The sequence below is a fragment of the Ambystoma mexicanum genome, chromosome 1p (genome assembly GCF_040938575.1).
Source record: "Ambystoma mexicanum isolate Mex_15411 chromosome 1p, UKY_AmexF1_1, whole genome shotgun sequence".
Taxonomy (NCBI): Eukaryota; Metazoa; Chordata; class Amphibia; order Caudata; family Ambystomatidae; genus Ambystoma; species Ambystoma mexicanum.
The window spans coordinates 1,162,789,882-1,162,861,970 of NC_090921.1; the positions used below are offsets into that span (position 1 = coordinate 1,162,789,882).

General features: G+C 47.1%; 1 protein-coding gene across 1 annotated transcript; it reads right to left on the bottom strand.

Moving 5' to 3' along the window:
• Positions 1–21,595: 21,595 nt before the first annotated feature.
• Positions 21,596–36,889, bottom strand: ETV2 (ETS variant transcription factor 2). The gene is made up of 8 exons (XM_069604850.1): positions 36,757–36,889; positions 35,509–35,581; positions 30,739–30,846; positions 30,295–30,375; positions 29,417–29,590; positions 26,482–26,694; positions 25,522–25,640; positions 21,596–23,334 (listed from the first exon to the last, which is right to left on the bottom strand). Exons 2-8 carry the CDS (start codon positions 35,579–35,581, stop codon positions 23,056–23,058), a joined length of 1,047 nt encoding a protein of 348 aa, XP_069460951.1. The 5' UTR covers positions 36,757–36,889; the 3' UTR covers positions 21,596–23,055.
• Positions 36,890–72,089: the final 35,200 nt, after the last annotated feature.

The following is a 72,089-nucleotide window of genomic DNA, read 5'->3' on the forward strand; positions in this document are numbered from 1 at the left end:
CCCAGGCTGGTGGTGAGCCACAACGCGGCCCGAGTCGGAACTGAAGGGGCAACAACAACTGGCTGGGGAGACTGCCAGGAAGCCGGACAGAGGACACACCGGGGCAACAAAGGCACCTGCGGACATGGCCTCGACAGCCACGCACCAGAGACCGGGGGAAGGACCAGGTGGTAGGCACATAAAGAAGCGGCAATGCAGCATTAAGAGGGGTCAGGGAGAGAAGAAAATGAGACATAAGCACCACAGAATCAAATTGCCGCGCAGGAGATGCCATTAGCAGACTATTTCACCTCCCGTCCCCTCCCACGGACTAGAGCCTGCTTGGAATCAAATAAAAAGAAATATAAAGAACAAACAACATGATCCCCCACAACCCCCACAAGACGGCAGGGCAACCAACCACTTTGCACAAGAAGGTAACACCCATAAGTGAAGCCTCCGGGAGACAAGCCGGGGAGAGAGGGCAGCACAGCAGGGAAAGCACCGATGCGGATGGGACTCCCTCAGCGAACCCAATAGACAGCCAATGGCCAGGAATCCAAAGGGGGAGCCCAGCACAGGCAAATTGGGCTCTTGCGCCCCAACGTACAGGACAGTAGTAAAACACAACAGGGGAGGGGGACGGGATCCCCAGACCATGAGCCCAAGACCCTCACTCTAGATTCAGGGGAGAGGGGTGAAAATCAGCCAGGAGGGGGTGGCAAGACACACTCATCCACCCCCGCACTTGCATACTGTGACACAGGGCCACAGGTTGGCACAGAAACGTGGACCCCAATCAAAGATCAGCAAAGGAGAGAACATCAAGACCCCTCACCACCACACGGGGACCCAAATAGCTACCAACAGAGACAGCCGAACACCCCCCTGAGCTGATATCAGTACGAGCTTGTGACAACCAAGGGGCATACGGCAGCACAAGGACGAGGCCCGATCCGACCCTCACATATAAGAACAAGGCAGCGTCAAAGAGGGGAAACACACTATGGACATAAGTTAACAGTATCCGGGCTCCACAAACCCTCTGGAGACTCTCCGTGAACGGGGCAAGACGTATTGCAGGGAAGAGTAGATGTCCAAATCAAGAGGAAAAGGGGGTCAGGCCACCCTTGTGAAACACTTGTGTATGAGTGCGATATAAATAAAATATTTAATTTCAGAACCAGGTATCCTAGGCAGGACTGAAGCCCGATACAGATGTGGAGCAATGACAATTCCAACACTAGCAAAGGGCAGAGCAGGAACAGGTTCCTTCGCAGACGATGGCGGCCACAAAGGAGTATATGCAAGCTTTGTTCAAGGATCTAAAAGAGAGATTCATGCCCACAGTGCAGGACCAGTTTGCATCAATTAAAGAGGAAATGAAGCCAGTGGTCCAAGAACTTAGGACAGACATAGCCAAATTAGAAGAACGCACAGACACTCTGGAAAGGGTGGTCCAAAATGTGGAGGAAGAAGCACAGCAAAGCAATGAGACACAAGAACATTTGGTACGCCTCACACATAACTTAGAACTTCAGTGTGAAGACCTGGAAAACCGCTGCCGCAGGTCCAACATTCAAATTAAAAACATGGTAGAATCGGTAGAAGACAAGGACCTCAAGGAACTGTTCAACAAGTATTCAAGGACATTTTGGAGAATGGGGACGAAGAGGAAATCTTGATAGACAGGACCCATAGGGTGGGCCCTCGAAGATCGGCAGAACCTGGCGTATGCCCCCGCGATGTGCTGGTCGCCCTCTCCTCCTACCCCCCCAGAAGGCACGCATCTGACGGAAAGGTAGAGCAATGGACCACATCAGAATGGATGGGGTAGAAATTAAATTGTTCCAGGACCTTGCCCAAGTAACACTCCAAAAAAGAAGAGAGATGGCTCAGATGGTGAAAGAACTGGAAGCGAAACAGATAACATACAAATGGACCTTTCCCTTCAGACTCCTTTTTGCATGGGAGGGCAAACAACACAGAGTGACCACGTGTGAGGAAGGGATTCATATCTTAAACATCCGAGAAGAAGAGAACGAGGTGGAGAGACTCAAGTCTAGTGAAGGTCTGAGAACAAGGCCGTGAGAATGGAAGACAATCTACTCCAAAAACAAATTTAACAGACATAGGAAATGAGAAGGTCGAGCTGGATGAAAATCCTCAGCGGGCATGGGTACAGGATTCCCTTTGAGGGATAAGAAGTAGTTAATCAAAAAGGCAGAAGAGACTACAGATCCAATGGCCAGTAAGCACTTGCGGCCTGACCGGGGACCATGGTAGGACTCTGGGTGCAAACTCGGGGGTGAATGTGGGGTTCAGGATTCCCAGCGTAGTTAATCCCGGGTAAGCAGAGGGCCAGGAGTGCCAGGCGTGACGCCCACGCAACCTTAGGTCCCTGGACCCTCCTCGAGACAGTTCTAGGGGAGTTGATAAGTTTACAAGTTGAGGAGGGAGGGATGAGGAGTTCGGCAATGGGGGGGAACCGGGAGAGTGTAAAGGTTACGAAGACAGGATAACAGGAAGGATTGCCAATAAGGAAAAACAGAGATGGGAGGGCTGAACATTCTGACATTTAATGTGAGGGGCCTAAACACCCAGGTAAAAAGAAAAAAGGTGGAAAATCTCCTCTGTAGAGATAGGTACGACATTCTAATGCTACAAGAAATGCACATCAGATCGAAAGATAAAGCAAACCTAAATCTTAAGGGTTATAGGCACCCTATACAATCCAATGTGACGGAAAAACAGCGGGAGTCCTCATGGCATTCCACAATAATCTGAAGATACAGTTACACGACACAAAAACTGATAAAACAGGGAGATATATCTTTGCTAACATGACACTCGAGGGATATCCACTAACGCTAGCCGCAATTTACGCACCAAACATGGGACAGGATGGGTTCATGAGGGAGACACTGGGAAAACTGGAAGAGGGGAGATAAGGTGAGATAGTGATGGGAGGTAAGGGGAGTAAAGTGAGATAATGATGGGAGGGGATCTAAATCTAGCCTGGCAAAAGAGGCCAAAAAAAAGGGCTCACGAAATGTTCCCATGTTTACAATATAATGTCCAGAATATCTTACTTTTGGGTGTCAGTGGGGCTGTTGGGGAAGTTCCAAGAAATACACATAGGACCCATTTCGATATCAGATCACGCCCGTGTGGGTGGAGATCTCATTACCAGGTAGGAACAAAGGGCTTTGGAGTTGGAGTCTGCCGTAGAAACTACTCCATGATCCCGTATTGGAGAACACCATACGAGAAAAAATCATGGACTACTTCACTCACAATGACACGGAAGAAGTGTTGCTAGAAACCGTGTGTGAAGCATTCAAGGCTGTGATGAGGGGCCATATGATTGCCCTGAAGGCGACCAAGAATAAGCAGAGGCACCTGTGGGAAAGGTAATTGGAGCGGAACCATATTGACATTCAAAGGGAAATAATTAGAAACCCCAGTAATAAGCTGAAGAAGGCCATGAGACACATGCAGGGCCAATTAGAAATGATACGTACGAAACGTGCAGAGAAGAGTCTACTATATCTTAAACACTGATATTATATGAAGGCCAATAGGGCCAAAAAACTCTTAGCCAGACAACTGAGAGCCAAACAAAACAACCCAATGATGAAAAGTGTAAAAAATAAGCTGGGGGAGATGCAAACACCACAATACAAGAGATGGGTGTCCCCTTCATCACTGACAGGGGGGAAGTAAATAACATCTATCAAACAGTGATCATGTCAAGCGGAACTAGACTCAAATTAATACATAAATGTTCAGCAGGCTTCAATGGCACAGTAAAAGAAAAAGGCTCAATCAGACCCAAACTAACAAAAGCATTTATATAAAATATTCAAAATTTTAGTTTATTAACAAGTAGATAAAAAACATATTAAATCTATAGTGGCCCATAATGCATATTGGGTCTTTGTCAATATTAATATAGTGCATGCAGATTAAAGTGCTAAACCTGTGATAGCCCATGATCCAAAAGCAATGGATGCTTAGTCAACACGATATGGAAGGCGAACCATCTTCGGCTCCCTCTCCTCAAAACGCAGACATAGATCCAGTAGCAGAAAGTAAGGGATTTTACCCCTTAAAGGAGTTGAAAGCAGCAGCAGGATATACCAATCCTACATTTGCAATGTCAGTGTATAGCAGCGAAGGCACACTTAGTGGCACAAGGCAAGCGAATAAAAAGTGCAGAATAACAGTGGCGAATGTAAGGAGCGCAGCGCACTGCAAGCGAAACTAAAGGGAAATTACTTGGGAAAGACAGGACATATCGGAGGTCATGAGGCGATAGTTCCGCCAAATTAATGGGTAGGTGGACAGATATTGCTTAAACTGGACGTGAAGGCCAGAAGCGAGATGGGGCATATGGGAGAGGAAGCTCCAAATCGTAAAGATACGGAGGAGGAAGCTAAGGAATGGGCAGAAATAATGGAGGAAGTACAGAGAAGAGAAAGGGGAGAGAAGGAGGAATATGATAGGTTGAGAAGAGAATGAGAGCGAGTAGAAGAAGGGGAGGAACAGCAAAGAGAGAAGAAAAGGCAGATAGAGGTAGGAGCCAACGAGAAGGGAGGCTGAACAAAAGCAGGAGAGACAATTACAAATAAATAGGGAGAAAAGAAGGTTGGAAGTGTAGCGACTCGTTAAAGAACGCTGACGTGAGGGGGGTGCTGATAGACAGTCCCTGAGTGCACGTTTCTCCCGTAGCAGTTCCAAAAAGGGAAGGGAACCCCCACTTTTCACCTCCCCAGGAATTAACCCTGTGCCATGGGAGATTGGAAGACCCCTGACCTGCAGGGTGAAACAACAGTGTGAATCTGCACAGTGCATGCTGAGCACAGGTGCGGCGAAGTAAGGGCCGAAAAACTAGTGAATATTCCCAGCCAATGGAGAGGCCTGCAGAGCTGGAGAAACGATCTATCGGGCCACAAAAAGGTGGGTCAGACCCCCCTCTGCTGCCCATCCCGGGCCCTTCACTGTTCAGGGCTGGCATCTGGACACTGGGGGAGGTAACCGGACCCCAGATTCCCCAGGGCCCCACAGGAGTGCCTACCATAGCTACAAAGCCGCAAAGAGGTGGGTAAAACCCCCTTCCTCTGTCCTTCCTGAGCCCTCACATGCCCAGGGCCCGCACTTGGACACAGAGTTAAATACGCAGAACCCCAGACTCCCTGGCGCCACACAGGAGTGCCTAATTGGTGACCCAAGCTGCCCCCCCCAAGAGTGAGGGACTAGGGGGACCATAAGCGGTGGACACACACAGGACCCGTGGGCCCTGGCAGAAGTAGGAGGAGGAGCTCCACGGGGCCAGCCTGCACAGGGTCTGTAACACACTGAGGTGGCAGCGGGGTGCACTGGCCCAACGCTCCCAGTGGAGTGACCTGGTGATGGATTGAGGCTCTGTAGCCTCGGGACCCCTTAGCAAGGCAGAAGGCACCTGCAAGAAGGGATGGAGGCCCGGAGGAGTCTCAGTGGCATCCACGGACCAACAGGGTTGCAGAACCAGAGAAGGAATGGGGAGGTGTGGGCCCCCTACTCGGGGGTGTGTCTCTGCCTCCCCACCTGGATGAGCAGTAGTGGGGGTCTTGGTCAGCCTGGCTTGCGTGGAATAACCTGGTCAACAAAGTAGTGGCTTGGATGTGCGAGAGGCCCCACGTCCCACCAACTGAAGTGGCAGCTTGTCCAAGGTAAAGTGCTATTAGGGGGACTGCCCAGGTCGACAAGCTACAGAGGAAACCGGAGACTAGTCTCATAATTAGGACCCAGAGACAGCTGACATTACGGCTGACCCTTTAGCGCAAGAGGGTAGAGGTACCAGTTAACCTCGTCAGCAGCACTGCCCAAGCTCAAGTGCACATGCTGAAGATAGAGGTGGCACATGGACGCAAGATCGAAATTAGCCAATTTTGAATATACCCCAAGAACAAACGTAGGAGGAGTCAGACGGAACACCATGGGCCTCATTACGACCCTGGCAGTAGCCTTGCCAGTAAAAACGGCACGGCTGCTGCCAGGGTCGTTTGTTTTCCAGCACCTGGCAATGGGGACTCACCGGGGCATTACAGCCCTGGCGGTCCTGGTAATTCCTTATTGCCGGGCGCCAGTAAAAATTACTCCCCATTCCCAATTGAGTTCCATTGGACTCAAATGGGAATGGGGAGGACGGATGCACCCATGTCGCTGGCGGAGGAGGAATCCGCTCGCTGCAACCAAAAAAGATGTAGCGGCACTAATGTAGGAGATCAGGAACATGAGAGCGGTCATTGGGGTAGGGTCAACAAAATTACCCAAAGGATCGACAAGATGGAGGAAAGACTGGAGGAGGTAGAGCATAACCAGTCCTCCCTTGACACCTTGGATACCCAGATGGATGTGCATCTTTCGGAGGTGGAGAAGAGAGAAGAGGAGATTATGCTCAAAATGGATGACCTCGAAAATCGCAAAAGGCACAACAACCTCAGAGTTTTCAGGATCCCGTACAGAGGGAGAGACTGAGAAGGACTTGGGGAGATCCCTGTACGAAATTATGAAACTCATCTTTGACAATGGCAGAATGGACGAAGCAAAGATTAAGAGGATCCACAGGGCCTGGGGCGTGGCCGGAGGCCCAAAGTCAGTCATCGCCCGCTTCCATAATTATGGTGACAAACTCAAGATCCTGGAAAGAGCATGGAAAAAGGGCCCGGTGTTGTACAGGTCGATGAAGGTCACAGCTTATCAGGATTTTCCTCTCTCACCCTCACCAAGAGAAGACTCTGCTCACCCCTCACCAAATGGTTAAATGAGAAAGGGGTCAGATACACGTAGGCCTCCTAGGTGGCAAGAGGTGAGCTCCTGAACAGGGATAACGTGATGGCCGCAGTTGAAATAAGATCACGGGATGACCTCTTGCGCGTGGGCACCTTCAATGTAAAAGGGCTGAACTCGCCCACAAAAAGATCATTAGTGGCAAGGGAATTCCGGAGGTCGGAAATAGACATCCTGTTCCTACAAGAAACTAGATTCACTAAGGGGGAAGAAAGAAGGATCCCATGTGAGCTAATCGCCCAGGAATACTGGGGCTCTGGTCCTCTAAGGAAAGCAGGGGTGGGTATTCTGGTAAATAAGGTGCACAAGGTGGTCTGACGTGGAGGGGAGGGCTCTGTTGGTATCGGGCACCATCAGGAAGGTGTGTTTTACGTTTGCCACGGTCTACGCCCCAAACCAGGGTAAGTTAAGATTTTTGAAAGATACACTTGCGAAAATATTGGTAGAAATTACAGAACATCTTATTACAGGAGGTGACTTCAATATATGGGCAGATATTGAGCTAGACCGACATGGGCGGCATGACAGGGAGCAGGACTTGCCAAGACTAGGCTATCAGGAGTTACATGAGTCATTGGAAGGGTATGGGTTGAGAGACACATGGCACCACTTCCACCCACGGGGAAGGGGTTACACCTTCTATTCGCGCCCACATGGAACATATACCAGAATTGATAATATCTATATCTCTAGAGATCTATGGGAAGAAGAACAGGGATTGGCGTTCAATCCAATTTCCTTGTCTGACCATGATATGGTGACGGTGGACCTACACTGGATGGGTTTGATCCCCAGAGGAGCCAAATGGAGGTGTAATGAATCGCTGTGGAAGGACCCGGTATTCCACTCTGAGATGGGCAAGGAAATTGAGGAATACTTTTAAAAAAAATCACACTGGGGAGGTTGAGAAAAGAATTGTGTGGGAAGCAGAGAAGGCTACCTGGAGAGGGATTCTAATTAGGAAAGGGGAGAGGAAGAAAGGGGAATGGTCACTAGTCGAAAGCAGGCTGAGGGAAGAGATAAAACAATTAGACAAAAGGGCGCATGAGCCGGCAGGGAGGCGAGATGCATGCATACTGGAGGCCAGGGGGAAAGGGAGGCGCTGTGCTTCCTGGAAGTGGGGAAAATAATCCGAAACCTACAATTTCTGAAACAGAAATTTTACGAGAGAGGAGATAAAGCGGATGCGCTCTTGGCAGCTAGATTAAGAGGCCAGTGGGCTGAAAGATGGGTCGCAGAAATTGAGGGTGCAGAACGGACAAAGGAACCTTCCGTGGAAGGGATTACAGAGGCCTTTGTGGCCTTCTATGAGAAACTATACAAATCAGAGGTGGAACCCAAGGCAGGTGACAGACATGTACTTGGCCGGTATCCAACTGTCTAAAACTCTCTCTTGCAGAGACTAGTTTATTGGAGGCCCTCATAACGGAAGAAGAAATTAAGAACACAGTGGCGAGATTACCACTGGGAAAGGCCCCAGGGGAAATAGGGAGATTCACATCACTAGGGGTGCAGGTCAGCCTGGACACAATGAAATACCTGGGCATAAATGTCACAACGGATTTTGGGAACTTATTTGAGGCAAACTTCCCCCCTGATGGCCAAAATAAAGGCAGACTTGTTAAAATGGCAGAGGTTAACAATATCTTGGGTGGGCCACCTTAATGCTCTAAAAATGGTGGACCTCCCAAGGATCCTTTATGTGTTTCAAATGCGCCCCATCTGTATCTGGAATCATTCTTCCACGAGATTAAGAGCTCCTTTCTGAGGTTCCTGTGGCAGGGAGAAAAGGCCAGGATTCCAAGTGCTTTCCTGGTACTACCCAAGGAGAAAGGGGGAGTGGGCCTTCCAGACATGAAGCTGCACTATAAAGCCGCGCAACTCAGAATTCTAATACCTCACCTTCTGTCCCAGAGTGACCTACAATGGATAGTTTAGGACAACCTACAGTTGCATCCTGCCACAGTGGGGGAATGGTTATGGGTGCAGAGAAACAAGCTCCCATGTAGAATCCATGAGCTCCCCTATTGTGGAGACTATATGGGACATTTGTAGACAAGGGGTGGACATGAAGGATGTGACGACATGGCCCTCCCCTCTAGGGCATCTCTGGGTACCGGGAGTGAGGGATGCGATACCGAACCTGGAAAGATTCCAGAAATGGTTTGAAGCAGCCTTGAAAGGACAGGACATTCGGGAGGGAGGGTAACTTCATTACCATAACCAAGCTAAAGGAAGCGCTGGGCATAGCCCAACTTTCGGTATTCTCTTATCTACAGCTAAAAGGGGTCCTCACAGGGACGGGTCTCAAGGAAAAGAAACAGAGGGGCCTCACACCCTTTGAAGCACTCCTAGATAAGAGGACCAAAACGAGGGGGCTGATTTCGGCAATGTATGGGGCCCTGGTTGGGTCGAGTAGTGGTTCCACAGAGAAACTGAGGGGGACGATGGAACAGGATGTGGGAGCCAATATTGACTCAGACCTCTGGGATAGACTCTGCAGGGGACTATCTAAGACATCAGCCTCCTGTCAATACAGACACCACTCCATTACACTACTCCACATGTGGCATTACAACCCGGTCAGACTCTCGAAAATAATCCAAAACACTCAGGTTCCGTATTTTGGAGAGGTTGTGAAGAGAGCTGACTGCTGGCACATGTAATCGGGGTGGCCGAGGGTACAAATCTTCTGGGACGAGGTCCTGGGTCGGATTAAAGACCTAGACGGTATGGTCCAAATCAAATTGCCCATGTTGATTTTGCTTGGCATGGAGGATGGGGATTGCATTAGACTTCCAAAAATGGCTGCAGCATTACTGTTGGCTCCAAGGGCATGTATAGCTACTAAATGGAAAAGTGTACAACCTCCAAGTAAAGGGGAATGGATTAATGTCGGTAAAATGGAATGGATTAATGGAAAGAATCACAGCGTGGCTCCATGGACTGGCAGGGCCCCTGGAGATGGAATGGGCTGAATTAATTGCAAAATATATGGGCCCGGACACACAGACTGCAAGGGTCTAAACTGGAAGCACGTTTGGGGGGGACCTGGAAGCGATGGGCGGGACAAACAAGTGTACAAGGGAACAGGGACCTCATGTCAACTGACCTTGAAAGCGAGACCACCATATAGGGGGCCAGTAGCCACTGTGCTTAACAGTTAATGTGTCAAATTGTCAAAAGGTTTTAAGGTGTGCTCTGTGAAGGGGGTAAAGTAGTACCAATGGGGGTGGTGGGTTGAGGGAGGAAAGAAAAGAAAAAGAGGGGAAAAAACAACTTGAAGATGCTTACTTTGCTACTTTGCTGAATGGACTCGGTGGGGGTAGGGGGCACTGCTCGACACCTGTCCACAGATGACGGTTATATGCGATTTAACTCTTCAATAAAAATAAAATTTGAAGAAAAAAAGAAGCACTGATGAAGAGGAGGATATGAGACATGAGCAGCAAAGAGACGAATGTAGCGATAGATGTTCTAAGAAAGCAGTGGACATTAAAACAGTCTTGACTCGTCGGAATGACAATGACGGGGAAGGTATACGAAGAAGACTAGGGGTACTTTACAGAAGCAGGAGAGACAGTTTGACTGCCCTACAGATGAGTAGGGGTAAAACAGGGTCCTCGTTGAGAGGGGAATGTGATTATACAGGTCAAGCAAAGTGAAAACAATGGCAGAACTTGATGTTAAGGAGGCTTAGTTTCGAGGATGAAAGAGAAGAGGACAGTGACAATAGTATTGTGACCATGGGGTCAGATGAAGACCAATGGGAAAGCGATGAGGAGGGGGGAGAGGCCTCGCCACCGCTCCAGGGAAACAAGCCCTGACAGAGACACATTGTGGGGAGAAGGGGAAGATATGGGACGAGAAGAGGGTGAACCTGGGGTATGACTGGGGCGTCCTAGGAACAAAGCACACAGTGTGGACAAAATTACCGCATATGTGCAGAGGCTCTGAACCCTAGCAGGACAGAACCGGAAAAATGACAAGGGCGTTTAGAGCCACTAACGACATGGGGAGATGGGATGGAGGAATGAGAATGACACAGTTTTCATTATTAGATAAGGGTGGTGGACGACTCTGGTATACACCAAGGCAACAGATGGATAAGGATAATTGAAGATGCAAGGTACCTTAGTTGACTACATGAGCTGGGAAATGGATTTATGAACTCGAAAGACTGACAGCAGGGAGGACACTGGCATTCTCAGGGAGGTAGCGAACAATGTTTGGAAAAGAGCAGGCTACCCCAGGGTGACAGCACAAAACACAGCATGCAAACGCACACTGTTCAATAACTGCCGAGCATGCTGTATGGCAAGCTCTAAGAGTACCGTATCCAGACATAAGCACAATTATGGAATGCAACTCCATAGGATGAAGACCCATTTCAATATATTCATAGCATTTGGCGTCTCGAGAAGAGGGAGGCATGGGATAAAAACAGTGGGGTTATTTTAACACATATTATGTTGTGGTTTGCCAGAACCAGTACGAAACAGCTGAATATGTAAGTGGGGATGGAGGCTAAGCCATGGTCAGAATTCCAACAAAATATAGTGCACTATTGTCAGTTAATGCAAGAGAATGCAAGAAAGAAGTGTGAGCAGAGAAAGCAAGAAGAAGCAAAGTTGTTGCAGAAAGAATTATTGAAGTATACAATGGAAGGAGTGATGCCGACTAGTGGAGAGGGAGTAGTCACCCAGAATACCCCAAAAATCAGCTGCAGGCAATAGGGGGAGGTTTTGCAGGAAGGGGTGACACAAATTATTGCCCAAAGGGATGGGGAGGAGTGCCCCCGGGAAGAGGGTTAGGACATCCAATGCAGCAGGGCGCAGATTGATTTAATGGGGTACAGCCAACACTGATGGGGGTCCAATACAATGCTGGCTATGTGGAAGGATAGGTCATATAGCTCAAATGTGCAGAAGCAGGCGCAGAATGCAACAGAATGGGGGAGCCGCATCAGCCAACATATTAGACAGAGCAAACCGACTATTATGCTGAGGATCACATGCAAGCACAGACATATGTGCCACAACACGCAGCACACACCAAAAATGTAAATGCAGTCATATCAGCACATGCACCGCAAACAAAGGAACACATGCAGCCATCTCAAACAGCACAGCAAGCACTGATGGAGCAGAACATTGTAGCAATGAGTCACACAGACTCCACTATGCTGACTCCTGTGCGAAAACTGAGAGGAGTAACTGTAGTGGGGGGCAATTCATTTACAGTGACAGGAATGTCATTATATCCGCAATAGGACAGCCCACAGACAAACCTGATGTGTTTGATCCTATCCGTTACACCCAACCCGAACGAGGACCCACATATAGGTGTGACAATTGGTGGCAAGAATTTCTCCTATTTCGTACATACAGCGGTAATTAGATCCTGTATTAGGGAGCGAAGATACCCGATGTCGGGCATTGCCATGAATTCTCTTGGGCTACAGATTTGGTTCCTTTCACTGACAAACTCCCACTTTCCGTGGGCGAACACGACCTGACTATGCCATTGCTATATTCCCGACAGACACCAGTAAACACAATGAGGAACTGTTTCAAGGCAATAGTTCAGATCACATGGCAATGTATTTCATGAGCACTACACATTGGGTGAGGATACATTACAGGGAAGCACAACAGAGAATTATTTTGTTGCAAAAGGCACCACTGCCATTTCTAGAGGAAGACTTGGGGTGAGTACCCAGCATCCTATGGACCAGCAGTCCATATGACATGGGCCTGTTAAAAGGGATAGGAGCTGTCAAAATAAAGCTCAAGCCAGGGGCTATTTTACTGAGGGCAAGACAATGCCCCTTATCAAGAGAGACAGACATGGGCATTTATGAGATGATCCCATGTTAGTGAAGTAAGGTATTCTAGTACCTTCAGAGTCACAGTGTAACGCAGCTGTGTACCCAGTGAAGAAGGCGACAGGGGGATCATGGCGTTTCATTCAGGATTTGCATCCTTTAAATCAAATTGTTGGGGCAGTATTTCCAGTAGTTCCCAATCCAGCGAAAATTCTTTGTAGCGCTCTGCAGGAAGCTACTAATTTCACAGTAATATATTTGAAGAATGCCTTATTTTCTATATCACTTCATGAAGAGTCACAGGACTTGACTTCCTTCCTATATAGAAACAGGAAGCAGAAATACACAGGATTACCACACAAGTATTGTGAGTCACCCTCTATCGTTAATAGGGTTCACCAAATGGACATCAGCAACATACAGATGAGAGTACCTTCATTCAATATGTAGATGACATTTTGATTTGCAGCAAATCTGAAGAGCAGTGTCGCAATGACTCGGTACACTTGCTGACAGTATTAGCAGAGAAGGGTTACAAGGTAGACAAAGCAAAATTACAATATTGCCAGAAGGAGGTGTTGTACATTGGACAACTGATATCGCAGGAAGGCCGAAGGGTAACTCCAGAAAGGGCAGAGGTGATCTTCAGAACGCTGATGCCAAAGACAGTGCGAGAATTGCAGCAATTTTTGGGCCTCTATAATTATTGCTGAGCCAGGGTATTTGACTACAGCACGTATATGAGACACCTATTAAGTGGGCTCTGCGAGGCACAGAGAGGGGACGGTAACCTATTATGGACACACAAAGTGACTGAAGCATCTGAGAAGCTGAAGAAGGCAATATGCACAGCTCCAATGTTAGGGATTCCTGATTATCATGACAAATTCTATGTTTATGACATGCCAAAGGAGTAGTGATGACTGCAGCATTCACGTAAAAGACAACCTTAGGACACAGACCAATGGTTTACTATAGTGGGTGTTTAGACCCGGGGATGAGGGGACATAACTCCTTCGAATAATCTTTGACTGCTGCTACATTTCAAGAGAAAAGTCAGTGAGTATCACAACGGGGTGCAGCACCACAATTTACGTGGACCATGCCCTCTTCACGATCCTCGAAAAACCCAAAAGCACATTGACTACCCAGAGAGCATCTAGATATGAGGTAATTATCTCAAATCCAGCGATAAAGGTAGTAAGATGCAGAATTGTAACCCAGCAACATTTCTAGCTGAACCCGTGGACAAAGGAGACTATGTGCATGACTGTACCACGTGCATGGAACAATATGATGACATTCCCAAAGTGAGGGAGAATGCCCTTAAGGGGGAGAAGTACTTTATATTGACAAGTTCTCAGCGATAAACCAGGCGATGGGAGAAGACATAGTGGGATGGCAGTGATGAAAATAAAATCAGACAGGACGGCTGAAGTAGTAGTAAGCGCGAGATTGCCTTCACATTTCTCAGCGCAAGCAGCAGAATTAGTGGCTCTTAGAATGGCATTAGAAGCTCGCAAAGACCAGGAAGTTACTGTGTATTCCGATTCGGCCAACATGACGTCTACAGTACATGCTGGACTGTCACAATGGCAGACGAGGGGCTTTCGACATGCTGAAGGCACACCACAAGTGCAGAATGCGCCCCTATTGGGCAGGCTCATAGACGTGCTACAACTCCCATCTGCCATACCGGTCATGAAGTGTCAAGCACACACAAACGGGGTGGTCCTTGTCTCCTGCGGCAATGAAACTGCAGACACAGAAGTGAAGCGCACAGCATATTTTACAAAAATAAATTAGTTTGATACTTCATTGACCACACGTATCCACATGCAAAATATGATCTTAAAGGAAGGATATAGTGCATTACCAGCCACGCAAATAATGGAGTTCCAAGGAAAAGCACTGGATGAAGAAAAAGCGATGTGAGTGGGATGTTCAATACCCCCTGCAGCCTTGTGTTAACAGGAGAGCACAGGCAAGCTAGTGATGCCAGTAGCATTATTGCAGTTTGCACTCAGGCATTTGCATCATCCCAGCATTGCATCTAGGTAGAGGCATTCTTGCCGTACACATTGGGGGAAAAATGGCTCTGTCGATATATGGCAGAGCATATAGCTGCATTTATGGAAAACTGTACTGTTTCTACGAAATTCAGTGTGGGACATACTTTATGCGTAGTGAGAGGAGAAATAGCCCGCCCAATTACCTCCACATAGATTATGTTGACATGATTCATGTATGCCATGGCTACCGTTACATGATAGTGGTTGTGGTTGTATACCAATTTACCCGGTGGATCGAAGCTGGTCCCTGTTCACATCCTGATGTGCTCAGAGCTGCATAATTCATTGTTAAAGAGTAATTCCGGCAATGAGGGTGTGCGTGGCCCTGCGGTCTGACAATGGACCTCACTTTTGTAAATGACACCTTTGAGCATATCACGGCTCTACTGGGGATCAAGCACAAGTTCTCCTGTGCTTATCATCCGCCAGCGAATGGAATATGCAAGCGCCTCATTGGCCTGCTGAAAGAGAAAATAGCCAAAATTAAAGCTGCGTTCAAAAAGGGGTGGCTCCATTGCCTTCCCCTAGCTTTGTTTGCATTGCACAACCAGCCTGTTCCGACAACCACTTAACCACTCATGAGGTGGTTACAGGACGGCACATGCGGCTGCCACTTGCTCCTCCCCCTAGAGAACTGACAGATGCCCAAAGGTCTACTGTTGTCCTAGGATATGAAATGCATGAGTATATTGCTTCGATAATGGCTAGTGCCTCTATTATCTCTCGACAGCTTCAATCCCTTGGATAGGTTGAAGAAGAGTGAGGAAGACAACACCCCAGAAACTAATCAAGAACTTTTAAAACCGCCACTACCTTTTCCAGAAGATACTGTTCTTTTGCAGAGTTTAGTTTGACCTTGCCAAGGTTCGAGGGACCCTATCTTGTCGAGCACAGCACTGCATTCTTTTGTCCCTACCTCTTTATCAGCTTTGCATTATGAAGAATTTCATTTTCGCATGCACATGATTTCACCCCTACTAACGCGACCCCTGTCCATGCTTTTACGGAAGCCATATCTGGGCAGATGACAATTGCTGCCAAATAAGTAAGAAGACTTAAATGCAGTGCAGATGTAGACTTTTATCAGGTAAATGCATACCTAAATGGTTTGGCCCATATTTCTAATAATATGTGGTACAAGCAACGACCAAGGTAGTGAAAGAAACCACGAAGGAGGGCTGCTATGTTGCTATGTATGCTTTCTCCTCCCCTATGAAATGAGTACACCCAGAACATTCGTAGCAACTGACATTCCAACTGCCAGAGCACAATGCCTCATGCACTTGTCACTCTGCACCACCAGAGGCTGATTTCAAGGGAGATGGGCCACATTAAGATGTATGAAGATAGTTATATCAAGACTCAAGAAATGACAGAGGACTCCTGGAGTACAGACAAAACATAGAATACATCTCTGATGGTCCACACAAGGAGAAGCAAAGATAGTGACACAAAAGATATTACAATACCCCAAGACAGGAGGAATGCCAGGCTGCCAAGAAAGACCACAGCTATTAGTTTATGGGCAAATGTACACAGCAGAAGGATGGGAGCAAAGCACACACGCTCCTAACAGTTCTAGTAGAAATAGTTCAAAAAGAAAACGATAACTGCCTCAAGGAATGGAAAGCAAGTGCAAAGTTGCTCACATGGGTAGAAAATGAAGCAGGTCCCATGCCAATTCTACCACTGAAGAGGGCTTCTTTGTGTTTCCAGAATGATGGTACAGTGAAGGTCAGAGAGAATAAAGAATGCAAGCAAATATCGAAGGCACCAAGCATGAAGTTTGGTACTGCAGGTCTTATGGACCACTACTGGACCTGCGGGGCTAAGGCATAAATGCAATTGTCACCTAACTGGAGAGGGATATGTTCTTTCGTACAGCTAAACACACCAACATTAGTAGTGCCCCGGAAAGATATACAAGTAGAGCTGACAAGAGTGAAGAGAGGGAACTAGGCGTCATCAAAAAAGGAAGATGCATTGGACGCAATACCACCAAAGCATAGGCTGTTCAGCAGGACCAACAGATTCTTTGCCCCCATTGTTCCAACAATTCAAGCAAATGTGAATGCTGAATGACTCCAGATCGCACGTTGGGAGCTGATGCAGATGATACATTTGACCGTTAAGGGGTTCAATGCCACCAAGGAAGAATTGAGAGCTGAGAGGTTAATGGCCCCCAAGAACTGATACGTCCTGGACTTTCTCACCACCTTTGCGCCAAGATCGAGCCTTCTTGCTGTACATTCAAACCTGCCCACGATGAAGAATATGGAACCTTTGCAGATGCCATTACCCAATTATCAGAACTACATGCTAAAACGGAAGCAGAGAAGAACGCCATAAGGAAGGACGATGACTGGTTGCCATACATCTTCTCATGGATACCTTCATGGATGGCCAACAGACTGAAGGTACTGGTAGCAGCATTGGTACTAATGGTTTTCACCTTCTGTGTCATCATAGTAGCAATATCAGAATACAGGAAGACCACTGAAAAAGACTATAGGGATGAAATTACTAGAAGAAGAAGAGACAAAGGCCTCATTCTGAGTTGGGCGGTAAGGGTCAACGGTCACTGGTAAGGAGACCGGTGCCGTTAAACCCTTACTGCCCAATTCCGAGTTCCCTTAGCGGGACCCGCAAAGGACGTGTGCTCTGACCACACGTCCTTAGCGGGTCCCTGCTAAGGGACCAGGGCGCTAATAATGGGCCCGCTATTTGTGGGCCCGTAATTAGCGCTTTCCCCGATCCCATTGAGCCCTATGGGGACTCAAATGGGAATGGGGAATGGTGTACTGAATGTGGACTTACCGGGTCTTCCAAGGTCAGAATGACCCGGTAAGTCCCCATTCAGCCACACCTGTCCCGGACCCGGGTTTGGAAGCAGCCATGGCGCTAATAGCACCATGGCTGCCTCCAAACCCAGAATGAGGCCCAAAGACACGTAACACACTGAAATCACAGTTGACCCAGTGTCATCTGTTCCGGGCAGGAACCGTCTTCCCATTTCCCTTTGACACACGTGATTATTGGGGAAAATGGGTATGGTGCACCCCTAGTGGAGACTACAGTTACCTGACCTAGAGGTTAGACGACCATGAAAAGTATCATGGACATCTTGGTGGAATAACAAAGGTTTGCTTCCTGAAATTGTACGTGGACAGAGAAAGTCATCTAGGTAATGTGGTCGACTCATCGACCAGAGGGGGGATTGAAGGTGGAGGTCCAAGTGTGCCCCTTGTGACCCCTACCTGACTTGCATCCCGAACACAGATAAATGATAGATGCACATCACTCTTATGCCCGTTATCACCATTGTTGATATATCGCAGATGTGAGAAACGTTACTCTCTCTGACAGCCATTAAAACCATACTGGACTGACAATATGGAGGAGATAAAGTTGCAATATATCAAACAAGTCGACTGACTATAACTCGAGGAGTTACTGATCTAATCACTGACATCATGACATAGGTGCACGTAGACATGAAGTACATTGGGATCCATGCACGAAGCTACATGAACATACATTAGATTATTGCAGATAGACATGAAATAAATGCTTATGACTTAAGCAGGTAGACATATATATATCCTTTACCAAAGCAGAAACAGCAAGATACCAAGAATAAATATATCCAGCTTGCACATGCTTAATTGCACCTAACATGGAAAGCCAAGAGCTATAGGTGCACGGAAGAGAATGGGGAATGGGAGACAGACTTTGAATACATGGAGGGGTTGACAGTCTGATTCAGCTAAAGGCGGGCAGACAGAGCTTCCAGCGCAGATACAGTGCTCACCCTAGCCAAGGACGAGCAGAGACGGAAGGTTCCCAGACACCAAGATTATAAGGCACCTGCAAGGAATTCAGTTTAATATCCTCATAATTACAAGCAGTAGAGCTTCATTTCATGGTCCCTACACACGTGACCTGGAAGAGCAAGACAATACCTATTCACTCAAGGTAGATGGAGGGAAGCTGTTCCCATCGAACCAGAGGTGGAAAGGAACAATTACTGCACAGGTTAACAGCTGAATGTACTCTCTCAGGCTTAGGCGATCAGAGATGGCAACATGATGGAACACACAACACCTGCGTGTTCATTCTCATTGCCTTGAAAAGGTCCACCCAGTCTGGTAGCTGTCCAAGGTCTCATGGCTGGGAAGACACGTTCTATCCAATCCTTAATTGCCTTTCGCGTTAATACATTATGTTGCAGTGGCCAATAGGTTCTCCACTTTCCTGCAACTTTGTATGTGTTGTATGTAGAGGTGGTCCCAGGAGAAGCCACTATAAATGGCGATCCAATAATCAAACTAACCCCTATTTAGCATAAATGTTGTTTTTCTAAACTGACCAATCCACATCCCTGATAGGTTTTGGGGGATGTAGCCTGTTCTTGTAATGTCACTCATGGTTGAAACGGTGTGACACATGTTTGAAGGACGAGAGGTCTGGAAGCGATATGCTGTTCCAGTGTGATCCCTGCCATTTTTGGTGGATAATAAAGACAGCATATGTTGCCCTCTGGTCGGGTCTTCCGTTCTTGCAGAAGGGATTTTGTTGGAGCCCAAATATCCTTTTGCTGGTAATCGAGGTAACTACTAGAAAGCCGCTGGCAATCCTTTACAAGGACATGTTTTAAAGAGTGACATTCCATATTCTTTTACCCCCTAATTCTCCCTATTGTCCTCATTTATCAGAAGATGAAACTCCAGAGAAAACAGCCGCCTGCCAGTGAGATAACCATGACATCAAATCAACATAAAATCCAAGCAACCCCTTTTGAGCTATCCACCTAGCAGACATAGCTCTGAAGGGGCAGTAAGATAACAGGCATTACCAAAGAGTGATGAATGGAAAGCTGTGAATCAGTTATAACCACTAGGACTGCTCTCAGCAGCTTCCATTTCCTTGGTTTTTATTGGGTCTGCACCACTGCAGAAGGGCACCAGGCAAATGCAAATCAGTCTTGGCTCGGACACATTTCTAGGATGCTGGTGGTCTTGTGTCCAAGGAATGTGACCTAGCAGTTCAGGTTGCACTGCCCCTTTTGGGGTAGGACCATGGAGGCTTTGCATATGATTGTACCCCTAGCAACAAACAATGGGGGTCATTAGGAGTTTGGTGGTATGCCACCGATACCAAACAGTATTAACGTTCCCGCAGCCTGATATCCTGGAATTACATGTGGCGGCAAGGACCGTAAATCCCCATTACATGGATGCTGGTATTACAGGCACCTGTAATACCAGTGCCGGTAATACCCACTTTTTTTTGCCAGTGGGGGCCTGATTTTGCCTCTGGCTCTTGGCTGGAGGTAAATCAGATTCCCCCACTGCCAAACTGTACTCTTGTCAGTCCGAAAAGTGCTGGTATATGTAAATACTGGCACTTTTTTCCAACACTGGTCCTATTGACACCCCCCCTACCCCATCACCCTCTAAATGTGATGCAGTGTTGCCACGAGCAATTTCATGGGTTACGATTTATTCAAAACCTTGCATTCCCTACTCTTCGGCTTTGCATCTGGATGTGTCAGATGTGGCTAACAAGCTTGTTGTTTCTAGAGTCCCAAACTAAATCTCACGGGTGGGCGCCAATGAGGCTGACAAATGTCTAGGCTGCTTTCAGTCTCTTGCAAAAGGGATGGGACCTTGATGTTTGGCAGAAAACAATAGTTTGGAGGGTTGCCCAGCGCAATACCAATGCGTAGAATGTATTCAAAATCTTCCATCTATCACGTCACAGTTTGGCAGCAATGCAACATGCAACTCTCAAAAAATATGTGCATGAATAAATACAATTTGTAGAGATGTGTCCTTGGTTAAACAATTTTGTGAATGTATACGTGGTTTGGTGTAACCTTTCTGCTAATGTATTTCTTGGTAGTTTCTTTGACTTTTTTGTAAAGGTGTGTTTAACTGGTGGTGGACACAGTCTAAGGATTTTGGACTTTATGCCTTTCTAAGGCCTTATATGGTCTGCGACTTGTAGCTTATGACATTACATTATTGGTGGGCTGTGTTTCCTTTTGTGTACAAATGTACATTGTAGTCATCATGGCAAGAATTTGGATGGATGTTACTTTCGTTGGTCCAACTCTTGTATGTATTGTTGAATGCTAGTGTTGCTTGCACATTTGTCCAACTCCAGCCCTCGAGGGCCCGGTCCATGCTGGATTTTCAGGATACCCCTCATTAATATTCATGAGATGAATTTGCATACAATGATTCGAAATGTATGCACATTTTTCCTCATGAATATTAATGTGGGATATCCTGAAAACCTGCCAGGTTTCCGGGCCTCGAGGCCTGGAGTTGGCCAACCCTGGACCCCATTTCTACGAATGTGTTTTTCTTAATGATAGCTGAACAGTTTTTACATGCCTGTATTGATGGTGTCACCTACTTGTCCAGGAAAGTTGTGGCTTTGTGCAAAGCTTTGACACCATTTTGTACACCAGTGCCATGTTGGTGCTATAGCTCATGTACGAAGGTCTATGACATTGGCTGATCGTTTGTATTGTGTGTATGGGTAGGTGAGACATACATGCCACATGCCCCATTCGGGAAATGCTAGTCCAAGTCTGGTTTTAACATACAGGACTACTAGCTCCAGAATGCATAGTTAAATCCAGGACTGAACTGGCATCTACCCAATGGAATCGGCATGTGGGCATGTATGCCAAGGTAACCAGTTCGTTTGGGTGTTGCTCTTTTCAGTAGATAAATGCTACCTGATGGAGTCATTTGCCTGTACTGGGAGGGGCATTATTCGGCTAGTTGTATGTTCTTTGAGAGCAGAATATGTCATTTTTTCTATGCTCGTGTCTCGGCGGCTTTCCAAGTCACTAAAAGAAAATGCAATATTGGAAATATTTTATCATTTTATTTTACAAATATTCTGAGCTTCGCAGATTATGGGAATAACAAGAATAAAATTAATATAATGACATCTATAATTAGTTTAATACCATACTTATATTGAGGTAGCAGTGTATCTTCAGTGTTTACGTCCTTTTGTCCTTGACCAAGACCTGTCACAGGGCCGAGGGATGACAGAGCCTAGAGGTTCTGCAGTGCTTCTAAAAGGCCCGGAACAGAAAGTTCCAGATTAGCAGGCCTGGTCAGTGCCGAAGACTGGCCTTATTAATGGCTGATAAGGACCAAGCAACAGCCTAATCCTCTTTTGGGCTCTGCAACCTTGCAGTGATTGTACACTGGTGAACCGGAACAACAAGTATCCTGGGCCAGGAGCTGAACTGTCAAGGTAAAAGGCAAGCGAAGTGCACAGCCCAGGTTCATTTTGCGGCCTCCCTGGCAAGAGAGGCGTCTTTTGGGCTCCTGTGCCCCCGCAATGATTGTCGAAGCATCTATCCTCTACTGAGGAGTCTAGGCAGCTTTGGTGATGTAGGTCTGACATGCCAGAGTTGGTCTGCTACAGGCCCTCTGTTTGAGGCATCTGGTCTCTGTGTGGCTGATGGTTGGTGAAACCCATCCTCTGGCCTTGCAGTGACTATCCAATGCATTGATTTTGGAGCATGACAGCTTTAAGCTCCTGCAGTGTGTGTCCAGGTTGCAGCACCTAAGAGTTTGCTGTATTAGAAATGTTTAAGGCACCAGGTTCGAGAGACTTCTTGTGATTATCCAGTGCACTTCATTTTTGATCACTGTGGCTCTGGAGTCTCACACTGATTGTCCAAGTCTCACCTCTCATAGTATGTTCAATTCATAAGTTTATAAGGCACTACATTCAAAGAGGCTTGCAGTGATAATCCAGTGCATTTCTTCTTTGGCCCCTGCTGACCCTGAGCCGTTGCTTTGACTGGTCGGGCCATGCATCTGTGGTGAGTTACTCAGGCCCCGTCGGTGACTACACAGTGCTAGAACCTTTGATGCCAGAGCTATGCAGTTGCCAAACTGAGCCCAGCACAGAGATCTGACCCCTGTTAGTGGTTGCCTTGGCCCCTCAATCTTGTAGCCTTGCCCTGATTGCCCAGAGTCTTGGCACATTTGGTTGACACGAAGACAATGGCTCGATCCCAGTGGTAAGAGTTAGGGCCTCCCTGGGAGATTAGGGCACAGGACTCTGGAGATAGTGATTGTCCATGGCTGGGCTCAGATCCATGTGACTGTCCTATTCACTAGTAGTGAATATCCAGGCCACTCGGTTCAGGACACAGAAAAAGATGTCCACGACTTCAGTTTCACAAGGCACTGACTGTCCAAAGTATTAAGCTCAGGCTCCTGCATAGGCGGTCCAGAGTGCTAGATTCAGGAGTCAGTAATTGTCCAGGCTCGGGCCCCTATCAAAGGCCCCTGGGCTTAGTTAGTGGGTCTCCAAATTTTGGCAGTGGGTTTTTTGGATTCTTCCCCTGGGCTCTGGTCTGCTGCACAGGCTGTCCTGGGCTGGGATATCCATCTCCTGCAGCATTTCGTGAGACGTCTTCCCCAGGAGGTGCTGCACATCACAAACAAAGCGGTAGACGTAGCGCTGCCCGCCCGTCTTGTGGATAATGTCCTTGTGGTAGTAATAACGAAGGCCTCGGCTCAGCTTTTCGTAGGTCATGCGTGGCTTGTTCTTCCTCTTGCCCCAGCGCTTGGCCACCTGTGGGGAGACAGTTTGTGTGAATAGCAAAGTCCTGCAATGCACTGGGGGTGGGATCTAGAGCGAAGGACAGCAGTGGGGAGGACATTGTGGTAAAAGAGGACAGGCGATGGGAACGGAAACGGAAGATGTGACGAAGATGGGAGCTTGGAGGGAGAGGTGATACCAATGACTGCTTGATAATAGGCGAGGGATATGGTGACATGGTTCTACATATGGTGGAGAAGACAAAATAATGTGGGGGGGCGAAGACCTGCTCATACACTGTTGGATGTATACAGCAATATCATGCCCGAGGTGGAAGAAATGGATGCATCATAAGGAGAAGGCTAGATATAGCCCCAGCATGTGGGAGGTGATAGACAAGGCTACATTGTGTGAGAGTATGGAAAGAGGGATGATAACACTGATGACATGATTGGGAAGTTGGCCAAAAATACAGCATGATGCATGGGATTAAGGGCAGCGTGGTGAACGAGTTGGTAGCGATGGCCACATGGTGAGCATCAAGATTCATTGGAATGACAATCTGGTGGGGAGTGGGAGGCAGGAATTATGATGCTAACATGAGACAGAAGGAGAGGGTGTGGCTATGTCTGGGAGAAATCGGGCAATGGAGGTAGGAGGCCCATGGAAGAGGGAAATGGGTTCGGAGGGACGCCCCGTGAGAGGGGTAAAGGGCAGAGATAGAAGTCTGGTAGAGAAAGAGGGAAGTGGGGTATTTTGGGTGAGGTGTTTGAGAGAGGAAAAAAAATGTGAGCATACTGGGAATAGCAATGATCAGAAGGTATTGGGGGAGTAATGGTGTGTGCATGGGTGACGGTGGGAGTGAACATGAATAGAAGCATGGTAGGTGGTGAGAGTTGGAGGAGGGCAAAACATGTTCAGAATATGTCTCTATTGTAGGGTGACCAGACGTCCCATTTTGACTGTGAACGTTCCAGAACAAATCCCCTGCACCCCCACCCGGTTCCGAGAGTTTTTGTAATTTAAATCCGGTTTTCGGAAAGGGAGGGGTCCAGCTGCTGCAGAATTACAATTCAAGCTGACATTTTTTTCATAATAAACATTCCCATTAGCACTACTGATTGCGTCAAAGAGAATGGTTACAAAAAAGCATAGGAAAGGAAAGCCTCTAACAATCAAAGCAAGAGCTCTTCAAAGCGTTCTTGTGACATATCATTTTGTAACCATGCAGTTTATGAGAAGTGCTGGAAATATGTATTTAACTGCATGATCCCATGGGGAGGGGTGGGCCATTGGGAAGGATGGGGCTTGAGGAGACGCGACGGAGTTGGGGAGGAGTTTGAGTGGGCTTGGGATGCTAGTCCAACTTTTATGCATTTAGCCTGTCCCGGTTTATTTTCAAAATCTGTTCGCCCTACTCTATTGGGAATGAAACATGGTAAAATGGGGAGCCTGAGGAATAACAAGGGAGATAAAAAACAGAAGGACGGTAGGAAGAAAGAGGTTCAGGGGTGGCACATTGCAGGATGATGGAAATGGGAATGAGGGACATTGTGAGGTGACAGGGGGAGGGGTACCCACATTGTGGTTGATGATGGGACTGGAAGGTGTTTCCCCTCTTAATGTTCCCATGCACCAGTTTAGAAATTGAACTGCACATTTTATAAAAGAAAAATGTCATGGGGTAGGACCTTCACTCCAGAATGTGCAAGCCTTTTAGGTACCTCTTGCCCAGCCATGAGCTCACTTCACATTGGGCTGGACTAGTGGACGATTTGGGACAGACTAGTGCTCCAGCCCCTGTACCAGAAAAACTATCATTATTTCCATCTCTTAAAATGGGATGAAGCCAACAGCAAACGAAAATGACCATCCATTTGGGATGTCTGAGGGCTCCCCATTATTCGTTATTTCATTATGAGTTCTCATTATTATTAGTTATTGTGGATGTGTTGGAAAGGTTCTCGCTGGCATTCAATGGGAGGATTTCCTTAACTAGCGTGAGTGGGGAAAGGAGCCCATGGGGTGTTAGGCAAAATGTTCTTAGTATTCTGGTTCCCTAACTTTTGGAAGTGAGAGGACAGTTATCCTAGAGATATTCGCTATTGGAAGCCTTGGCTCGAGGTGTCATGAACCCATTTGCAAAGGGCCTCCTTGTGCTTGGGATTCAGAGAGTTGAGTCCTGGGATAAAGCAGACCATCCCTCCCCCATGTAGTTACCTCTGTGGGGTCGGAGAGTTTGAACTCCCAGCCGTTCCCAGTCCAGCTGATAAATGTCTGACACGACCGGTCCTGAAGAAGCTCCAACAAGAACTGCCACAGCTGGATAGGACCTGTGCCTGTCAAAAGAAACCAGAGTTAGACCCATCAGACATGGGGGTGGACCGGACCATGAAGAGAAAGATTATAGAGAGATATACAGATGTGTGGATACGACCAAACCATGTTGAGAGAGATCGGAGAGGGACCAGGGTGTTGTGGGCCATAGATCGGACCAATTTGGTCAGGGTGATGTAGGCAGAAGATCAAACCATTCCAGAGTGTGTGTGTGTGTGTGTGTGTGTAACAGGACCAGGGCTATGTGCGTAGCGAATCAGACCAATGCCAAGAGAGCCCAGGGAGACCAGCCTGTTGTGAGAATTCCGTCACAACACAGACATTGAAGAGAGACCACGGCTTGTTGTGGATCTTGGATGACACCATGCTGAGAAAGATCAGAAAGTGGGTCGAGACCAGCATGATGTGGGGTAGTGGATCAGACCATGTTGAGAAAGATCAAGGAGAAGTGAGGATGGCATGGGAAAAAGCCCCAATATGATAGGAGAGATCAGCGTCATAGCCAGACAATTTGGGGGAAATGGTGCAAACCATGTTGAGAGAAATAAGAGATGGCAGGCCGATACATGCCCAAACAAACAAGGTGAGCGTGGGTAACAACCTGTCAGAACCAAAGATCCCCCACTACCTGCTGTATCCTTCATACAGGGATCAACTCCCCTGTTCCTCCTATGATCCCCCCCTCCCTCTTCTGTACCATGTATTTTGCCTCTATCTAGCTTCTCTTCTTGTGTGTCTGTCCTCACATTCGACTCCCTACCCTGCACTCCCTTCTCCCACATCTCCCCTCCGCTCTGCACCCATCTGCATCACTCTACCAGCTTTCTTTTCCAGTGTACATACCATTATGCAGGGACCGGGTGCCCCCGGGCTGTGTCGGGCTCCTTGGTGCAGGATGCTGCTTGGATGGATTTGTGGTGGGTACGCTGTAAGTCTGGTAATAGCCGCACTCTGATGCGTAGCCTTGAGAATAGGGGCCATCCCATGGAGTCTCGGTCCAGGCGCCCCAGTCCACCGAAGCCCAGGAGAAGCTCTGCTCTCCCAACACTGCTTCTTCTGAAGAGAGAGGGCAATAGGCACTTAGTAAACATCATGTTTATCCCACACATACAAACATAGTAATACACACAGACCTGTGAATGTGTGCTTGCACAGGAATGTTCCGGGCCAGCCCACATATGAGCGAACCACAAGTGCACAGATATGCACGCATACCTGAAACGGAAACATACAGAGGTGCATATACGCAGAAAGACGTGCAGTACAGACACACATATGGGTAGAACGAGACAACCCCAACACTGGCACAGAAAACTACCAGAGAGAGAAATAAACCACACAAATAGTACATGTTTTTTTGACAGAGTGACACACAAAGATAGACGCACAAGTAATAACAGACACATACTGACAGACTAATGCGTCCACACCTACAGGCTGACACTCACAGCTAGACACATACACACACAGACAGCTAGAGTGATTAGACACATCTTGTGACAGGGAGACTGAGGGATATGCTGACTGGGTAAAATCAGTGGCTATACAAATGCACTGTACACAGCTATGTTGTAAAGTGCCTTTAGTAATCCTGCCTTGGTACATGCATAATGAGTCAAGCGTATACATTCCCTGGCAGGTGTACTAGGCCTTGACTCAATTTTTGTTTTTGTTAATTTCTCTGAGTAAATGTATATTTACACAATTGAATGGGGAGCGCAATTATTAGGATTAATGGTTGTTTCTTGGTTGATTTTGATTAAGGTTTAGGGCAAGGCCTGTGTTCATCAGAACTGCAGCAAAACCCAATTGAATAAGTAGCAAAATATTGTATTGAACCCAAGCGCACAAGAATCCAGATCTGCCCAAATTTCTGTACCTCCTTTTCAAAAGAGGTGCATATCCGAGGTGACCACTTCTGTGAATGTGGCGCATCTATTTATGGTGCATCTCAGATTTCCTCACTCCCCCCCTCCTGACAGCCCCCACTGCCCCTTTCAACACACAGTGAGGCCACTGGGGTGTCCTGCACCCCCGCCAAAATGCCCATTATTTCCGCCGGGCTACAGGTGCATAGCCGGTGGCCCGACCTTCATTATACTATTCGGGGCCCAATCCACCCTGCGGAAGCAGCCCTCAGACTGACTCACAAGGTCCCCACCCCTGTGGCCTCGAAATTTGCTGGGACTGGGCCATACATTTGTCTCTGGCACCAATGGAAATGTGGCACACAGTTGCAAATGGCTACTCATTCCTTTTCTGACCGTTTGAAGGGGGTGTTTTCTGTTTGAAATGGTGCACTTTAAAGAATATTCATTCAGCAACACTGGCCAAAACAATTAGCCGCATAGCGAAGTAACTCAAACTAGCCCACCACGTTGCCCTAAAAAGTGGCCAACTATCACCCCAGAAAACTGGACCAAGCTTGCTTTTTGTGTTTTTGGTTCAGGCATTTGTCCTATTGTCCACTCCGAATTTGGATCTGGGGCCACCAGCTTGGCCTCAATATTGAAGCAGCTAGGGGGCGTTAGGACTCTCATTGCAGAGGGGAGTGATTTGCAAGGTGGTGTGGGGGTGTGACAGGGGACAGCATTGGCCTCTGGTCAGTGCTAGGGGCTTGCTGTGCTGGGAGCTTGGGGTCTGGCATAGGAGTATATCGGCGGATGCTGCAGAACCATCTGTGTGCAGTATTTGTTGGTAAGCATTGGTGTACCCTGCTCTCAGCCGCTCACACATAACACCATTGTTTACTTTTAGTTGTACAACTGCCCAGAAAAGACACAAGAAAGCTCCTCTCTGAGACCGGCTTGGCATTCCACCTTGATGCAAATCACTGCCTAGTGCCTACAATTCTGGTGAGTACTATTCCGGGGAAGTGTGAAGTGGCGGCCCGCCACTCGGTGCCTATGCCGGATAAATGAAACACTGCTATATTATGCTTGCTGCAGTCAGTGGATGTAAATAAATAGCTTCCCACTCCTGGCAATTTCAAACGCGGTTTTTGTCATTGATTGCTCATATTTCCCTTTTTACATAATTATACATGCCTTTTTAAAGGTTTTTTTTTTAAAATGTGGACGTAAACCTGAATACTGCTTCCGAGCCATCATTTGGTACAGCCCTGCCAAAACATACTCTTATGTTTCACTTTTGCTTTACAGTTTATTATGCCCTAGAACACGTTTACCTAAAAAAAAAATAAAAAAAAATTCAGCTCACTATTTGATAATCGGCAGTATAGTAAATTAACTATTCGGTACACCCCCTAATTGGGACATAATATAACACATGCTGCAACACACATACTGGCAGAGGCATGGCACACATAACTGTACACTTTAAGTGTACGGCATACCGTGCTGCTAGACTACGGCACGCGGACAGGCTGAGTGATAACACACTCCAGCAGTCTCATTAATCTGCACTCCTAGTGTGAAGCATACATATTACCAGCGTGAGATGCCAATACTGACAGACATACAGGCATTGGCAAATAGACTGACACAAGCACAAGCCACAGATAGACTAAAGACAAAATTCAATATAGAAAAGATAACGAAAGACAATTAGACAAAGTCCAGTATGGGCATTAAGATGGAAACAGAATGACCAATTCATAGAGCTGCATGGAAAAATACACATGGACCTGAGTCTGAGGAGGGCAATGATTGGCAGACTCACAGACAAGCCAAGAGATAAAGCAAGGATGCTGAAAGAGAGGTGTACGTGTTCTTCACCATTCTCCATAAAGTGACTGTTGATCTGCGCTGGCGCCTACCTTTCAGTGTGGGGTGCCCCTGCCCCAGGGCATGGTGGTCATCAGTCTGGGGTGCCGGCGGTGGAAGCAGATCCAGCTGCCGCTCTGGCACTGGCAGTAATGTCTCGTAGGACTGGCCGAAGCCGTCTCCATCGGGAACCAGGGAGCCATTGTGGATATAACCAGCTCCAGCATCTAAGGAGGAGACCAGGAAGCAGAGGCAAAAACACAATGAAAACTGCAGGGTAATCCCAAACAGCCGAGCGGCAAACTGAGCCAGAAACATGGAAACTGCAATGTAATCACGAAGAGCTGAGAGGTCATCTGTGCCAGAAACGTGCAAACTGCAGCACACTCCCAAAGAGAGGACAGGGAACGTGAGCCAAAACATGGAAAGGGTAAAAGACCCCACCCAAGGAGATGAGAGGGAAGCTCAGCCAAAAACACGGAAAGTGCAGGACAACCCTGAAGTCTCGACCTTGGAAAAACAAAGAAAATCCTTAGAAACGCACCCACCCCTCACCTGAAACATGTGCCACTAGAATATACAAATACTACCCGAGAACAAGAAGCGCGGCAAGAACATGCAAACAACGTGACAAGTAGAGGCGTAGCACCAACCTGCAAACAATGGCAGAAAAAGCAGGGACAGAACTTGCAAGGAAAGCACCGACAGAGCAGACAGATCTTTTGCAAACACTGACAAGCAAGAGCATACAGCCTTTGACAGACAAAGCAGAGGTCCAATAGGAAGCTGCAAACAGCAAGCGGTGCAACAGGAAGCTGCAAAGACTGACACAATAGAGATGGAAGACTCGGGGAAGTTGTACGCCTTGACAAAACTGAGCACGGAAGCACAGGGAAGGTAAAAATAGAATAGAGATGGGGAGGATCCTTACCGATTTCGCAGGGGGCCCAATAGGATGGCTCCATGTAGGGGGACACACAATAACCCCCGGTTCCTGAGAACTTGAGGGACCCTGCAAGAGAGAGAACACCAATCATGAGATACAGGGCAGATAATGTGTACTCAAAGCCTGAGTATGGGGCACTGCTACACATGTGCGATCCCTGCCAAGAATGCCTGTAGAAGCCGTGTTGGAACCACTAGCAGCATATGAGATCACATGCAGACATGAATAGCAGCGCTAAGTCACGCGTGGCCTGTGAGAAGGGCTCGGCTCTAGCATTCCTAGGTGATGGGTGTATGGTACAGGCTAGCCTAACATCAGAGTAGTTCCGATGGGAGAAGGGTCGACTGGTCCAGCATCACAGGTGACAGGGATGGGCTGCCAGAAATAAACTGGCCCAGTACCAGCACTGGTCATTCCAGCCGCCATTACCTTTACTGCTCTGCAAGGGGTCCATCTCCTTCCCAAATCCTGCCTCCAGGTAGTGTCCGCTGCTCAGATCCGGGTTCTCCAGGAGGAACGGAGAGTCCAGCCCAAACTCTGTGATACAGAAAGAAATATGGAGTCAATGTATGGACCGGGGAATCTTACGTGTTACTGACAACACGCCCCGCGTGTGATTTCTTAAAAAAAATCTGGGCAATTGTGCGCTCTTAAAAATCATACATGCCTCCAGCTCACCGATAATGAGTAGTCACCCCACTAAATTTAAGAGACTCTGCCCCTCCCTGCACTCAATCTGTGAATGACACCAACCCTGATCCACGTGACATTGCAAGCAGCGAGTTCACTGGACACGCCCCCGCCTGTAACACCACAAGGGGCATTTGAATTGTAAAGATTCCTGGTGACATCAGAAACAGCTGCTGCATTTCGTCTATGACATCACAAACAAGCCACTGATGGAAAGTCCCCCCCCGTCAGTGACATCACCCGGGATATTTAAAATGGAAACATTTCCACTGACATCAGACACAGCTGTTAACATGTAAACTTTCTTTTTTATTTGGTATTGAAGCGCAATTAGTTTAACAATTAAACCTTAGCACATATTCATTATTTACATATATATTAAAACATACAAACACGCTAACAGCGCAAACAGTAAGATCCATAAAAACATACATGCCACAAATGAAACATTATACAATCCATTATAAAATATTAATCAATGATAATAACTTTAAAAAGGAAACAGATATGGTAGCCCCACATCAAATCACTAACACTTTTTTTTTTTTTTTTTTTTATTATTCCTTCCATATATATTAAGCCTCTGCTGCCACTACTAGAGGACTGCCAGAAACGAATTGTGACCACAACTGGTCTCCCTTGCTATTTCACTGTTATGGACAAATGCAGTATAGCCTTGGATATCTCTATCCCAGGGGACCGGGGGAGGGCACGTGCCTAACGGTGTCCACTTCAATCCGACCTAATATGCATATCCATAAATGTTACGCTATGATAGCATAGGTCATTTATCACGTGCTTAATGCCCAGAGGTTTCTAAGCTCAAACCCGGGGATCGAACCCGTGTTGCTCAGTGGCGTCTTGCTTCCAAGGCGAGCACGTTGCCCCCGAGCTATCCTCCCGAGACCTGCCCCACCAGGCCCCTGCATTGCCAACCGTGTGCACGCATTCACCTGGAGTCTCATTATGAAATGACACAATTGTCCATCATTAGTTTCGATGATATAATTGAAGGGTTCAGGGAAAAGGAATGCCTGCTTAGCGTGCAGCTGGAACGCACGCCTACTTTCTAGTTTACCAATAAGAACGCCATGGTCCAGAACGCCAGCTTTTTGATTAAGTTCGCTCAAATAGACCACTAGGTTACCACTAATATCAATATCGAAATCAATATCCATATGAAAAAGTTCAACTTCATTGACAAAATGTGCCCAGGCTTTAGGATAATCCTCGCCCATATTTTCAAACAATGATAACAGCGAGGAAAATGTATCTTTACCAAACAGAATCTTTAAGCAGAAAGTGCTTCATGCAATCTTCCATAATTTTAAGACACAAGACCACGTCATCAACCAATCACCTGCACCGCAGTGGAATTAGGTGAACCCAAGCAGGGGGGGGGCGCCATAATGGACCTTCAATTTCTCTAATCCAGTTTATTTCCTTTTCTAAAAATGGTTCAAACTCGTAGAGTACATCTGGCACAATACTGGAACTGTAATAACCTTGCCAGGTATAATCTTGCCCTGCTAGAACTGATGAGGGCTTTAATCCATCTGAATTTACCAAGAATTCTCGCTTTATGACACCCGGTCGTTATGGTATTAAACATACTCTCTCTAGGATATCATTAGTACTCTGTGGTTTATAAACAGTCCACAAACAGTGACATGAAAAACACAGTAAGCGAAAGGGCACTGAAGACGCCACATTTCAATAAAAAATGTCCTAGTATGGATCCCCTCATTGCCTTCACTAGTTTGTGCAAATGGCCTCCCAAAAAATGTGCAGAGCCTTTCGAGCAAGCAGAGAGCCCCACGCATCGCCCCCTCCCACGACCCCTCCTCACCTGTGGTCTTTTCGAAACATCTAGGAGGCATTGGTTTGATAATATTCAAAGAGGAAGAATCGCCTTGTATCTGTACCGAGTGCAAGTGACAGCTCAAAACAGTGTCACAAGAATCTACTGGCAGTGGCCCTTTACGTCGTAACGTGCAAGCCCCCGTGCCCCCTCTCTCACAGACATCCAATAAACTGGAACGTGTTTTTGCCGCCCGTTCTGCTGTTGAGCGACGTGGTCTCTGGGGGGACCCGCACAGCAGGCCTGACGCATCAGCGTTTCTGAGGGCAAAGGGCCCTATTGTCCAAGGACGCTTCCTGCCCCAGAGTGCGGGGCTGGCCACACTTCCTGCCCTGGGACAGGGCCCCTGTTCGAGCTGCATCCGTGGATTGTCCCCATCGCACGCTCTTGACCCCCTGAAGTGTGTGTGTGCGTCAGTCCCACTTGGGACGAGGTCTCTGATTAGTCAGAAACCATGCTCGCTTCTACTGTACTATCTGGAAAGGGCGAACGCAGTACACGCTTCAATTGTCATCACTGCGACCTGGTTTCTTCATGTGGGCAGTCAGTGGGTGGGCAAAAAACCAAACACCACCTACAAGCTGTGTGTCCCTCCTCATGCCATTTCTCCCTATGTGTGCTCTAATGCAATAGTTTTGGCGTATAGTATAGCCCAAACGGAACAGTACAGCGCCAGTGGGTTTATGAAGGATCACGTGGCGTGTTCTTCACTGGTCCAGGGTCACAAAACACATTGCTTTTATCTGTGTCCCCCATCGGACAGTGCAAGCAAGTATGCAAGGAGGCAACACATGTCAGGGGGTGGGGCGTTAGGGTGGCTAACCCTTCAAATGTTGGGAGAGGGGCTAACGTCAAAGGCAGCGGGGGAAGGGGCAAACTTACTTGCATGGGGGATCCAACGTCTTTACGCATTCTAATGAGACTATTCTAGTGCGGCTTCAATGTTACAAGCAGTTAACTCTCTCCCTCGTGTCTGAAACACACACGTATGTATGGGCTGCTGTGAGAATGAGCTGTCTCCTGTCCCCCTCACGAGCATGGACCAACACCCCATCATGATTTCAATTGCCTGAAAATGCATGCACACCAGTGCATTCGCTTAGAAAGAAATGCTGTGCGTTAGCAATGGCCGGGCCATTGCTAGTTATGCACCGTTTATTGTCTGTGTCCTGCTCTGGGGGTCAGCCAGGCCCATAATGATAGATTACTGAACAAGGCAAGCCAACACTTCGCGGTGGGGGCGGGTGTTACGCCCAATCTGCCCAATGGTCGTTGTGCCCACTAAGTGCAAGTGCGCAGTCAAACACCAAACCCGTGTCACAGTTACCAAGTAAAGGTGGCGGCCGGGAGTACTGGCCTTTCCACTGCCGACTTACTGGGCTAGTTAAGCGCGTGAAAGAGGCGACCCTTCGTCAGGGTGACCAGAGACAACAACATAAAAGAAGCCCCCGCCCCCCATCGCATTCCCGCAGTATATGCATACCGAGTGTTGGTAAAAGCAAGTAAACACCGGACATAATACTGAGTGAATGCTGTATTGTAAGGCTCCGTGTAGCGCTACACCTTCTATGGGAAAGAACGGGCGTGCAAGGCAAGCAGCTCCGAGGGTTAGGCGAGACTCCGCCCGGAACCTGCGGGTTCAAGGCCTTGCGCCCCCCGCCGCTGCCAAAGTGAGGCGAGTGCTGGACACTGCTGCACTGCGCCACTCTGTGTGGGGAGCACTTCGAGGGTCTCGAGCAACGGAACACTCTTAAAGTTCTTATGGCGCCCCCTTTCAGGGTTCCTTGGGTTAACTATCCGCAAATAATCGCGCCCACTTAGTGAGTGGGAGACAAAACTGAAGGGCCGTGGACGGGTTCAAGGCCGACACGCGGCTGCGCAGATAGTAGCCAGAGGGGAACTCTCTGGCCCTTATTCGCCGGGATGTTGCCATTATTGGGCCCTCTTTGCGTGAGAGGAACGGCACCTTCCCCATCACAGTAAGAACTGTGTGTACGCCTCAGACGGTGCAGTGATGACGCCGTGACCATTCCCCACATCGGGCAGGATGGGTATAAGACACCCACCAAACCCCTACCCCGCGCTTTCGGGAGGCTTAGATACCAGTATCCGGTGATCGGTAGCTGGAGGCCCTTCCTCCAAGAGACATTCAAGAGACAGCCCCCCAGCAGTATAGCTGTGCACACGGGGCTGGGGGCAGCAGAATGGGAACAGCTAGAGGGGCCTCCCGGCCCACCCCTGTTGTGTAGCGGGGACTTCGGGGAGGAACACTTCACTGTCCAGAAGAAATGGCCGGAGCTTGGCTTACACAACTAAGCGAACACCCAAGGCAGGGCCTTCAGCACCGGATAACACACCGCAGGCAGGAAATGTAGCGCGCACTAGAAGCCATACCACCACATCTACCGTCACTGCACACGAGAGCCAGACACAACAGCATTGGGGCGGCGTTCAGACCGGGGCACAGAGCTCGAGGTGAGCGCCCAGGAAGGGACAACATGCGACAGGTAGGACAATGCGCACACACCGCAACAGTCATGGTCTCGAGAAAAGGACACAATATCACAAGCTTGGTGTTCCAAAGCAGACACATCCGCCCGCACACTGCACCTGGCGCCCCGCCAGGCAGCAGGCCACCGGTTGCTTACCTTGAGCTTCCATCTTGGGTCCAGGCACCTCCTGCAGAGAAAGGTCCTCACGATAATATCCACCGGATTCCATCTGGGGAGGAAGATACAAAGAGGCGAGATCAGCGACCCGCCATTACAGCAGAGCACAGCCTACGCATGTGGCCATTCGTAGGTGCCACTGTGCGACAAACTGAAAGATAACTAACACGCTTGAGTAACGTCGGCTCCGCCATTCATCCTTTCAAAATGTATTCAATGAGTACCACAGAGTATGGTCTGTAAGTCAACGTTCATCATGTGACTTAATCAGTGATCTTCGGCAATTCACTAAGCTCACCTGTCGCCTCAAGTGAAAGCGCTTACAAGCGGGGTAAATGGCAGCACGGCTCACTAAATGCAGGTGTGCACAGTTGTGCCAACCTCATCCCCTCGATGTATGCATTTCTTCGCTTCTTCTCTCCCCGCGTCTTCCTTTACTCTTCTGTGCGTGTGTCCCCACTGCCCTCTCTTGCCCGACCCCTCGTCCTGGCTACCCCACGCTCTCTTCGCCTCTTGCGCGTGGGCCATCCCATCTCTCTCGTTCAGTTTCCTGCTCTCCGATCGCTTCTCTCGTTCTTTAATAATCGCATTCCTTCATTTCCGCTTTACGTTCCTTCTCTGCCCATTTCCCAACCCCTCTCTTTGACTACTCGCATCTCCAGACTCCCTCTTGCCTCCCCGTGGTCATATCTTGCTGGAATACCGGGGTACCCCACCCACCCGGGTTCCCTGGTATAATTCCCAAGGTCACACGGCGAGGCGTTCACTCCCCGCATTGCGTGCCTCGTTTAAGAATTCCACACCCCTCCCATACTCATTCCTTTGTGGGTCTCACTCACTTGAGTGAATGTGCTGTTGAGCGCTCGCTCAGGCCCTGGCTGCCCTTCCTAGGTCACACTCGTCTAAGGTGCCTCACTCACTTTTGTAACGCGCTGGTTGGCGCTAGCTCTCCCACTGACCGTGCTGCCTGTGTTACACTCGCTTCTGGGGACCTCGGCTCAGTATTGTCGTATATGGATGACACTTTTTAAAATGTTTTTATTTATAGTGCGCGGAACGAGCCCGGGGGCATCGAGGCGCTGTTACAAGGAAATGACTGAGCTGCATGAGGCATAACATCATACACCTCACTTACACACCCACTCCTCTTGTCGTAACTGTCCACCTCTATGCCACCCCTGGGAGACCCGTTGATCTCACCCCCTGTCTTGCCTGTCACCCACGCACCGCACTCACCTCTAGGGTGTCCCTGCAGTCTCTCCTCCCCCGAGTGTCCCGCACTCCGTTGCACTCGCGGGCACTTGCTCCCTGCCTGGGAGTTGCTTCTGTGCTCTGCGCCTCCCGGTAGTGGGCTCCTCCCTGCTACTTTGTAGCACTTCAGAGTCGTGTGCGTGCCCTCTCTTCGGTGGCGTTGGTTACGCAGCCCAGTTGCCTCCCCCGTTTCCGCAGTCCTTGCCCCCGCTTTAGCCTGGGGTCTCTCTCTCTCTCTGAAGCGTCTCGTCGCGCAGACCCCGTGTGTTTGCCTCTGCGCGCTGTCTCGGGCTCTGAAGTGTTTCTTGGCAGCGTTCCCAGGGCGCCCCTTTCATACCCGAGAGCTGCCATTTGATTGGCTGGCCTGTTATGATGTGAGATGCTGCTTCGTGACTCTCCTCTGGAGGGTTTCCTTGACGTCAGAGGGTGGAGGTCAGGGGCTAAATCACGACTCTTGACTTAAAGCTCCCATCCATCCCAGGGGGCTCGTTTCCCCTTATCCGAAATCCATCAGGGCAGGGTGGGCTCAGATTGCATGGGGGGAAGAGGGGGAGGGGGGGCACACGATTGCAGAAATGATGCCTATGTGTCTGAAATGTTGTGTGTACATATATGTTTATTATGCATGCGTATTTATACGCACGTCTGTGCAGCGTGGATATTAATAAGTATACGTTTACACGGATACGCGGGCACGGTGCATGTTTAGGAATTCGTTTCTCAGTATACACTCAGGAAGACGATGGGTTAAAAACAAAACGCTCGTGATCCGCGCCTAGAACATACACCACAGAGAACTCATCTCACATTGGTTCTGCGTCTATACAGAAAGGGTAGCTTTACCTGGGCACAACGTGTACACTGTACAGGCGAACATCTCTGAGCACTGACGCGCAAAGTTTCTTTATTTTCTTATTTTTTTAACGCATTTTAACAATAAAATTGCATGTATTCTTCAAATTAGATAAGCGTATTGATAACGTACCAAATAAAGAGTGGTATTGCTAAAATCAAACAGTGTTTCTCAACATCTACAGGTATTTTTAGTTTGCGAGGTACCTACACCCCCTCATCGCGCACTGAGCTTTCTAAATGCTCCCTAGAAATTACCAAATATGTATCACCAGTGAACACATCTTATGTGGTCTTGTGCGTATACACCGCTCGTCAAATCAAAACGTTGTATTCATAACAAAGAACCATCCCACGAGTAAAACTTAGGAGCAAAAAATAAAACAACAATAAAAAGCGAACTGAGAAAATAGAATCAGTAACTGTTATCAAACATTCAGTCTGAGTATTCAGTCCAACAATTTCAATGTGCAGCATTAATTTCTATCTGATCTCAAAATACCACGCATTCTTTTCTGATTTCTTTTTAATGTTCTTTTTTGTTTTCTTGTTCCTATGTTATGTTTATAACCACACTCATTTGATGGTGCTTTGTTAGGATTACAGTGTGTTGAGATCATGCAAGTGTGTGTGTTGTAAGTGGATGTGCCGTAAAAGCGTGTTTCGTAAGCACGAGGGTCATGAGAGTGAGTGCTGTTAAGCAGGGTCCGACTGGGCCATAACAGTGTCTCGGGCACCAATAAAAAAGTGGCCCACAGTTGCAAATGGCAATTCATTACTTTTGCGACACTGGGCCTCATTAGAACTCCGGTGGTAGCCGTGCCGGTAAAACAGTCTGACTTGCACCGGAGTTGTCATTTTTGCCGACGCCTGACTTCACGGAATCCCCAGGGCATTACAGCCCCGGCGGTCCGGGAAGTCATGTGCCGGAAAATGTTACCACACTTTTATTGTTATGCTTTTATGTCATCATGTTTCTACAATTTTATGCTTTTGGATATATATATTTATTCTGTTTTATACTGCACTTGCTGTCTTTTTGTTATGTTATGTTACTTTGCATTTATATAGCGCCTTATGTATCATTGGTATGATCTCAAATCGCTGGTAGGTTGAACGCCCTCGGGAACCGCAGTTCAAGTCAGTAGAGAGAGAGAAAGAGAGTCATATGGTGCGTGGGTGCACCGGATATGTGTGCAGCTGGTGTGGCACTTGCATGATAGCTGCTTCTAAGCGGTAGGTGTGGTGGTTGGGAGGTCAGGAAAATGTGTTCAAACTGGTGAGTTGATACCCAGACTGATTTCTGGCTGTGTTAGGCCTGAGGAGACGCTTAGGCTAGCGGTGTGTGCTCAGCTAGCTGTGTTTAATCAGGATGATGTGGAGTATGTGGCGGGTGTTAGTATGCAAACAGCTATACCAAATGTGTCATAGTATCGCTGTGTTCTAGTTGAGTGGTGGTGTATAAGAGAGAGTAAGCGTGGTGTGTGATATGGTGATTTTCAGTAAGGCGCTTGAGATCGAGCGCTCATCTGTACCATATATTCTATACCATTTTATTCACTCTGTCCGTTCATTCAGTTTCGTCTGTTCATACATTTCGTCTAGTTCATCAATTAGTTTACTAGTCATTCTATTAATTCCATCATTCGATCTTTCATCTACATAAAATACTCCATCCAATCTGTTGATCCATTTCATCCTTCCCATCTGTTTAGTGTGTTCCATCTGTTCCATCCTTTTTATTTATTTGATCTGGTCCATGTATTTTACTCACTTCATCAGTTCCATCCGCTACATCCGTTCCATGCGCCCCATCCGTTCCATGCGCCCCATCCGTTCCATGCGCCCCATCCGTTCCATGCGCCCCATCCGTTCCATGCGCTCCATCCGTTCCATGCGCCCCATCCGTTCCATGCGCTCCATCCGTTCCATGCGCTCCATCCGTTCCATGCGCTCCATCCGTTCCATGCATTCATTTTGAAGTGAAGTGTTGTTTTGTTTTAAGTTGAAAGATATGATTGTAATATTTGTGTAAAGTTCACATTTTGAACTAATTCACAATAAAAAAAATATATACTGATTCAAGGTAGCTGGAGCCGCATGGACAATTTCAGAATTTTTCATGTTTGGCTTCATATTTAAAACACTTTTTTTCAACAGCTTTCAACCTAGGATTTTCTCATAGTGAATTTTTCAGACTTAATATCTTAAAATCAGCCAATTTCATTTTCACCATTTTCGCTATGCACCTACATGTTATCATGAATTGGTGCACTGAAATTGTTTGGGAAAACTGAGCAGGCCAACTTTGAGATAGTCACATTTTAAGATTTATCAATATATGGTGCAATCAGACAATGAATGTTCATCTTTTACACAAACTGCACATACATACAGAAGATGTACATTATGTACATGCACACACCTATAAGTATGAAAACTCACATGAAAGTTAGGACTGACTTTGATGCCAGTTTTCATATGTATATAAGATGTATAGGAGATGTAAATTGCATACATATATACGAAATGTACAACTCCTATATGCCTCTTATATATATATATATATATATATATATAAAAACTCACATCAAAGTCAGGACTGACCAATGTCAGTTTTCAGGAGAAGTAACTTGCATATATGTGCAAACTGTAAAACTCATGCATGCCTCTTGTACGTATAAAATCTCACATCAAAGTTGAACCTGTCTTCAATGTGAGAGTTCAAAGGTATAGGAGGTGTATGGGATATGTGCATTTTATTACCTTATATTAAACACATTACGCCCACATGCCAGACACTTAGGGCCTCATTCCAAGTATGTCAGTAAAATTCCAGTGTTTCTGTGATGCGGTGCCACCGTTTCCAGTAACCGTAGTGCCAGAACTAGCGGACGATTACAGTTTGTTGGCCGCACGCATTCCGGTATGCCGAGAACGGTAACACCGGCATCACGGAAACACTGTGAAAAAGGCCAAAAATCGCCAGCCCCCATTTCTGGCATGACCATGCTGGATGCAGCGGCACTGGAAACAACAGCACAGTAACTACCATGCCTGGAAACACTGGCACTGGAAATAAAGTGATTGCTGGAACATGAAACCAGCAGACAGCCATCATTAAAATCACAATCCACTCCAATCCTCATGTTCCAGTAGCCAGACACCCCTCTCGACTCCGGAAACACATCTGTGACCATAGCATCTCTGATTCCTGACACTCGGCAGCGCAAGCCGCGCTTTACAGAATCAGAGCTGCACATGCTCACAGACACCACCGTACATCATGCTGTGGCGCTGACTGCTACAGACCAGCACTGCAGAACCCAGCAGAGGAAGAAGGTGATCTGGGAGGAAGTGGCACAAAAGGTGTCAGCGGTGGGGACGACCCCACGCACAGTCAAAGACTGCCTCAAGCGGTGGGATGAGCTCCGCCTGAGGGCGAGGAATCTCATGTCTGGCCACCGCAGGCAATGCAGGGATACAGGTCGTGGACCCTCCTTCCCAATCCGGCTCATGCACTGGGAGGAGAAGTGCAGCAGCATGCTGCACATGGAGAGCATAGACGGAGTGGGCGCTGCAGATGCCAGAGCCGGGACACTCATTGTGGGCGGTGAGTACATGAAGCCCCAATATAAACAACACACCTGACTGCCAGTCAGCCACCCCCTTGCCAGTGTGGAGTGGGCGTCCAACATCCACCACATTGCCACTGCCTGCAACCATCAGCCCACTCATAACCGGTGCAGGAGCCCTGCACCGCATCCCATGAAAATGCACAACACCACAGATAACTTATTCATAAGTCCCACTCCCCATTTGTGTGCCACGGCCAGGTGCAATGTGCACTGAGCAGCCACCCAACGCCATGTCTGCCCCAAAGGTGGCCTGATGGGCCCTAGAACGCCAAGTGGGGATGCACACCTACCATACACAATGGCCAAGTGCATTGCGGGCCAACCCAGTGCACAACACCACCCTACATCTCCGCTGGTACACATGGACCAACACAATAGACCTGTCAGCCCAACAGAAAACACCCTCCTCTGCCCACCTTGCCCTCTCCACCATAGCACCGAAATAGCAATTGCACAGTCTCCATCCCCCAAAACACGGCTAGCGGTAGAACTGCCCCGCCTCCCCAACATGTCAAAATGGTGCCATCCAAGTCACATGCCCTGTCTGCCACGCCGACCCTATTCCCTACCACATGACAAGCCACCTCACTGTGTCGCCTGCACACTGTGACACACCCACACCATGGATACACACTCACATACACCTGAATAGACACTCAGGGCACTGGTGTAGGTATACACCCGGGCCCCCTTACAATGATCGGTGCATGTAATCTAACTGTCACATGAAAAGGCATGTCCCTTAGACACAAACCACCCTGGCATTGCGTACTGCATATGTGTCTGCCGTGCCACAACTGCCACCACAACACAACAATGCCAGCCATCTCCTGCACCCACACATGGCCATTCTCCCATGCAATGGAGAGGGGATGGACCTTCTATGTCCCTGCCAGACCTACCACAAACCCCCATTCACATAGTGGACCTGCAACTGGTCAGCCATCAACATGTGCCCTGCCCCTTCCGCCCCACCCAACACTCCCGCTTTCACATCCCAAGACCCCACTCCCAGACAAACCTGTATCCCACCGTCCCCAGCAAATGCTACGTCACCACGCAAGTAGTCCTAGTAGAGCTGTGTTGCATGTGCCATCATCCCACAACTTGCAGCTGAGGCTCTGCAACACATGCATGGGTGCACCATGCCATGTACCACGGCATGTCCCCTCAACATCACGCCACACAATCACTATATTGCATGTATCAGGGCATTTGAAAGCCACTCTGGTCCCTAACAGCATGCCTTTCTTCCACCCTCAGACATCATCCGACAGCGACGGAGGATAAACAGGCACCTCAAGGGGCACCAGACATGGAAGGCAGGCAACTCCACGCACCACCACCCAGGACACGGCAGCACCCGCTGTGACTGTAACTGCACTGTGACTGTAACTGCAACTGGATGTCCGTCCATGTCATCCCTGCGAAAGGGCAATGGCATCTATGCCTTACTGCCATTGCCCCCCTCCGCTGGAGGCATGTCCATGTCTGCAGGCAGGAGAATGTTAGACCTGACGCACATGTTATGTAACATGGCACAGGCCAGAACGATCTTTCCCACTTTCATGGGACAGTACATCAATGCACCCGCAGATCTACTCAGGCAGTAGAACCTTGCCTTCAGGAGTCCAAAAGTCTGTTCTATGGTGCATCTCGTCCGGATGTGCGCACGGTTGTATGCATGCTCCTGCTGGTTCTGTGGGTGCCTGACAGGTGTCATTAGCCATGGCAACAAGGGGCATCCAGAGTCACCTGAATGTGAGGGACACCAGGGGGGCACAGTCTTTTACTATTGTGGGGGGTTGCCCCTGCATTCCACGCCGCTTGTGACCCCCACCTTGCCCATTACCCTTATGCTGATACACGCATCTCCATCATTTTAAATGGGCGCCATGTTTGATTGGGTTTACATGAAGTACATCGGTCATCTCTTCCATTCGCATTTCTGTGGTCCTTATTGGTCAGATTCCTGTGACATGCATATATGGGTTTGTGCGCTTGTGACAGGCAAATCATCTAGCTTCATGCTCTGGGACACACTGCTGGCTGGGGGTGCTCCGATTTGTCTGACATGGCCGTAACGCAGGTGATGGGGGATGTGCACACTGTGGACATGCTGGGGTAGGTGGCACGGAAGTGATGCGTTCTGGTACCTGTAGTGCATGTGTATTCATGTGTATTGCCTGTCCATCTGTGCACAAATTGTGATGATTTGGCCTTCCGTTTACATATGCCAAATATGGCCTCATGCTCATACATGCTCTATGTGTACATACTGTTGCATAACGCACATCCTTTGGTAATAGTAGACAGCCCCCCCCCGCTTCCACAGAGCACATGCTATGTGTAGGTACTTGCACTCACCCAACAGCCAGGTTCGCGCTCCACTGAATAGTGCCATGTAGCCCCGGAACATGGTGTTACGTAGCATCATCGAGTTGTACGTGGATCCTGGAGGAAACTGTGCACTGCAGTGTATCATTGTGAGGTCTGCATCACACAGAACCTAGACATTCAGCAAGTGGAATATTTTTCTATTGCGGTAAACTACTTCATTGGCATGTCTGGCCACCAGCTCAATGTGCGTACAGTTTAGCACACGTAGGACATTGGGTATGCCTGCCAGGGCATGAAAACGTACTTTGGTGGCATTGACCTGGGCCGGTATTCTGGGGAGGGCAATGTGTTCAGCCAAGGAGGGCAGCCAGGACCTGCACTAGCACCTTTGAAAAACCGGGATGGGAAATCCTTTGCAGCTCTCCCACAGTGTGTTGATAGGTGCCAGCGGCCATGAAATGCAGCACAGATAATACCTGCAGCAAGGGGGGATGGCAGTCCGGGTGCTAATTAGGCTCCAGATATCATCCTGGATTAGGTCGAATATGCTGGTGATGGTCTCCCTGTCCAGGCGATGCAGGGTGTGTATCTGTGTATCGGTAAGGGTCCAGTATGTGGCCCTTATGCGAGGTATGGGTGGTTGCTTGCAGGGTGCTACCTGCTGCACATTGAGCATCTGCATGGCCATCATCTTCCTTCTGCTCCTCCTGCGCCTCGGCCACTCCTCTGCCTGTCAGCCTCTTCCAAATCCTGCTCATAAAGGTAGATCCCTGCATGCAGGGCCCCCAGCTCCATGACTGCTGCTGCAACTGCCAGCATGGTTGTGTTGAAAGGTGTGTGGGTATGGTCCTTTTGAACATTCACAGTGCTCATGGTATGCTGCTGGGCTAATTATGGCCACCTGTGGCCTGTTGCTGCAAACCTAAAATTGCTTTACTCCTGCTGCGCGATGCCAGTGTTTCCGGCACGGCTTTCTGGGTGGCACTGCCATTTTGCTGCCAGTGTTTCTGTGTCAACGGTAGTTGGAATTATGCCATACTGCTAACGTTGTACGTTGTGCCAGGGTTTCCGGCACAGCCTTCGGTGGCTGTCAGTGTCGGCATTCACTGTGCTGCCGCCAACGATAGACATGTTTGCGGCAATGTAGTTTTCAGCATCGCAGGTCGTATTGTGCCAGTCCGGAAACAGTGCCTGTAATCTGTGTTACCGGCATGGTGTTTCTGGACCGGCACAGATGTAATGAGGCCCTTAGACGTCAAACACTTATTTAGCCTGCACCACTTACTCCTACAACACATGCACCTACGACAAACACTATTTAATGTAACATGCTCTTAGGACAAACACTCTTATGACACACACACTTACAACAAGCACACACACTTACAACACACACATGCAACGCACACACTTACGACACAGACAATTAGCAGATACACATTTATGACACGTGCCATTACAACACAAACACTTATGGCACATGAGCATACAACAAAGGTATACATACAACTAAAACACTGACGACGCAGACACTTACAAAACATGCTCTTAAGACACATGCTCTTCTGACATACACACACTTATGGCACACATATTTGTACTGTAATTTCTGGACCCTAAAAAGTCCCTCTTTTGCTCTTAATTCATGTGTACTTACATTTTTCTCACTGGGCAACAGTGAAATAGTTAACTGCTGCCCGTTCTAAGGAAAGTTACTTTAAATGAAAATTGAAAAATTAGTGATGCAGCCTAATAAATATGAGCTGTAGCAACACTACCTAGTCTCTGAGTGTTGCACAATGGTTTGCTTTGGTTAGTAGCGAAGCAAAGAGGTTTCTTGTTTCGGTTACACTACACAACTAGCAATTCGCTTGCACAAAATAGTTGCAATCACTGAAATGCAGTGACAGGACGCTCCCACAGTTTAGATCTTTTTCCAGCCCATGGTCCTGTCAATTTCAGGGCTGCCCCTCTAGTTACCACAGATATTTACAAGACACATGATACACACTCTTATGACACACACTTACCAGTCACACACACTTGCGACACACACACTTATGCCACAAACTCTTACAACAAGTTTTTTGACATGTATATTAAATGTATTGGAGTTATAAATTGTGTACATCTACGAATTGTATAACTTTTATACGCCAGAAACACACACCAAACAATCATACTCCTTACACCATACACTGTTAAGATGCACTCTCTTATGATGCATGCACTTATGACACACACTTATGCCACAGAGTCACCTATATAGAGAAGGGCTAGAAGACACATGCTAATTTAATGGGCATGTTCAACACAAACCTCAGACGTAGATGCATGGAAAGTACAGTATGTACATGCACACTACTAAACGTATAAAAAATGATAGAATTAACTTTAATTTTAATATGTACAGCACACATATACAAGCTGTAAGTTGCGCAAATTGATGAAATGCAAAGTGCATAATTTTTACGTCAAATGCTAATACTCTAATACACTCATACTACGTACATCTTATATAGCAATTAGTCATACATCATATGCCATCATCCCTGCAAAATACTGAAATTAAATATAAAAACCATTTAAATCAAGAGTTAAGTTTCATCTCACAAAAAGATAAAGGGCCTCATTACAACTCCGGCGGTAGTCGTGCCGGAAAAACCGGCACGGCTGCCGCCGGAGTTGCATTTTTGCCGGCACCCACGAATGGGCAAGAACCGGGTCATGCTGAATTCGGCGGACCCGGTGATTGCCCATTTGTGGGTGCCGGCAATAAGGGACTCCCCATCCCCATTCGGCCCTACAGGGCCGAATGGGACATCGGATGCACCGGCACCATTTAGAATGGTGCCGGTGCATCCGACGTGCTGTGTTCGCCGGTACTGCTCTGTCCGCCAGGTCAGACCTGGCGGGCTGACAGTACAGCTCGTAGTGTGGCGGTCCAGGAACTACGGTACCGGCATGCTTACCGGTACCGTAGTTCCCGGACCGCCATGCTTATAATGAGGCCCAAAGTCTACATAGGTGGGAAAGACATTGTTTCGGTACAAACACTCAAATTCAACCATGAACCTCTGAAGTATATGCACGCATGCCATAAAACTACAAATCTAACTTTAACACTCCTTTCCAATATTGGGCAGGTTACACTTACATCAATACCATACTTCAAGTGAGTATTTTTTTAAACTTTCTTTATTGTTTTTTATAGTGAACGAAAAACAATACAACACAAACATACACCCACCCCAAATTGCCCCCCTCAAAAACATGACAGCACCCCTAGACAGTCAAAAAACAAGAGGCACATCCAATTAAAAATGAATGACAAACAATCCATAATTCACCCTCCTTCCAACCTCCCCCCAAACAGACCAACCCACACCCTAAGGAACTGTTGTTGTTGTTGTAGAGCTTTATTTTGACCATAAGATCATAAAAGCCATAATAAATATTACATTCCATTCAGTCAATTTTACAATCAATAAAATAAGGTACACTAAGAACACCTAAAAATAAAATAAAGTTTAAAAGTTCCTAACAAGAAACAAGTATTTATCACATGCATTAATTAAAAAGGAAGCCTACAATAAAATTGAAGCTCAAAACGTCTTATAAATACATATAAACAGGAACTGACCCCGGACCAAATCATGCAACCCAGAGGGTACCTTTGTCACTCTCGCCGGCTCAGCGCTGTAACACTATTAGGCAGGAGCGTCTTTGTCTGCGACCTCGGCCTCTCGAGCCATGAAAGTCCTCAAGGGCCCCCAATAGTCCAAGAGTCTGCTCCTACTAGGTAAAGTCAATGCATATTGCGTCTTTCGCTTCTCGCACATGTGCATACAGTTCAACCATTCTTGAAAACATGGTGCTCTGCGCTTCTCCCAAGCTCTAGCAATCAATGCTCGTGCCACAATAGACGCCATACCTATCAGCCGTTTCTCAGCTCGGGAACCCATTTCGACCAATGACAATAACCACAGTTCTGGGGAGTGTTGTGTTTGATAAGCAACATCTGGGTCATGGCCATCACAAATTTGCCCCACAATGGGTGTATTTGTGGACACTCCCACACCACATGAAGGAAATCAGCCAGGTCATACGAACACCTATGGCATTGAGCGGATATGTCTGTGTAATATCTACGAACTGGGCAGGGGAGTAATGAGGCTGGTGTAAAAAAGGGAAGTGGGTTAATCGGAAACAGGTATTCAAGGATAGCTTACATGTCCGCATACATATTCATTTCCTTTGTGACTCAGATGTACACCTCTCCAGCGCAATCTCCCACCTGACTGTAAATGTGATCTGTGTGTCTGCTTTCTGCTGCTTAAAGATCATATACAGTGAGGACACAAGCCTGGTTTATCTCAGAGGTATAGTAATGAACTGGACCAGAGTGGGCATTAGGATAACTCAGCCAACTGGCCCACAGTGCTATCCGTAATCTGAAATATGATATGATATGGCATGTATAACGCGCCTATACGCAAGTGTTTCAAAGTGCGATGAGGCAAGGGAGGGGGAACAGAAGGAAGACAGACAATGATCCCACTAGGCCAGGTGTCATTCAGATCGCGCAAGTGCATGGGAATGGGGGAAAGTGCGGGGTGGGGGAGGGGACAATGCAGTACATGGGATAATAGAATAAATAACAATAAGTGAAAGTACGGCCAGCAGGTGGCAAGTGCAAGGGTAAGTGCAGACATCAGGTGTCAAGTGCTGGTAGTAAGACTGTGGAGCTACAGCAAAAAACAATCCCCAAGTGCGGGGGTTGCCAGGAAGGCAGGGCAGGTGTGTGTGACTGGTGGGCGAGGGACCTGGACCCGAGATCAGAGGGTGGCCAGGTGACCAGTGCAGATTCAGTTTCAGCCAGGAGGTCAGCAGGGGTGAGGAGGAGAAAAAGCAGAGGCAAAGGGAAAGGTTTTGAGATGCTTCCGGAACCAGAGATGGTTCTCCTCAAGTTTCAGGGCGGCAGGGAGGCTGTTCCAGAGGGAGGCCCCAGACGAAGAAAGAGATCTACCACCAACTTGTTGCTTGGAGAAGCGACAGACCCTGAGGCAGTTGGAGGCGGCTGAGTGAAGAGCTTGAGAAGGAAGATATTTAGGAAGAGAGAGTTGAAGGTATTGAGGCCCCAGGCCCCAGAAGGCCTGTGGACAATGCAGAGGGTTTTGAACTTAATCCTTGCAGCCACTGGGAGCCAGTGCAGAGATTTCAGTCCTGGAGAGATACGTTCCCTGGGCTTGAGGCCAAGGACAAGTCTCACAGTCCTGTTCCGGATGAGTTACAGACGGCGGAGAGTAGTAGCAGACAGAGAGAGGCTGTTGCATTACTCCATCCTGGAGAGAACCAGAGCTCTGGAGACAGTGGGCCTCATTACGAGTCCGGCGTTAACCGAGGCCGTAAAACCGCCTGGTTAACGCCGGACTCGTATTACCATTCCGCCTCCGTGACTCCCGGAATTACCGGGGCATCACAACCCCGGTTTTCCGGGAATCACGGAGGCGGAATGGTGTAAATCCCCATTCCCATTGAGTCCTACGGGACTCAATGGGAATCGGGATCATGGAAACACCGGCAGCATCTTGTAATGCTGCCGGTGTTTCCTCGTCCGCCTGCAGGCGGGCGGTGTTAAACCCGCCAGGTCAGACCTGGCGGGAACATCACATCCCGCCTGCAGGGGTCGGGATCAGGCGGTTCGGAAACAACGGTGGCGGCGGGTTTACCGCCACCGTTATTTCCGGACCGCCACGATCGTAATGAGGCCCAGTGAGTTTCTGGGGGAAGGAGAGGAAAGGAAGAATACCTCTGAGGAGGTGCAGCTGGTAGTGTGACTTCTTAGAGACGTCAGAGATGTGAGGAGAGAAGGAGCGTGTGGAGTCGAAGAGGACCCTGAGGTTTTTAGCCTTACAGGTGGGAGCAAGAAGGGGGCCAGGAGAGGCCGGCCAGAGAGTGACAGGAAAGGAGGGAGCGGGTGTGCCAATGAGGAGAATCTCGGTCTTGCTGGCATTAAGGCAGAGATCATTAGTGGCACACCACTCCTATAATAAAACAACATAGTCACGGACATCTACTCCCCTATACTCTTAAGAATATTCCACGTGACAAATTTATCATCTTGCATCACATCTCCCAGCATATATACAACCAGCTTCTCAAAGTGAAGTCAAAATATCTTTTCAAACATAATGTCTACCCTTGTACCCTGTATATGGAACACCCAAAGCTCTTTCACCCCCACAAATCGCCTCACACAGTCCCACAATTTACATGTGGTATCCACAGGTTGTATCTCCAACCTCCCCCAGAGGTTTGATCTTCCCCACAGCAGTCCCCTCAAATCATTCAGGTAAGTTATCACCTTTCCAACATGATGTGTGAGAGTTCCATGGAGGGAAACCACCACCAGGCAGAGTATTGTAATTGTGCAGCCAGGTAGTATGCATAAAGGTCAGGGTATGCCAAGCCCCTCTTCACATACGGTTGGGTCAGTGTCATAAGATATCCTGGCCTGTTTGCCCACTCACACCAATCGCACCATCAAACTTCTCACGCATGTCCAGAAGTTGACGGGGGCTAGGGGGCATCGGCACGTTATTGAACATATACAATCATTTTGGGACAACCACCATTTTGTCAAGAGAAATCCGAGTGGCCTGCGATATTCAGGGAAGGATCCATGCTTCCACCTAATGTTTCAGCTGCTCGAAATGCGATGTACAGTTGTCATCATAAAGCGCGAACGGATAGTTTTTTGACTAGTATTACCAGAAAACAAATACCTTGAATGCACCATCTAAAGGCATCCCCCACATCTGCCTGTTGCACCCTGGGTGTCAAAAGGAGCACCTCTGAATTGGGCAAGTTGATCTTTAGTCTGGAGAGCTCACCAAAGTGATGAATCTCTCAAAGGTTGTAGGTTTCGCTTGGGATTTTTAACATAGAAAAGCATGTCACATGCATTTAGAGAAATGGTAGAGACATGAGAGTACATCTTAACCCCACTATGGGCATGGGAGTCCCTAATACAGCAGGTCAAAGGCTTGACCGCATGGGCGAAGAGGTTGGGAGTTTGGGGACATCCTTGTCTACAACCCTGTGTGGGCAAGTTGTAGTCTGACACCACCTGGTTAGTAAGAACCAACGCTCTGGGCACAGTATAAGGCAGCCAAACCCATTGAAGGAACATCAGTCCCAGCCCAGATCACCTCAGGACTTCAAAGAGCAAGGGCCACTCTAGTCGAAGGCCTTTTCGCCATCCAGTGTGGCTACAATAATCGGGACCTCAGGGCGTGACGGTGAACAGGCGATGCAGATTGTTCCGGATGGACCTCCCAGGGATGATACCCGCTTGGTCAGGGAGTTCCAAAGCAGGCATATGTGGTAGTAGTCTGTCTGCCAGTAACTTAGCGAGAATTCTGTTATCTGTGTTGATTAGGGACATTGGCCTGTACGAGACATACCACTGGCGTCTTTGTTGTGCTTCAGAAGAACTGTTCCCTGGGCAGTTCTAGTAGATTTGGGTAACACTGCAGATGCTGACTCACACATATTACCTAAATTGGGTATGAGCAGGTCAGCACATTCCTTGTACATTTCACTGTTATCCCATCCAGCCCAAGGGCCTTGGCGTAGGGGAAAGTATCATCCAGCGTAGTTCTTCATCAGAAGGGGGCTCGTTTACCCTAGCCATCCCAAGGCCACCCTGTCCAGATACTGCACAAACGAGCAGCACTCTGTGCGAGTTTTGAAGGCGTATAGGCGATCATATTAATCACAGAAGATAGAGTTAATCTCTTTAAGGTCTCTGATTTGATTCCCAGTGGGGGCTCTCAATTTCTAGGATAGATCCCTGCTGCCGTTCGTACGTAATCCCCCATGACAACTTTCGGCTGGGTCGGTGACCTTCCCCATATGCAGCAGCCACAACTGGGTCCCAGAGAAACCTCTCTTCTCTACTGGCCAGCAAAGCAAATTCTCCTCCTTTCACCTGTAGCTGGGCCCCGATAGCAGGGTCATCTCGCTGCACCTGCTGCTGTTCCAGATCTTTAATATCTTCAATTGATGCTATGGATCTACAAAGCGATTTCAAGACATTGCCCTCCTTGGAAATACAGCACCCTCTAATTAAAAAATTAAATGTTTTCCCAAACCATCCTTGGATGCAGAACGTAACCGGCATTTGCTTCGAAAAATGTTTGTATATCCTGCTCGATTTAATGCCGAAATACTGCATCTTCTAGAGCGTGTCCCCTAAATTGCCATCGAGGAAGCCTGTACTCGTGCTGTCCTATGACAGAAGACTACCTCGGGGGAGTGATAATATCTTGGTCTCCACCAAGCACCTGGCAATGTCCACATAGGCCATCACATAATCTATTCTGTTCTGGACACACTGCCATGCACCCAAGAGTACAAGGAATATTCCCTGCTTACAGAGTACCTGAATCGCCAAGCACCGATCAACCCATGATATTCAGCTATAGCACCCCACCTTGTGACAGCTCTTGAAAACGCGTGTTGGTCGGTGGTAAACCGATCCAGGTACAAGGTTATAGCGATGTTGAAATCTTCCGCCTAGATGACCTCATAAGTCGAGAATTTATGGAGAAAGTTGGCACATGTCTGGAAAAAAATCAGGGGAGTCAACATTCAGAGCATATATATTGAGAAGAATCTGCAGCCCCTTGCATTCACCTGCTAGAATCATATATTGTCCTTCCACATCCCCAATTCGTTCATGAAGCCAAAAGTCTAGAGATTGGTGCATATACGTGGCTACCCCTCTGAAATGGGAGAAGGAGGAGCCATACCTATGTATCCCCCACACTGGGGCTCCAGGGAGCATGCTGTCTCTGGCCAAATGGGTCTCCTGCAGAAACAGTATTTTCACCGTATTTTTTTTGCATGGTTCATTATCAGCCTACAATTTGTATTGTTGGTGAACCCTCCAGGTCATTAATGTGATACGCTCGCCTGTTGACCTATCCAGCACATGTGTCGACAATCTTGTGCCTTAACACACGTCCACTGGGAACCTAACAAGCCACCCATGGCCTGCTGCGCTGCCCCTGGAGAAGGTGGGATTTCAATGAATTAAAGTGGAAAGAAGGTGTATGCATTGGTGTCGTCTTCAAAATACATCAAAACATCCCTTGTCCCACCCCCCACCCACACCAGAAACACAACACATACTGGCAGTCACCCTCTCCTTGCCCCCCCCACACTTCAACACCCACAGTTACTGAGGAAATGGGGAGAAGCAGGCAGCACTGGCTCCTAGTGACGGGAGGCACAGGTAGAATATTCACTTTCTTGGTGTTAGGAATCAGTGGCAGAAGCACCGCATTTCCAAATCAGGAACCTGCAACCACATGCGTGGTGAGGTGCCACACATATGTTCATCAAAAGAAGTACTGGCCTGGGACCAGCGAGACGATTGGCATGGAGAACCCTCTGGAAAGGGTAGACCGGAGGCAAAGAGTACAGCGGCCTCAGGGGACATAAAAGACATGTAATTTCTTGCTGAGTGTCACAGTACTACGGAAAGGGTCTACTATCCATGGTATTACTGAAATTAGATGATAGAGGCCGGGAGGCTGTTCCAGAGGCAGGCCCCAGCCAAAGAAAGATCAGCCACCAACTCATTGTTTGGAGAAGGAACTGACCCTGAGGGAGTTGTGGGTGGAGGAGCAAAGAGCTCGAGTAAAATGATAAAAAAACGGTCCTAACATCCTCCCTGTAGCAGACGCAATAAGTCGTTACAATAAGTATGATGAAAGGGTAATTGAAAGGGGTAAAAATCATGTATTCACAGACATACAATCTATCCCATGGCTCCATTTGACTACATGGATCAAGACCTTGCATCACTTGACCGTTTCAGACCGGCACAACCGATATCTTTGACACACAGATATCCCATAAAGGAATTCGATGTTGGCTGGGTTAGCCTGCACTCCCTAGCTATTCTCACCTTTTGAAAACTGATCTGCCGCCAAGGGCACATCATACTCAAATAGTGGAAACCAATTCTTCATTGCCTCAGGCCCCTTCCTGACTTGCTATGGCCTTCCCAAGAAGAAACATTGGTTGCTTCACCGCCGCGATTGTGCGCTTTCACACAATACTGCAATGTTGAGCACAAGGCTACCCACTTCTCAGGGCCGCACTAGAAAGTTAGGGAATGACTCCGAAAAATTGTCTAATGCTCATCCTTGCTTACCCTACGCACTTTCATGACCGATTGGCACATGGCCTTGTCGGAGCATGAATGCAACTTACTTGGGATGGGCACGCAATGTCACCTGTCACGTATGAACATAGACAGGGCTGCCTCAGGTGCGATAGATAGTCTGAACGGACATGCATGAATTATAGTAGGCACTGTGCAATTGAAGGCTGTCACCTATTACGCTCACAACAGAATGAATACAACCCTCTCAGGAAAGAAGCCAAGAGATAACTTGCAGGGTTTAACAAGGTTTAATTGTACCGAATTCAAGAAATATCAGCAAAGGTGTCTGCTGTTCGAGAACGCTGAGACTCCAGAATTAATGTTTTTGCCTTTTGAGAGGTCAAAGCGTCAGTAATGACATCCAATGCAGGGTCATAACCTGCACTAGCGATCGGTAAGACAGTATTCATGATCGTGCCGTATTTGTGGATGCCAGCCTACAATTTGTTTATTTTTCAGATGTATTTTGAATTCCATGTGGGTCAGCTGGGCTCATCTCTCCACGGAGTGAATGTCAGGTCGTGGTCTGAGGCTTGTGGGAATGCAAGAAATGAATCAAGTCACACTGACACATCTTGTCCAGTCTGTTTTATTATTGTGGCATTCTTTCACAAAATCAAAAACATACACGTCTCCTGCTTCAATCGCTGAAAACAAGCTTCTATTGTTATTTGGCCTTGAGCAACCGCGAAGCTAGAAGGACACAAGGGGTCGAATACCCGCAAAAATGATAACATTTACTATATTGAAAGTGGACTTTGGAACATTAAGTTTCAATTTCTGCAATCTGTTGATCGGAGCTAACACTCTGCGTTACACTGAGATAATGGAACTACCTAACATTATGTACGTTCAACTATACATACTATTTTTGCAATTAAAAACGGCATTTGTGCTGTATGCATATTGAATAATTCAGCAACATACGAATGTGCGATTTGATGAAAATAATGGACACAATACGTTGTTATGTTGAATTATATTCATACCGCGACATATTCAAAAAACCAAGTGTGTAGCTCACGGTTTGTTTATAAGTCTACTAATAATTGTTATTTGTGTATAGTTTAAGGAGAAGTGAATAGAGGTTTGATTTTTTGCCCGGTATTGCTTACTGACATTGCTATGGCTTGTTTGCTGGAGCATATTGTGACGATTGATCATCGACGACCCGCAACCACAACCTGTATGCAGGCTAGTGATATCTAAAGCACTTTGTCCCGTGGCATATCCGAGTGTGCTATCAACATTGCATTATTGTGCACCATAAAGTAGGTGTGGGGTGGATGTGCCGGGGGCAGAACATTTTCTGAGGGAACTTGATTCGCTTTTCGATCAATAATATTCCCAGTTTCGTTATAATGCAATCTGTATGTGGTTCCCAGTATCCGTCAGGTTCTCCATCCCATTGGGAGCTATACCTACTTCACAGCACTAACCTTTCATCCACATCATGGTCTCAAATACTCCCCGATGTTGTCTTGTGTGTGTTCATAATGTGTGGTTTGTGTTCATGATTAAGTTTCAGCCAGTGCAGAATTACAGGGTAAATGGACAAATTTGGATAAAGAACGGCTACTAAAATATATTTTTATTTTGTTATCTACACAGATATATTGTAGCGTTCTGCGAATGCCATAGTTTCCAGCTACCATTGCATGGATTCTTCAATCAACAATGGAAGATACGCCTAAACAGAGCTTTTTGCATTACCATCATGTGGGACAACAGATAGGGACCGATCTGCCCTCTGGCGGTACCAGCGACAAGGAGCAACCTATCATTGTTTCCGGTGTAGCAACATGCTGAAGCGAAAGCATTGTGAATGAAAGTGCAAAGAAATACATATATTCTGACGAAAGGAACATCATGTGCGTCATTAGAAAGTTTTGCTGGTGTAACATAAGGACACAACAATTGGTAGTTGATCGTAATCAGCGGATAATGAGGACGTTACATACTACAATCGAAGCATGCAATGTTCGCTGGCTATAACCTTTATTGCAAAAACATATAGTTCATTTCGTGGACTTTTTTAAATATGATTTTAGAAGCATTCCTTGATAAATAAAAGCATTTGCTACATTGCAGACCGATGATGTTTTCTTTAAAAATATTGTTTTCCTATCCGATTTGGGAAGCGTTGTGAGACGATGTGTGTGTTTATCTTCCTGGTTCTGCATTAACTGACGTTAAGGCGTGGGTGATGACTGGGCGCGTTTGGCTACGCTGGCCAATAACGTCATGAAAATAGATGGAGCATATCATTTGGAATAGGGATGTCAGTTTTAGGGGGGGCATCTGTATTCTTGCCGCGAGCGCCCTTGAATTTAATGCGATGCCTCAACGGTTAAGATTAGCACAAGATGGCCGTGCACAACCTGTTGTTTTCGCATGTGTAAAAGTGAGCAAAACTAAGGTAATATCCATAGGAAATTATTTTAAGATTCTTAAAAATACATGCCCGAACGATCAGTACAATACAATTTTGAGCGCACTTCCCCTGTGACATGTGGGACACTTCCTAACTGGAAGTAGAATCTCTCTGCGTGGAGCCTCTGTATTCTCACGTCGAGAAACCTGGAGCCAAGGATGCTCTTCTGTCGGGTTGGAATGAATCCTATCTCGACCAGTCAGGCTGTTATAGAAACATATTATAGTGAGCAAGGGGTCACCTTGTGTCATCTCTTTGTGTGGTACAATGATGCTCACCACCGATCTAAAGTACAGTTAGGTCCCTGTGCCCTGCATTTGGTTGCACTTCCATCGGTGAAATACCTTGTCTTAGTCATCTTATTAGGGACTAGGGGAGACGGTGTGATGTATAATGAGTCAAAATGCACATTTATTTCCAAAAGTACCTGCAGCATGGTGCTTGATGCAATAGTATCTATGTAGTGCTGGATGTCGTAGTTCTACACCCAGTGATCTCTAGACTAAGCCTCCAGGATTATCTCACCTGGTTTCCCTATGGTGGGCCAGTGTTATTACAAGCAGAGGCATTGAGTGAATAATTTACATCGTGTGCGCATCTGAAAAATCGGTTCACCCAGGAGCTGTGATTACACATGCATACCTCTATATACAGCTTGTGGCATGCTGAACCTCGATGGTATAGTCGTGGGAAAACACTCACCATGGAAGCGCTGAATGCAGTCCTAGATCGTGGTTGCTTTATGAGAAACCTGGTACCACATTTCGGTGTTAGTAGCAGTTGCTAGGCAACCCGTGTGTGGCATTCAGTTGCGCAACGTATAGAATGGACTCGGGCGAAACTCAAAAAACAGGCGGACATGTTTGCGTGTACATCCGCATTGAGTGACTATAAGTATCAACAGATTGGATCCTCTCTGAGCGCTCGGAACCATTTACATTTGATCTTAACACATATGCTGAGCAATTCACAGTACAGCCTGCTTATTGAGCCCTCAGTATGCGCTCAAGGTCATCTTTCAATTGTTGGACAAGTCGCTCTAGTTGTGTAACTGTTACGCTCACCTGGTCTCTGCGGAGGCGTTGGGGCACGGTTGCAGCCCTCCCGGGGGTGAGGTCACTCGGGTCCGACTTCGCCCTCTGCGCTTATGTGGTGACTGGTGGTAATAGGTGATGCTGCTCGGGACTGCTCCTGTTGATTAGTTTTGGCAAGCACTCCGTCCTGCTGCTTCTGGCAGGCGCGCTTGTATGATCTAGACTGAATTCCTTCACTGGTACCTTGCACGTGGTAGTCCAGTCCTGCTGCAGCTAAGCCACTATACTTCAGGTAAGTGTTCCTGTTTGCCTTTGTCTTTCCTCGTCTGTTTTTGTTGTATTGTAAAGTTTGTTGTCTTGTATTGCTGTCTGTTCCACTTTTGATGTTTGCTCTTTTGCTTTCTTCCCTTGCAGGTGATGTTGCTGGCCCGGCAGAAGCTGCGGAGCTCGAGGCGGCAGCCAGAGGGAATGAGGAACGAAGCTGCAGTGGTACAGTAGCTGGTAAGTTGTTAACTAGAGGGCACGCAGGGTTCAAATGCGGCATGGCCCTAGGACGGATGTTCTAACCTTGTCTTTTTTTTTCTTCACAGGGTCTGAGTTTGTGAATGCGGAGAGCGGTGCTGCAGCGTCAGGATCAAGATAACTGGATGTCAGGAGATGAGTCTGCAGATGAAGCGATGAAGCACCGGTTTCCTGGAGGTGAGTATGCAGGAGAATGTCTGGTTCAAAGTTAAGTAAACTGGTCCAAGCGGCAGTGAGCGTCACGTTGCACGCGAGTGCACAGTAATGCGAAGCAACAGCCTTAAACTGTTGTCCCAATATGTATGCCCAAAGTTGGATATTATATTTATAGACTACATGTTGCATCCCCATCAGGACGGGCTGCTCTGGATGTTTAGGTCTTTTAATTAGCAGTTCCTGGTCATCCCGGTCCCAAGTACCATCCCATCTTGGCAGCATTTCGGTCTCTAAACAAAGAAAGGTTTCATGTATTGAATTACATTTTCCCCTCATGAATTAATTCCAAGCCCCCTCAGAGATTACATTTGGAGAGGCTTCTTCACAACTTTGGTTGGTCCCATCCAGACTATAGACATATTTCATCATATCTTTGGTGGCCTCATTTGCCAACTTCATCCTAAAGAGATTCAGCCATTTTCCGAATTGTTGTTTTAGTTTTTTATTTTCTCTTTCCCTTAAATGGGGGCATACAGTCGTTTTTCTGGCATTTAAATGTTACGCTCACCTGGCTCCCACAGGGGCGTCGATCGGACCCGGACAGCTGCGGTCTCCTCCAACATGAAGCGTAGTGCAGAGATGACAGACTGGACTGGCCTGCCTAATCTCGTCTGCTTGACCCGTAGAAGTATTCTCCTGCAAGTGGTTAAAGGGATTTAGCCACCCGTGGATTCTAATAATGGAACCCCACTGTTCTCCCCACTAACCAGCTCCGATATTCCCTTTCAGTAATCTCACCTTATGTTTTTGAATGAGGAGCTCTCCATCCTGCGTGGAATGCAGGGGCGCGTAGATACCAGTTACTTCACTGGTTCGAAGGCGTTCGAAGATTTCCGGATGAATATTGACTCTGATGTTCCTGGCGAGAACCCGTAAGTATAAAGTCCAAAGAGTTCAATATGTCCGATGTTCACACTTTTTTTTAAAAAACTTTTATTTTTGGCGGCAAAGGTTACATGGTACATACATCAAGGTAATAAGCCGAAGTGAGAAACATTAAGTGGAGCAATGCATAAGCTGTTATACATAATCACAGTAATGTTAGACAATGATCACACAATACACATAAGTTTATGTTGTACTGTTGGACACTGAGGGGGTGGGGGATGAGCCAGAGCCGGGTGTGTCTTCACTACGACTGTTAAGGCACGAATTGAATTCTACCCAGATGTTCTTGGGTCGAGAAGTGACGGGGAGCATGGATATAAATTCCTCCTCATAGTTCCGTGACCAAGTAAGCATATGGAGCCATTTCTGGTGGGCCGGGGGGAGGGGACTTTTCCAGTTTTGAAGTATGCATTGTTTGGCTATCATGCACCCGATATTAAGAAACTTAGCCAGGTGTCTGGTGTCATCCGTTTTCAGGCTCCAAAGAGGACTGCCAAAGGGTCAGGGTCAATCACTGTGTCAGTAATAGCCGTGAGGGTTACTAGAATGCTTTCCCAGAACCCCAGCAATTTGTCACAAGACCAGAAACTGTGTAAATGGTCAGCTCCCGTCGCTCCGCAGCGGGGGCAGAGTAGCGGAGTGGCCCGGGTGAACCTCGAAGTCCTGTGTGGAGTGTAGTAAAGTCTATTTAAAAGTTTGTACTGCATGGCACGAAAGCGGAAATTGAGGGAGACTTTGAGTGTGTAGGCACATATCCCCCCAAACCCTGTCCGATATTTCTAGATCTAATTTGCCAGCCCATTCATCACGTGCCCTGAGAGTGGGAGTAGGGGTAGCCTCCTATCCGATGTTCACACTTGTCCCATTCCCTTCTTGTGTTGCAGCTGGGTCCAAGAGAAGATTGTCTTGTGGCAGCTGATGGCGTTCAGGTAAGAGTCTGTATTACCCAACACTGTCTGGTTAAAGATGCACGTATTTAACTTATTGTTTTCTCTCTCCTTACAGGTGCGACGTAAGAAGTTGCGGGATGTTAAAGAATAATGCCTCTGGTGGTAAATCAGGTAAGACTATTGTGGTAAAAAAGAGATTGTATTTGTTGGCTCTCTCGGCTCACCTTATATTTCTTTTGTCCCCTAGATGCTGGAGTTCGGCGAAGAAAATGATGGAGGCAGCGCCGAATCGAAAACAAATGCTGTGAGGACTGGTGAGTTTGGCGCGGCGCTGCAGCTGGCAATGCGACGCGTGCAGGAATAATGTCCTTTCCAAGTTCGAAGATGTGATGGATTCGGAATCAGGTAAGGAATTAAAATAATGTCCGTGTTCTAACCTTTCCTTCTTCTTTCCTTTTTTTCTAGGAGCTCTGGATTCGAGGCGGGCATGGCAGAAGACTAAATGCTGACTGCAGGCACGGTGAGCGTTACGCTGCTGGATGCAGAATAACGCGAAGCATGTGCTGCTGTTCGGGCGTGGTTTAAATAGCTTTCAAAGTAGTCCCAGGTAAGAAGTTCCCCCAAGAACCATACCCGAGTAAAAAAATAGTCCCTGAAGTAAAGTAGTCCCATTCAGGCCTCACGTTGGCTTGACTTCATTGCAGCATGGTCTGCACGAGGTAAGTAATGTACATGAGCCCGGCGCCTATGGCGCCAGGACTGTACCCAAACAACCCCTAGCCGGGGTTGCTGGGCTTTTAGTAAGCACCTGGATGCCTGCTCCTGGGGCTGATGGGCTTGGTCCGGATACCCGGGGGTAGGCATCATGACATTAAAGTTGCCCACCTCAGAGCACATTTCCTTTCTTGTACAATTGAGTCAAAGTCCCTTCTGCCAATAAACCCATTATCTTTAGTTTTCCTTGTCTCGTTCAACATGGTATCCTGGAATTCTACCAGAATTCTTTCCCAATCCACGCTTCCAATACTGTTAGCTGAATTGTCCAATATTCCCAATAAATGGCCATTTAACTTAAGCACTATGAGTCTTGACCAGCTAATTCTTTTTTTGTGGGCATTTACTTACAGATTTACTAGGCCGAGAATAAAATTTGCTCTGTATACTCCTAAGGAAAGGGAAACCGAGAGGTAAGAATGATCACTAGCCGGACACTGTGTTATGGTCATGTTTCTGACCCCCCCACCCCAATATATTTTCAGACACATAAATGCAGTCTATGGTGGATTGACTTTGTCCCCTCCTCCAAGTGGCATGTCCAGAAGAGTCGCCTGGAGTATTCACATTTAATTTATGCAAACCCCAGGTAGACATGAGACCTGCCCATTTCTTCCCCCTTTCTTTCGAGCCATCCAGTAATTTGCTGTTGTTCCCAGATTTCCTTTTTATGACCCTTTTATTTTGTCCCTCCTTTCCCTCATTATTTTTCCCCTTTAGGTGGTTGTCCTAAACCGTGCAATACAGATCACCCATAATGATCACCCTTGGGAGAGGGCCCATACAATACCAATCTGTCATTAGATCATTCGCACACTCAAACAACTCAACATCATCTGTTTTAGCGGGATTCCAGTATATATTAACTAACAATATTTCTTGTCCTTGCCTGTTCTTCATGTTTGCCAAAATAATCTAACCAGTAGGAGGTCTTTTGAAACAATAGATAGTCTTTCTACTATTGGACAGAGGGAATTTCTAATTTAAAATAGGAGTCCCCCACAAGGGTGACCCATGACCCCCTTGACCGCCTCCAGTAATATCATTGTAAATCCATAAATGTTTGGAATTTCTGTTAACCTGATCTCCTGGAGTGCCACTACATCAACGTTTGACAGGCTATTCCAGGACACAAAATTAACCCACTCAGAATGTCCACCTTATGTCGAGGCTGCATCCCTCCCTGGTGAGGGACAAGGCAGAGGCAGCCAGGACCAATCTTCCTGTGTTCCTTAATACTTTCATGGCCGACGCCCCCCCTCACCAATATTCACTTGTTCCCTATAGTATAAATGATTGAGCCTTCGTATTAACCATGAATTGCCGGCAAGGTGGATCACTAGACAGTGATGTAACCAGCACTTGGGGACCTTCATAGGAGGTAACAACAAAGTCCAGCTTCAGAAAGGAGCTAGCCTCAATCAATAACAAATCATGGATCATTCTGTTTTTAAGTGTAGTAGCACAATGTCAGTATGGTCCTTTTGAATAAACTCAACACGATCAATATCGCTGGACCAGATCATACATAAGCAAAACATTTCCATGAATAATTCCAATACAAACAATCTATTGAACACTAGTTCATCATTTGTGTTTGTAAGTGCTGACAAGACCAAGACAGGATATTCAATTGCTTTGGCACAAGCATTTGCAGCAAAAACCTTTTGGGTAGGGAGGTTGTTGTTTCGAGACATTAACTGGCCCAATTCTTCAGAACATTGCCTGGAATTTTCTCCTGTCCCTCCACACACCCCCTGTACATACTATTCATTATAGGTGAGCCCACAGTGCCAGACGACAAGAGATCAGGAAAGTCGTATCCATGTGCCACTTGACGCCAACTCTGTCCCCATTTCCCATTTTTAGTCCAGGGCATAGTCCGTTATCTTCTGTAGCAACACCCTCCTATGAGAATGCAAAATATGGACCTCTGATTGCATTTGGATGCCATTTGATTCCCGAACTTCCCTCCATTTGTCCCCGGAGTCTTTGTAGTAATTTGACCACAGGTCGTCTTCATTAATTAGCCTGATGTTATGATCTGTTTTTACTGCCTCTAGTCCGAGAACCTTGTTTCCACTTTCCAATTCAACAGGTCTTATACTCGTCCCTTCACCCACTACTGGAGCCCCTTCATCAACACCAGTCGCCTCAACCTCCAGAGTGTTAGTATCCAGATTTTCTTCTGGATCTCTACTTGTCCTGGGGATTTGTGTAAAAAAGGGCAGCATTCTGTATGTTTTGGTCAATCCAGAATTTCCTTTTAAGCTCTTCTTTTTTGTTCTAGTCGCAGTAGTTAACAGTCTCAGAGCTTCCAGCTGCAACTGCTATTAGATCTGAAGCGGCATCCTATCATTGTTCGATAATGCAGCTGTCACCACTAATATCAGCATTGGACTGTGCTCTGCCATCCCTTATGTTGTTTCCTGTAATGCTTTCATCTGATCCTCTAGGTAGGATGATGTTGTCTGCAGCATCTGGGTTCAGATTCCTCAGGAATGTCCTAGAATGATGCCTCTTTTTTGCTTTGTTGTTGCTTTTTTCTTTTTTCCAAACATCTTTTTAGGTTGCTCCTAACCCTGGTTACTGGAGGCCGCCATTGGTCACATCCTTCCTTTTCCTTTGATGTTTCAGATCCCACATAAGAGGGTGGAGAGAAGTCGGGGTCACCTAAGTGACACTGTATAATTTCTGTGTCCATGTTCAAAGTAGATCGTAGATCTCTCGTCGACCTTTCCTTCTGCTCCTACACCAAGTTATATTTGAGATTTGAATTCTCCATGTAGAGCTCTTTCGTCTCGAGGGTTTCTCTCTCCTTCTCCTGTGCTCCTTTTGTCTTGGTTTCAATCAATGTGGGTAGCAGGGCGCAGCAAATTGGATAATGCAAAGCTTACAATGTTACAGATTATACAAGATACAATAATATACAGGAATCACAGAATAACAGGGTGAATTACACAAAAATGGTACAGATAACACGTCATAATTCAGCAATGAGAATAAGAACAGTATCAGGTGTCAGAACCTGGAAATAAGGTGGGCAAGTGCAACTGGGGAGATGGATGACTAATGGTCATTGGAGATGATATGTTGGATGGCGTTCCTTCTGAATAGTGGGTAGGGCTGATCTACTCTCAGGTTGTTTGGTAGTAGGTTCCAAGTTTTAGCAGCCTTCACTGGGAAGCCATGCCACCAATCGTGGTTAACTGGAATCTGGGTACTACTAGGCAGTTAGCGTTGGTAGCTCTGGTTGGTCTAATAGAGGTTTTATTAATGTATTTTGTTCATGAGGTAGCTAGGGGCGGCATTGTTTAGAGCTTTGTGTGTCAAAGAGATCATTTTTAACTGTATTTTGTTATCTGTGGATAACCATTTGTGTTGACATTTGATGGCGGAGATGTGTGCTCTTTTGTTTATTCCAAGTGCTGCTCGCAAGGCATTATTTTGTAGAGTTTGTAGTGTCTGGATGGTCGTTTTATTAGCACCACTGTAGAGGGCATTGCAGTAATCGATCCTGGAGAGAATTAATGCTCTGGCCAGGATCATGCAGCTGTCGTTGGAGAGGAATGGCTTGATTTGCAGCACTGAATAGGACAGAGCTTTCATGTCTTCATGAAGAATATCGTACAGTCTTACCAGTGTTTGCAGATGTATATGGATTGCCAAATTTGGGGTATTCGTTGAAGAAGTCCCTATTAGGAAACCATTGAATAATAAATTCCCTCCATTCCCTCCATTTGTTGCCACTATTGTTGGAATTTGGAATGTTTCCCAGGATCCCACCAGGTAAGATTCATTTTTGGTGATAATCGTAGAGTCGATCGAATGGTCCATGGAATCAGTAAACAGGCATAATGACCCTGAAAGGCACTTGGATACTTTGAGTCTTGAGGAGATAAAACTGTCTTTCTCCAAACTTTGTCAGAGGACAAGGAATGAATTCTCCACTTCCTCGAGTGGGCAATTTTTCCTGGGTGTTGTGCCCACACCCTTATCCTTAACGGGCCTCTCCCGATGATTATCTATATCATCCCTACTCAGCTCCAGTTACAAAATATTCTTGGCAGGACCTGCCATTCTGCCATTTTTCTCAGCGTTCCTTACTATGTTCAGCTGTCCATGTTGCAGGCAGTCACCAGCTTGTCTCAGTGAGAAACCACTCATGGTAGCTGTTAGCTGTGAGATTCCCATCTATCATCTGATAATGGTTCTAAAGCAGTGTCAGGCCCTATGGGACACTATTCCGGGCTGCTATGCAAGTTGTATCATGGAGGGGTTGTGGGAGGTTAGTCGACCATGATCAAAAGCACCCTTCTAGATTCTAAAATGCATGTTTCTTGGCATACACCATTTGTTCAAAAATCACCAGTGACTTACCTTCTTGGCAAGGTCCTTTCAGTCCACTCCACACTTCCCCACTCCTCAACTGCTTCAACTGCACTCAGCAGTTCTGTACTCCACTGCCACTCCAAGAATGTGTTTCAGCAAAAGCTGCCCCTCTAAGAACTGGGATCACATAATGTTCGGCCGCTCAGCTCAACTGCATTCAGCAGTCCACACTCTGCTGGTTCTCAATACAATCATATGTCAAAATAATTACTTGCATATTTTTTGCTTCAATTAACTGCCATTTTTTGTTCCCAAGATCTGTGTGTAAGCCTGGCCTCTGGCTTTGTTGACCCAAGTCTGCTATAAAAGCACTTAAAATGTCTTTCTCCCAGGCTTAATGCCCATCTGTCCTAATCTTCCTCGGGCAGAGGGTACAACTCCGCCCCGTCACTCATGTAGCAGTCTACTGTAATGTGTCACTTGTCAATCAGAACGTGGACTTCACCAGAAATCGAATTTTAATTCTATGTATTTATGTTGACTTCCATTAACTAGGTCTTTTGCTTTCACAGTGGCCATCTGTTCACCTCATAAAAGCTTAGTGCAGCACAAGTTCCACCCCTTTTCTTGGGTCTGTGAGCTTCAACTACATTCCCTGAAATTCGGATACCGGTAGGGGGGTGCAGTGCCCCACCGTTCTTGTTGACCGATTACCTTGGACCTACTCGCTTCTAGCCGACTGTGTATGCTGGTATTCCACTGCACTGCCAAAGTCTGAGTCTGGGGGTTTCATTACACTGTTGATGATACGTAAAGTTCAACTCTAGGGGCATTTTCAACTGCTGTGGGCCTCAAATCTAGGTGCTTCTTTTTGCACTGTTGTGTGTCTTGGATCGGGTGAATTCTCCCACTGCTGCCTGTTTCAAATCTAGGTGCATCTTTCCAATGCTGTGTGTTGCAAATCTAGGTGCAGATCCGGGTGAATTTTCCACTGCTATGAGTTTCAAATCGAGATACACTCTTTCACTGCTGTGTGTCAATCTGGGTGCATTTCCACTGCTGTGTGTCGATGTCTAGGTGCATTCTCTCACTGCTCTGCGGTTCAAATCTAGGTACACTCTTCCGGTGCTCTGTTCTCAAATCTAGGTGCTTTTTGCACAGTTGTGTGCTCAATCTAGGTGGACTTCTCCACTGCTGCGTACCTCAAATCTGGGTGCATTCCCACTGCTAGGTGTCTCAAATCTAGGTGCATTTCCACTACTGCGTGCCTTGAATCTTGGTGCATTCTCCCACTGCTGTGAATCACTAGCTGTTTGTACTGTGTCTGAGCATGCCAGTTGGCCTAGAACTGCATATCGCTGGATTGAGTAAGCTGACCTAATTTTGCATCTTGCCTGATTGTGCTAGTGAGCCTAGAACAAACTTTCAACTGATTGAGTAGAGTAGCCAAATCTCACATCCTACATGACGGTGCCAGTCAGCCGAAACTGCATTTCGCCTGAGTGACTAGGGTAGCCTAGTATTGCAGTTCACCTAACTGTGCATGTTTGCCTAAAACTGCATTTTCCCTTGGTTTGCAGATAGAATTGAGTTCATACTAGACTTAGAGGTTCCTGGCGTACCAGACGCCTATAAAGGTGAGCATAATTAAATCAGTTGGCACAGGAAGCCAATGAGGGAGAGGAAGGCCTCTTCCATCTGGATACTCGCACATATCTCCAGTACCCTGACTCCACTCAGCACTTACAACTCTAAACTGCAGATATCTCCCACAATCAATAATTATATATCACCTTGTAGATATCCCCCACAATAAATATGGCCTAGCTGCACGCACAGTCTCACATACCAGCGCAACCTCCGCTAGAATGCAGCTACGGCCACGACAAATCAGCCTACCTGGACACAAACTACCTGTATCACATACCACGCACACTACTTCTAGCACTAGAATGCAGCTATCCATCAAGAAAAATTCAGTCTAGCGGAACACAAAAAGAATGCGCACAGGCACTATTTACTGCTCTGACGATCGCCCCCTACCTCGACTCCGGTCCCTGAGGGCGTTCAACCTAGTGTGTTGAGACCATACCAATGGTGAAAGGCGCTATACAAATGCCCATTAGCGTAACATCACCCCATATATCCTTAGTCTGGTACAAGCTCCGCCCCTTCTCTTGGCTCTATGAGCTTCAACATTTGCTGATATTCAGATAAGGGTAGGGGGAAGGTGTGCAGTGCCTGGGCTTCAAATCTCGTGAGAAAATGTCTTTTGGGCTAAGCACAGTTTTACTACATGCACAGAAAACTGGTATTTTGTAATGTTGCATTTCCTTTACACATTGGCATGCTTTAATATCTTGCATCATGAAATCAATGCCCAACTTCACATTGTAATATACATTTGAATGGTTCAGGCCAGGGAGTTTCCTGTGTAACCCGTTTCAACCCAAACTACAAAATGTATTAATTTCTATGGCAGCTTTTCTCTTCGGAAGAATGAATTTCAGTGTCTCAATACCTTGCAACTGAAGGTAGGCTTCTGGATTTGGGCTGTGTCATTCAAACTCCGGGCCCATTTAATTAGATTTCTTCTTTCCTTTTTCTGAAACCAACATTCACTTACTTAATAGTTCAGAATGACATGCTGACCTTTTCTCTGCCAGTCAACCGTGCGGGTTCAATATTCTGCACGTTTAGGCCTCAGTCAGCCAAATGCAGTTTCCTTTTGTCTTGGGGCTGCATTTTAACTCCACAGCAGGCGTGGCCTCCATACAAAGGGGCAGGTGGATGCAATTATTTGATATATACATTGAAGCAATGGAAGGGTCAGAATATGCAGAGCTGAGGAAGAAGGCAATGCTCCTTAACAATCTAGGTGTGGAAGGGCACTGCAATTTGCGAGAGTCTGTCTTTGCATCTGATGCCAACAGTGGCTGCTTAACCTGAATGTCTTCACGACGGGGGTCTGGCTGGACATGCAAAAAAGATTTTCTGAAGCACCAAACATATTGCTGCACAGAACCAGGTTCTACACCAGGAAACATGACTTGAGGAAATCAATAAACGTCTTTGCAATCTTCCTAATAGAACAAGCGATGAAGACAGAATTAGGGACATGTTGGGACCAATTGTAAACACCTTATGCTACAGGAGAAAATTATAAATCCAACACTGGAGGAAGCAAACATGGTGGGCCAAACTGCAGAACAGAGAGAGGTCAGAAACAATAATGTAGAGAAACAAGAACAACCGGAAATCAAAATAGTTTCAAAGCCACATAGAAAAGAGTGGTACGTCGAACAGAAAGGCAGTAGGAAATACTACAATAAACCTAAAAAGCATTTTAAAGTAATTAAATGCTTAGATGCAGCAACATTCAATATTTCACCAATTACACTAAATGCCCTGCAAGACAGTAGCAGGGCATAAGCTGAAAATAAATAAGACATTCCACCAGGTTCTGCGCCTTCAAGAAAGGGCGGGAAGTCCGCATGATAGCTGTTTCCATAACCAACATGGAGAACGAAGAATCCAATGGTCCTGCAATTTATGCTGTGAACACCAGGATCAGAAAATCCAGCTCTAAGCCATACTGCAATGTCATGGTGAATGAGGCAGTGATCTCCATGTGAGCAGATTCAGGGTCCAATCTCACCATATTACCCATTGATCTTATGAAACTGTGCCCTGGCTCCATGGAAGTACATATCAAACCATCAGACATAGATCCTGATGTAGATGGCATAACAAATATCACGCTTACAGGATACACCCACTGTCAACTAACATATAAAGGGTGGTGTGCCAAGAAAAGAGTGTATGCCACAGAGGTGGGTGATCCTATACTGGAAAGGCATTAAGATCAAAAAATGACCCTTGCAGAAAAGAACAAGTGTACTCAGTATATACGAAGCCAATGAGTGAATTCTCAAAGTCCACAAAGGCCTCTTTGGACAAGGTTTGGTGCACGTGATAATACTAAAGAAAGACGCAACACCATTGAAACACAAAGCGTCGTCAGTCCCAGTCATTGCCAGAAAATAATTGCAGTCATTGCTTGAGGACATGGAAGCAGAAGGATCCCCAGAGGTGGTAGAGGTGACCATTTGGCTCAGCCTGCTTGTGCTAACTTAAAAGAGAGAAACAAGGAAGCTTTGTCCATGGGGCCACGTGAGAAGTCTCAACAGAAACATTGTAATGACAACCACCCACTTTGGAACATTTCTGAACTCATGCACCTAGTTAGGAAATGTGACAGTATTTATGAAACTCAACATGAGACACTCCTAGCATCAGGAACAGCTGCATGAGAACTCTTCAGAGTTAACTCCATTCATAATGCCGGCATCTTCCAAAGCCTCATGGACTGCATTCTCCAAAAAGATAACAGAGTAGTCTATTTTCAAGACAATGGGCCTCCAAACCCGGGTCCGGGTCCCGCAAAAGGGGATTTACTGAGCCAATCTGACCTTGGAGGGGCCGGTAAATCCCATTTGCGGGACCCGGACCCCGTAAATCCCCATTCCCATTTGAGCCCCCTTAGGGCTCAATGAGAATGGGGAGGATGCCAAAAACGGCCCCGTTAATGACGTGCCCGTTGTTAGCATCCTGGTCTGCTAGCGGGTCCCGCTAAGGACGCCTGGTTTTACCACACGTCCTCAGCGGGTCCAGCGAGCCGACCTCGTAATGAGGAGGTAGACGGATAACGGCGTCGGCAGCTCTACCAGCGCCGTTAACCCTCTACCGGCTGGGTGGTAATGAGGCCCAATGTTTTACTATTTGGGAACAATATGGAAGAGCACGAGTGCCCACTGCATAAGCGAATTGGGCAGAGCCTGTGTACGCTTGCGCCAAGAGAAGTGCTGCTCCGGTGTACCAACAGTCGAGTAGATAGGCTACACCATATCAGACTGCTAGACTGCTTCAGACCGAAAGACAATCTAGCATTGGCAATCAGGCAAGCGCCTTCTTCAGGGGACAAGGACCAACTGAAGTCTTCATGGGTCTCTAGGAATGTGATACAAAATGTGTACGTCTCAAGGAAAAGAGAGCCGTTGTAACATCTATTGAAGGAAGGAGTGCCCTTTCAATAGTCGGAAGATTGGCAACAATCATTTGAGCAAATAAACAAGACACAGTATGTTCTATGTGCATAAAGCTATCTGACAAGGAGCTTCAAACAAGCATCACAGATCTATGTGTAAATATTTTAAAAAACACAGTGAATCCGAAAATACCATTTCTTTTTTCTTTTACCCCACTTCACCACATTGATTCTCCTCCACATGTTCAGGAGAACAAGCAAAGTCTATACTAAATGACTCCCTCACCTCTGGCAGCTTTCCTGGGGCCTTTAAAATAGCGCATGTCAAACCTCTTCTGAAAAAAGCATCCCTCGACCCACTTGAGCCTAAGAATTACAGGCCGTTTTCCAAAACCTGATTATTGGCGAAACTCACCGACCGCACTGCACACTCTCAACTCGACAGTTTCATAGAATCCAACAACCTACTCGACCCCACTGAATCAGGTTTCAGGCCGTGCCATGGAACCAAAACCACTCTGATCTTGTTCTGGGATGATCTCAGGGTCTTGACAGACTTGGAGGGCTGTGCAGCGCTGGTTCTCCTTGACTTGTCTGCTGCCTTTGACACCGTTAACCATTCTAGCCTCCTTGACTGACTCCACTCACTAGGAATCAGAGGCTTGGCACTCAAATGGATTGCCTCATTACTCAACAACAGTAAACAAATCACTTTTCTCTCCCCTTTCCTCTTAAATGCTTGCACCGTGAACACTGGAGTACCACAAGGCTCCTGTCTCTCTGCTCTCCTTTTCAACCTCTATCTGACCACTCTACCAGGGATCATCTGCGCGCACAACCTCACCTGCTACAACAACGCTGATGATACCCAAAATATCATGAGAATTCCCAAAACAAGCTTCAACCCACGACCGAACTTGAAGCTTACCTCAGAGACATTGACAGATGGATAACAAGAAACCACCTCCTTCTGAACCTAGATAAAACAGAAATCATGGTGTGCGGCACCACTGCCATTCTCCTGCAACCATTCCCATGGCAAACCCTCCCTTGGTACCCCCACCTCCTACTTCCGAAATAGTCAAAAACCTTGGCTGCACTATGGACTTGTGCTTAGCCCTCTCCCATCAGAACAATAATGTATCAAAATCCTGTCACTGCCACCTCAAGCTCCTAAGACACATTTTCCCTTATCTCACCTACCGCAACAGACTTGTCGCTATTATGTCCACTGTTATGTCAAGACTGGACTATGCCAACTCCTTATATCTGTGTACACGAGCATACCAACTAACGAACTCCAAAGAGCCCAAAACTCTGTCTTGCACTGGGACACAGGGATCACATCTCCCCCGCTCTCTGCACCCTTCACTGACTCACTGTTGGACAAAGAGCCACTGAGCAGTGCACAAGACTGGCCCAGCATACCTACAAGAGAAGATTACACCCTACCACCCATCACACAACCTAAGGTCAAACACTGCCCTCTTACTAGTGATTCCAGACTCAAATTCAACCAGGATTGGAGGGACCGCCTACTGAACCTTGGCTCCAACTCTGTGGAATTCACTCCCTCCTCACATTCGACACACACAAGACTAAATGGCCTTCGACAACGCTCTAAAAACCTAGCTTTTTCCGTAAACCATGATTAAGATCGTCTAAGGCCACCGAAACTCACCAGCACTCTAGAATCATGTGTTCAATTACATTAAATTGGAAAGTAATTACAGCCGGCCAACAAGTGCTTAGCGATACTGAGGGAAGGGACCACAGAAACCGACCAATAAGACATCAAGAAGGAATTAGGAACTGTGAAGCCACAGTTGACAGCCTTAGTGTTCTGCAGGCTCTATGATATGCATCTGCTGACTCTCCATTTCCTGATACTACTACACAGGCCTAGCAGCCTCTCGTGCCACCAAGTTGATCATACCAATTTGCTCCCTACCTTGCCTGACTACATACCTAAAATACAAACCCACCCAATGCACTAAAACAACCGGGTTCTACAATACCTCTGTCCAGCTAGTCCTTTAACACCACTACCTGGGAAGGACTCTGTTGCTGCGAGATATATCCTGACCTATAACCAGTAT

Coding starts and splice junctions, on each gene's coding strand:
- ETV2 (XM_069604850.1), bottom strand. CDS start 35,581: ATGGAATCCGGTGGATATTATCGTGAGGACCTTTCTCTGCAGGAGGTG. Junction 26,695..29,416: donor GGGGCACCCCACACTGAAAG/GTAGGCGCCAGC, acceptor CTCTCTCTTCAG/AAGAAGCAGTGTTGGGAGAG. Junction 25,641..26,481: donor CACCCGGTCCCTGCATAATG/GTATGTACACTG, acceptor TTCTTTTGACAG/GCACAGGTCCTATCCAGCTG.